This window comes from Vigna umbellata, chromosome 8, assembly GCF_029865625.1.
Source record: "Vigna umbellata cultivar VRB3 chromosome 8, Vumbellata_1.0, whole genome shotgun sequence".
Classification (NCBI taxonomy): domain Eukaryota; kingdom Viridiplantae; phylum Streptophyta; class Magnoliopsida; order Fabales; family Fabaceae; genus Vigna; species Vigna umbellata.
Genome location: NC_142172.1, coordinates 26042039 through 26114127, shown reverse-complemented (window position 1 = coordinate 26114127; position 72089 = coordinate 26042039). Strand labels below are relative to the sequence as shown.

The 72089-nt window shown below is 34.0% G+C and overlaps 3 protein-coding genes and 2 pseudogenes across 5 annotated transcripts in view; 2 read left to right on the top strand and 3 right to left on the bottom strand.

The window, feature by feature from the left end:
• ABP1 (endoplasmic reticulum auxin binding protein 1) overlaps positions 1–2891 on the bottom strand; it is a 4714-nt gene extending 1823 nt beyond the window's left edge. Inside the window, exons 1-3 of one of the 2 annotated variants that reach the window (XM_047324027.2) lie at positions 2684–2891; positions 1415–1521; positions 545–748 (exon numbers count right to left, since the gene is read on the bottom strand). In XM_047324027.2, coding sequence (XP_047179983.1) covers positions 545–748; positions 1415–1521; positions 2684–2774 — 402 coding nt within the window. In that variant the 5' untranslated portion in view covers positions 2775–2891. The remainder of the gene's footprint in view (positions 1–544; positions 749–1414; positions 1522–2683) is intronic. The other variant, XM_047324025.2, reaches the window with a different exon arrangement.
• A 19352-nt stretch (positions 2892–22243) lies between these two features.
• On the top strand, positions 22244–59278 carry LOC124846695 (piezo-type mechanosensitive ion channel homolog). Of its 2 annotated transcripts, none has more exons than XM_047324012.2 (21): positions 22244–22633; positions 23192–23272; positions 23952–24111; positions 24197–24354; positions 26375–26531; positions 26636–26822; positions 30201–30316; positions 36136–36220; positions 38742–38957; positions 39031–39208; positions 43796–43924; positions 44055–44228; positions 44358–44591; positions 44970–46511; positions 46932–49426; positions 50869–51264; positions 51978–52136; positions 55228–55734; positions 58240–58387; positions 58487–58631; positions 58791–59278. In XM_047324012.2, exons 1-21 carry the CDS (start codon positions 22585–22587, stop codon positions 58924–58926), a joined length of 7452 nt encoding a protein of 2483 aa, XP_047179968.1. In that variant the 5' UTR covers positions 22244–22584; the 3' UTR covers positions 58927–59278. The 2 variants fall into 2 exon arrangements, with proteins under 2 accessions (XP_047179968.1, XP_087953021.1); XM_088096895.1 differs by having other exon boundaries at positions 22245–22633; positions 26474–26531.
• Positions 30977–33854, top strand: LOC148194352 (uncharacterized; annotated as a pseudogene).
• On the bottom strand, positions 41306–43777 carry LOC148194351 (uncharacterized; annotated as a pseudogene).
• A 1216-nt stretch (positions 59279–60494) lies between the features above and the next one.
• LOC124846702 (methyl-CpG-binding domain-containing protein 4-like) lies at positions 60495–62484 on the bottom strand. The gene is made up of 2 exons (XM_047324028.2): positions 62363–62484; positions 60495–61142 (listed from the first exon to the last, which is right to left on the bottom strand). The coding sequence occupies exons 1-2, from the start codon at positions 62414–62416 to the stop codon at positions 60651–60653; spliced, it is 546 nt and encodes a 181-aa protein (XP_047179984.1). The 5' UTR covers positions 62417–62484; the 3' UTR covers positions 60495–60650.
• Positions 62485–72089: the final 9605 nt, after the last annotated feature.

Genomic DNA, 72089 nt, shown 5'->3' with positions numbered 1-72089 from the left:
ACTCCCAATAGTTACTTCATTCGCCCAACTTGCATTTCATTTGAACATCATTTGACATGGTACACAGGCCCAACCAAAGCTAGTACTCTTTCAATAAGCTCACGCATTCTAGTTTACAACACGGACAAGGAAAGGTTAGCCCTACATGCCAGCCTGCTATATTTTCTCAGGTAAAAGAAAAGTTTAAACTTCTTACAATATGATGCTCCCTAACAAGAAAAATTGTCAATAACATTACTAATAGCCATACATGCCAAGTTATCATTATCCAAAATACAAAAGGAAGTATCCATGACGTCTTATCTTTCCCTTTATCAACATTTTGATCTGTTAAAAACATATAGCACCTTACTTAATGCAAATGTACCAATTCTTTAGATTAAGTGATCAACAACCCATAACATTTAGAAAACTTGGCACTTAACATTCTAATGTTTATGACTTGTCCCGAAGATATTATTCTCAAGAATGTTTACAATCCTAAACTTTTTTACCAAAATCAAATTAAATTGGAGACGTCTCATTGTTGCTTAAAATGGTTTACCTGATGAACATCATTAACAGGAATATGAAATGTGCTATTTGTAAAGATAAAGTGCTCCTGCGGCTTTCCAGGGTATTTTCCATGCGAATCTGATGCAAGATAAAGAGTGCCACTCCCTTTGAGAACAACAAAAACCTCTTCACAGGAATGCCTATGAATTGGGGTGTATGTTCCAGGTGAAAATGTTTGAAGCCATACTTCAACCTGTTCCAGGAAAGTTTGGACATCATAGACCACACAGATAGCTGCAAAAAGGATTTAATACCTAAAGCGAGAGTAGTTTAGGACTATGAATTCTCCTAGTAAAAACTAAGTTTTTCTTTGACTTCTAAAAAATAATATAATAAAACTGAGTCTGCTTAGAAAAGTTTCTTCAGATGGATTTTCATGAGAGAAATAAGAAAAAAAACAAAATAAATTTTTCCATTAGCTAAAATTAACTAATGTATAAATCAAAAATAAGAATTTAAAGAAGTTATGTAAAAGAGCTTCAACAAAATAGCTTATGAATAAGTTAATTTTAACTTTAAAAATAACTCATTTCATTTGTTTCTTAGTATTTTTATCTCTTACCAGTCCTTCTGTAAAAGTTTATACCAAGAACTTGTTTATCAATAACAAATCTATTGTTTCAATAAACAAACGGCACAACACAACAATGAAGTATTATAAACAATCAGCTGCTCCTTCAGTTAACTCCCTTTTTCACATTTACTACTTGATACCTATCATTCAATACAATTTCATTTACTACTTGATACCTATCATTCAATACAATTTGGATTCATTTTTCTTAATATAATGTTAGTAATAACAGCATTTCACGATTGTCATATGACTTCTCATATAAAAAAAAATTAAGTTGGATACCTCCTTCAATCCATGTAATAATGAACCTGCAACAGTCATGTGAGAGAGTCCCGCCCTACCATAGTTATCCTGAGGAATCTCGCTGATATTTCTCACTAGTGATAACCCTGTATATTTGTTGATTTAAAAAATGAACCCAGAAATTTTAATTGAGTAAAAAATAACACTGGTAGGTTGAACACTTTATTTTATCTAACAAAGAATTGCTAGATAGTAATCATCATTTGATAGCCAGACCAAACATCTCGGTAAATAAATAAAAATAAAGTCATGTACATGTCATGTTATGATATTAGCTTCGACCACCATATGTACTACTTACAGGAAAACATTAAGAATGCAAAATGAATAGAACTTTACTATACGTCAATTTTAGTTTATGCACCTCAACTTTTGGAGAAATTTCAAATTACGTAGGATAGTTTCTATAAAAATTAACTTTAGCTTACTGGAAATGTTCATTTTACTTATTTTTTTTCTTTCTTCTGACTTTTTGTTTTCTTTATATGTGTATAGAGAGAAGTTTATTAATAAATTTATCCAAATAAAACATTAAACTCACTCAGAATTATCAACAAGAAGCTGGTTCGAGTACCACTAGACTATGCCCTCTTAAACAAGATTTTGAGTTCGCGCTTTATAGATATGGTAAGCAAGTTCTGAATTTGAGCATTGTGGACAGAAAAATGTAATTGAGAAAGGAAACCCTCAAAAGGTGGTTAGATTCTCTTACGGAAATTAGTTATTGGGAAAATCATGGATAAACAACCAAAAAATCTCTCACTCACGACGTTATTCGGCGTCCATTTCACATCCAAAAAGACTTATTAGCATGGAGTTGTATAATAACAATGATTGTACTGAAAAATGAAGAGCCAGGTAACCATTTGCAACAATACAACTTAGAAATGCATGCTTATATAATAACAAAGCTAAGAAGAAATGAATTAGGTTGAAATAGAATGCCTATAATTTATATATATAGCAGGCACGAGTTAGTCGCAATGCCAAGACAAATCGTCAAACACGCACTGTGCAAAGCATAGTCAGCAACCTAATATCGTCGAAAGCATCACATTTTTATGCCGGATGAAGTGTTTGGTGAGAAGGAGCACAAATCAGAATCCAAAAAATAACAATTACAAAGCTAAAAGACCGTTAAAAAGAAGAAATATCTATATAAGCACAAACGGAGAAAAGGGATGCAGAAAGAAAGTCACGAGTAACATGAAAAAGAGGATGGAAAGAATAATAAGCATAAGAACTAACCAGTAAGGGGGCATGGCGAAGAAGCTAGAACGAGTACAGAAAATGAGAAGAGACAGAGCAAAAGCAGCGAAGTCTCATAACGTTCTACCATCTTCTAACAAATCCTGGTGATGACGACGTGCACACACCACAAATTGCAGAGAAACACACTGTCTTACAACCATTTAATCACCTGATGTTTTGTTGTCGAGGCTCCACCGCCAAATATTGCTTTGTTTGGATGTGAAATATAAAACAGGAAAAGTAAACATAAAAAAATATTATTTTAATATGATTTAAGATAGGTTTAAATATATATTTTTTTTAGTTTTTTTTTTTACTTTGTTCTGTTTTAGTGTTTACTATGTTTAATTTTTATAATTTGTTTAATTTAGTATTTTTTTATGACCTCGTCTAAATGATTAATTATGTAGATTATATATTAACACTGTTTAAATAAATTGTATGATTTTTACACACATGATTGGTCTAACACAATGTGAATTGGATTTAATTTAATTAATCAATTTTATTAGAAAGTCGTGAAAATCGCGTGGAGGTCATCGTCTTTTTTATTTTTTTGGTAATGGTTCACTGAAATTCGAAGAGATTCATCATCATTGAAATTCTTAATCTATGTGTTTTGTATTTTTTGATTTTGCATATTTGTGCATGGACAGTGGTGGTGATTTAGGGCTTTGATGTGTGTTTTGCGATTTGGGTAGCATGTTAGATGGTCAACGATTTTGGTTTGTGTCTCACGATGGTGGTGGAAGAGATTTCGCATAGTGGTGGTTTTGGTAGTGTTTCATTTGTGGTTTGTGCGACTTTGCATATCTGCAATTTGGACTTTGGGAATTAGGGTTCAATGGTGGAACGAAATTGTTGTCGTAAGGTGGATTCACGATTTGATTTTACAAATTTGAACATGGTTTACGCAAAAGGGTGGTAAAGATGGCGTTGTGGTTAATTGTTGTTCGCGATGACTCTAATGGTGGTGGTTCAACTTTATGTTTGGTACCCTTTGTGCTTATAGTCTATGTCATGAGTATGGCTTAAAAATTGTGTATGTGGTTAGTTTCTTCTTAACCTTTATCGGAATTGTTTTATATTATTTCATAAATGTTTATAAGTCTAGGAAGTAGCTTAAATTGAACAGCGTTGGAGATTAATTAAATAAAGATGGTTATGTGTTGTAGAAGTTGTGTGTGTGTGTGAGTGCCTCTATCTGATAGGATCTTTATCATATTTGTTATTCTGGGAAAGATGGAGGAGGTGTGAAAAATAAAACAAAACAAATCCAACTCACCATGTTGGATAGACCATGTGTGCAAAAATCATACAGCTCATTCAAACACTACCAACGTGTAGAGAATGTCGTTAACTATTCAGACGATATCATGAAAAAGGATTAAATTAACATAAATTACGAAAATTACGATCATATTGAACACTAAAAAAAAGAGTTTTACATTGAACAAAGTTAACTAAAGTAGAGACACAAAGTAGAAAAACTAAAAGAAATACAGAAAACATATTAAAATTATATTTTAATAAGGTAATTATGATGTTGCTTAACTTAAATTTAAACTTATTCAAAATATTTAAAATTTATTTTCTCTAAAAAATATAATAAGTTTATTTAATATTTTGGTCCTTATATTTATTATTTCTTTTGGCTCATATTTTTATGTTTTGAAGTTAAAACTCAAATGTGTTTTGAAGTACAATTTGGTTATTGTGTTGTATTTTGAAGTAAATTTAGTTATTCACATGTATTTATGAATCTATTTCTAGATCAATATTGCATTTATCATTTTGGATATTATGGTGTATTTATCAATTTAGGTATTGTAATGTATTTTGAAGTATAATGTTGATTTGTTAATGTATTTCTAGAATAACTAAGATATTGTATGTAATGTATTTGCCAACAAATTAGATGTCTTTATCATGCTTACTTCTATACTGAAGTCAAACTTCCCATTTATTCACTTTATAACATTACAAATATTGTCTTCACATTACATAACGAGATGCTACATGTATTCATCACACTTACTACAAACCATGGTAATTTCATTCCATCTATGTTTTACAATAGGTCATGAAAATTTCAACAACATTACATTGGTTGGACCCACTTTTTGGAATCCTTAAAAGATTTCTCTAAATTATATATCTTCGTCATTTGTCTCACGATAATAACATATATTTCACCACTAACATCTTCACTACACTATTTGAAATAATTACACATTACCACATCTTCACTGTACCATTTGAAATAATTACACCTCACCATATATTCACTGTACCATTTGAAATAATTACACCTCACCACATCTTCAGTATCATTATGTTCTTCAATAGAACCATAAAAAAACAAATATTTATTATCAACAATTATTTTTTGAAAAAAATCTGAAATCAAAAAGAAATTTCATGAATTTAACCTTATAGTTATGACAACTCTAAAATTGTTTTATAGCATTCTTAACAGTTATAAATGTTCTCAAAATTGCAACATTTCCATAGTTCCAAATGTATGTTACTCCTAACCCTCTGTTTCCACCACATAAGAGGAATTGTGATAGTTTTCCATTCCAAAGCATTACAATCTGAAATACAAAATTCATACTTCAAAAAGTACAATAATTGTATTCCAGATTTTAGTAGTTGATAACTCCCTGTTTTTGCACTTTTATTTGTGGTTAGGAGTTTAAATTAGTCTGTTTTTCTTTTTAAATGTTTAGAATTAGGCTAGTTTTATGTTTTTCTCTTTAATTCTTTAGTTTTGTAATATTTTAGTTAAAAAGAAGTTTTTAGAGGTATTTTTAGTGATTTTAAACAAGTAAACATTTTAGCTTTTCTAAATTCTTTATAAAAAATGTTTTTCTTTAGTCTTTTTTGTTTAAATAGTTTTTCTTATTTCTTTAATTGCTAGATAGTCCTTGTTCTTCTTTCTTTTATTGTTGATTAGTCTTTTTCTAAATTCTTCTTATTTGTAGGGGAGCCCTTAGTTAAAGGGGTGGTCAACAAAAAGAAAAAAAAAAGAGGAGCTGGCTGTTAATAAACGCGTGTTTTTTCCTTTCTCATTGAGCTATATTTTGGACAGAAGAAATTGGTATCAGAGCAATGTTTATCCTCTGCCTTGTCTGGTTCATCCTTTGCGTATTGTGTTTTTTAATCTTAATTGTTTTGAAACTGGGTAGAAAGAAGAAAGTGTTCTGTGAAGTTTCTGGGATGGAATGAAGCCTTTCATGTTTTAATGCTAAAACCATAAGATATTGTTTTGGGTCTGTGTTCATACACGCTTTCGTTTGGGACCCAGCTGAAGGTTACATATTATTGAAACGCATTTACATTTCATTTTGGGCATATTAAAGAAGAGAATTCTCTTATGCCGTGTTCGCATGAACGGATAATACTGTTCATGCTGAAATGCGAGTGATGAATTCATTCAATTGTGATGTTCGTTTCAGCTGATAAGAATGGATGAGCGAAGACGGGTTTGCGGGATTCATCCGATTTTGGTCACCCGCATGAACGAGGAGATTTGCGTGAATTCTTACGGAAATGTCATGTATGCCCTCCACTTATTAGTTAAATTCCAGCCGTGTACATCATGTATAACTAATTCCTAACGCAGTGCAAACACAATGCAGTAGCACATAACCGATTCCAAACACTGCATTAAAAATATTATCATAACAGTTGTATGGTGGTGGTCAGCTTTTACTTTAATACTGTTCATACACGGGAGTGCTTCTTGGCTTTGGCGTGGTGGCGTGGTTACTGAAATATTCCTGTGTTGTGCTTTCCTCAGTTGATGTTACATTGCTTGATAAATCCATTAAACAGCAAAGATTCCTGCACATACACACAGTGAAAGTGCAGTGTGGATATGAAAGCACCATTGACCATAACACAGACTTCATATGCGGTTGATAGTGTGTAGGTGGTTCTATTTATTGAGGGATCAGAAGCATAATAAATTGGTTGCTGTTGAAAGCTGTGTGCGAAGGGAAAGTGGTCGGTTGTTGCGCTGAGACGAGGAAGACAAACTGGTGAGGTTAGTAGAACGTATTTTGATGTATGTGCAACCATTGGTTTTGATTTGCAGGTTTGTAGACTGGAAGGAAGAATGACGTTGTGCGTGTTGATGACATGAAGAAGCAAAGGATTGAAGAAGAAGATGAATCTGCGTGTCTGAGAGCCGAAGAAGACGATGATGAACAGTGAAGGACGAGGCTCGCGTAATCGGTTACAGCGTTTTGAAGAATTTCCTACACATGTGTAATCGGTTACCGCAATCTTGTATCCGGTTACAGGGGTATGTGTAATCGGTTACTCGATTGTTGGGTTGAAGAAGGATCTCCGGAGCAGCTGCAAGCGTTGGACCACGGTTGTTGTTGGACGGCACTGTGGAAGAGATGATGGACCGGAGTGGAGAGGTATGGTAGGGGTGAGTGGTTGTGAGTGTTGAAGAGAAGCATTGGAATCGTTGTGCTTGGTAGGCAATGACACGATTTGGGTGGAGGTTGTTATGGAGGACGTCGTCAGCGTGGCGGAGGCCATCTGAGAGATAAGAAGGTGGAGAAGGAAGCAACAATGTTATTGATAAGAACGGTGGAGAAGCAAGCATATGGAATGCGGATGAGGAGTGAAACATATGTTGTCCATGCAGAGGAGTGGATGGTGGTGGGTGAAAGATCATGGTCCTTGCTCTGACAGTGCGTTTGTGATGCATGTGTTGATTGGTTGGAGGCATTGTGATCCTAGTGGGCGTAGGTGCGTGAAGGTGGTCGAGATTGCGAAGTTGCTGGACCGGTGTGGGAGCTACGAAAGGTGAAGGAGGTGATTCAACAACATCAATTTGTATCATTTGCCGTAGTAGTAGTAGGTATTGAATGAAATGAATTGGTGTTTTGTTCTTCTTTGTTCAAAATCAAACCAAAGTGTCATGACTTGGATAGTTTAAGTATGAGTTATTAAGTAATTTTTATTGACTTGGTAGGAAACAGGTTGGTTTTATAGACTTCCATTAGTAGAAAAGAGGTGGCTGTGTGGTTGGTTGTGAAAGTGGGCGAGTGTGGTGCATCAGTAGACCAAAGTGGTAAAGGTTAATGTAACATTGAAAGTTAAATTCAGTGTTGTGCAAGCATTGAAAATTGGGGCTGTTATCTAATAAACGCATATGATTATATTTGCAGGTTTGAATGCAAGGTAGCGTGTAAGGTGAAATTGGTTGTGTGATGTGACGAAAATTGGTTGTGCCACTCATTTCTGAAAATTTGTTGCTGAAACGATATTCAAGTGTGCATATATGTGTTGAACGTCTTCAAGAGGTAAGTGTTTTAGATTATTTGGATGTAATATATATATATTTGAATGATTGAATCAGTGATGGTTATGTGTACATTTACAAGTTTGAATGTATGAATGAAATATATTATGGTGATTTATATTTCTATGTTATTTAATATATGAATGTATTAATATTTGAAACCTGAATTTGATTTGTTATATGTATATGTATGTAGTTGATAAAAAATACTTGAAATGTTGTTGTTCTGTCATGGTATTTGTTGTTGTTTATTTATAATGATTAGTTGAATGTATTAATGTATATATCAATTATGTTTAATGAATATATGAATGCATGATTTTGATTGTAGTATGTGTAATTGTTTAAGTAAATATAGATGGAAGAATATATAGATTTATCATATTTGGACCGCGAAGATGTAGATGATGATGTGGTTGGTGTAGACTTCAAAATTATCGCAATGATACGTCAACACTTACAAATAACCACTTCATTGGCGGCAATAACAATGTTATGCATTCTTGGACACGCATTGAGTATCTTGAATATGTACTCCAGTGATTCAAGTAGTGTAAGCAATTACCTACCTGATAGAGACCGTCGTAGGGAGCAATTAATGTCATATCTTGTGCATACTAATCAGTGTCGCGACATTATTAGGATGGGTCCAGAGGCATTTATTAATCTTTGTGAGAGACTAAGATCAACTGGGTTAGTTAAGGACGCTATTCAGTCGACAGTGGAGGAACAAGTTGCTAAATTTCTTCATATAATTGGTCATAATGTTAAGAATCGTAGTGTGGCATTTTTCTTTCATCGATCAGGTTCGACGGTTAGCAAACACTTTCACAATGTGTTGGATGTTATCTTAAGTTTAGAATTTGAATTTCTAATTCAACCATCAGGAAATGAGGTTCATCCACATGTGTTGAACAACAATCGATTTTATTCGTACTTTAAGGTAGTGATTTGATTATATTTTAAACGTTATTTCAACAAAGGATGATAACAAATTCTGAGTCATATGATGAGTTCATATTTTTATGTTTAGGATTGTTTAGGGGCCATAGACGGTACTCATGTTAGGGTAAGGGTTCCAAAGTCTAAAGCTCCGAGATTTCGAGGAAGAAAAGATTGGCCAACACAAAATGTGTTTGCGGCATGTGATTTTGACATGAAATTAACATATGTTCTTGCTGGATGGGAAGGCACTGCATCTGATTCAAGAATTTTAAAAAATGCTCTTGATCGAGATGATCTGTTGGTTATCCCCCAAGGTCAGTGTCTAAACAATCGATGTGCACGAAGTTATTTAGTAGTGACTAATTACCTTTGTATGTGCAAAATTGTAGGAAAATACTACCTTGGTGATGCAGGATTCATGTTGAAAAGCACAATTTTGACTCCATATAGAGGCGTAAGATATCACCTTAAAGAATATACACGCAGAGGACCACAAAATGCACGGGAGTTGTTTAATCATCGCCATTCATCATTGAGAAATGTAATTGAAAGAACTTTTGGTGTGTTGAAAAAAAGATTCCCTATCATTACAAGTGGCACTGAACCACACTATGGATTGGAGACGATGACAAACATCATACTAGCTTGTTGTATATTACACAACTTCCTTCGGGGCATGGATCACGATGACTCATTACTCGATGAAGTTGATAACGAGTTGAATGAAAGGGAACAACATGATGTTTCATCATCTCAAGTTAGAGAAGAGGACCATAGGATTGGTAGTAGTATTAGGGATTCTATAGCCGATCATATGTGGCGAGATTACCAAAACTCGTAGTTATTGTATTTTATTGTATTGTATTTTCATTTTTTTGTTATGTGTATGACAACAAATTCATCTATCAAGAAGACTGTCTGCTGTTCTTGAACGACATACACAGGCCATGCAGCGTCGAATCAACCTGGTAAATGCTACCATTCAATCATCTAATCCAACTACAGAGGAAATTGAAAACTTGTTATGGACTATGAACATTGAAGACCATAATTTAAGCAGACAGTGCTTCGAATTTTTATCTTCGCATCCATCTCATACAAGACGTCTAATAGGGATGCCAATACAATATCGTTTCAATGCATTGCAACGATACCTTGTTGAATCAACGTCATGATGAATTATTAAAACAATATTTGTATGTTGAATTCTTGCAACTTTTTTATATGTCGTGTGATATTATAACTTGCTACTTAATTGTGGTTGTTTGATTAATGTTAATCATTCTCACATGCGTGACAAATAAATTGATATCACTTCGTACTAAATTATATTACAATTTAATTCTACATTTTAAAATACATTCATTTTACTACAGTTTAAATTTTAAAATTTTTAAACATTAATTTTAACAATTATTCATAATTTTTTTCTCTTTATAAACATTTTTACAATTAAATATAACATTACAAAATAATATTTTATAATACTTTTATAAGTAGGGGCAATTTGGTAATCTTTATTTTCTACAAATTAAACTAATTTTTAAAATCTATCACATCAATCAAATCCTACACTAATTCTCACAAACTTTACTTCTAAATCCACTCTCAATGAACCACAAATCCACTCAAAAAAACAACTAAAAAATTACCCTCAAATTCACTCAAATCCATTCAAATCATCTCCTCCAAATACCCCCAAAAGATCACACCCTTAAACGTGTTTCATTTATAAGAAGTGTCCGTATTTTATTTTTTATTCTTCTTTTGTGCTTGCATACATACCCGTTAGGTTGAAGGCATGTTGCGACTTCTGACTCTTAATCAAAGCTTGCTTTTTCTTTTCTACACATATTAATTGCCTTTATATATATATATATATATATATATATATATATATATATATATATATATATATATATATATATATATATATATAGATATTATGATATTATGATATGCATTGTCTATTATTATACCTGCAATCAAATTAAATTAAAATTATAAAAAGGCAAGTGGAATTTATGCTAATATTTAATGTTAGTATAAAAAATTTGAATATTATATGTTTATAATATAATTCATATTTTATTTTGATTAAATATAAGACGCTTAGAGAATATTAATTGTTAGTGATAAATATAAATTTTAGTAATTAGAAACTAATCAGAGCATCTTTTGTACCGTAAGATTCTTTTGGTATAACACGTTTTTTTTGGAGTCGTCCTCTAACGACCGTCGTCTTGGGGTTGTCCTTTCGGGTCTGTCTTTCCGTGGCTGTTTTTCCGAGGTTGTTCTCCTGAGGTCGTCTTTCCGAGGTCGTTCTTTCGTGGTCGTCTTTCCATGGCCATGTCCAACGATAATGACTCCTTAAGCCCCTGATGTAAATTAAGGTGTGATTGCACCGTCACTAGGCCAGCGAAAGGTAAAGGCTCATCACCAACTAATATAAATAAAGGTCTTATATAGACTTTAGGGTCACGGTGCAAATTATATTCATCACATGCTTAGCTAACTGATGGGTTATATTACTAATTTGAGTGTCGGAGTGCCTTTGACAGGTATCCGCCCGCATGGCTTTGACGAGAAGGAGGTAGAGCGAACGTAACTTGGAGGATGGAGGACCACTAGAGAGCTCGTCCGGTCTTTAAGACAACTTGGAGTGCTTTGAGGAAGGAACTTCAACCCTATACCCGAAACATTTTGGCGCCCACCGTGGGGCCAAACGAGTATCCCCTATTGTAGCCATAAGGAACCAGTGAGTGGTGTTTTAAAGGATGTCAACCTTTTAGCCTCAAGAAGTCGACCATTCAACTGCTCGGTCATCCGGCCTCACAAATACATAGCCAAATTTGGCATCAAGCATCCGGCCATCCGGCCTCAATTGCTCGACCATTCAGCCTCACAGATACTTAGCCAAATTTGACATCAAGCATTCGGTCATCCGGCCTTAGTTGCTCGGCCATCCGGCCTCACAGATACTTAGCCAAATTTGGCATCAAACATTCGACCATCCGACCTCACATATACTTAGCCAAATTTGGCATCAAGCATCTGGCCATCCAGCCTCAACTATTCGGCCATTCAGCCTCACAGGTAATTAGCCAAATTTGGCATCAAGCATCCAGCCATCCAGCCTCAACTGCTCGGTCATTTGTCCTCACAGGTACTTAGCAAAATTTGGCATCAAGCATCCGGCCATCCGGCATCAACTGCTTGGTAAATCGACCTCAGGTATTTAGCCATTCGGCCTCATCTGTTCGGCCATTCAACCTCAACTGCTCGGCAATTCGACCTCAATTGCTCGGTCATTCGACCTTACAGGTACTTAGCCAAATTTGGCATCAAGCATCCGGCCATTCGACCTCACAGGTAATTAGCCAAATTTGGCATCAAGCATCCGGCCATTCGGCCTCACAAGTACTTAGCCAAATTTGGGATCAAACATTCGATCATCCGGCCTCAACTGCTCGGCCATCCAACCTCACAAGTACTTAGCCAAATTTGGCCTCAAGCATTCGACCATCCGGCCTCAACTGCTCGATCATACTTTGGACTTAAAGGAATCCCGACCGGCCTCACCGAAGGTCGGCGACCATAGATCTTCACCAAAGGAATCCTAGTCGGTCTCACCGAAGGTCACCAATCGTGGATCTTCACCAAAGGAATCTCGGCCGGCCTCATCGAAGGTCGGCGACCGTGGATTTTCACCAAAGGAATCCCAGCCGGCCTCACCAAAGGTTGGCAATCATGGATATTCACCAAAGGAATCTTGGTCGGCCTCACCGAAGGTCGATGACCGTGGATCTTCACCAAAGAAATATCGGCCGACCTCACCGATGATCGATGACCGTGGATCTTCATCAAAGGAATCCCAACCGGCTTCACCGAAGGTCGGCGATCGTGGACCTTCACCAAAGGAATCCCGGTCGGCCTCACCAAAGGTCGACTACCATGGATCTTCACCAAAACAATTCCAGCCAGCCTCATCGAAGGATCAATAGTGTATCCAACTCAGCCAACAAAGGCAAGACCTATTTTTTCAACCATCCATCGTGATCAACGAACAAAGAGGACATAGAGACAAAAGCCAACCGGAGAACCCGTCCTTATTAGGAAGGTCATGTACAAAACCCCTTCGCAGAATAACATCATGCTCAAGCTTGGGGGGCTTGTGTACTGTACGGTCCTCTTGGTACCGTATGTTCCTCTTGGGGTCGTCCTCCTGGGGCCGTCCTCCCATGCCCATCCTCCCGAGGTCATCCTCCTGTGGCCGTCCTCCCGGGGTCGTGTCCAGTGGTAATGACTCATTAAGCCCCTAATGCAAATTAAGGTGTGATTGAGTCGTCATTAGGCTAGCGAAAGGTAAAGGTCCATCACCAACTAGTATAAATAAAGGTCTTAGGTATGACTTTAGGGTCATGGTGCACATTATATGCTTCACTTATTAACTTGAGCGTCAGAGTGCCTTTGAGTAAAGAACTTCAACCCTATACCCGAAACATCTTTAATTAATTAAAATTATATTATAAAGATAAGTTTATTGAAACATTAATTGTAACTATTTAATGTAATATGATGAAATATACCTAAAGGACTTTTCTTACATTTATATGATTAATTAGAATAAAATATTTATTATGATTCTTAATTTTCCCACAGGAATTAGGAAATATGACATAATTTAATAGTTTTATCATAAGGTTAAATGAGTTTAATTGAGTAAGACTTTAGCACACATGCAAGTTTTATGTTAATAGATTAATTGGTAAAGACATGTTTCCATTGGTAAAACATGACATTTATTTTAGTCTCAAATTATGATAATGAACATGATTTTTGAATTTGCGGTTTCTCAATCTGTGAATATTTCTAATATCAAGTGTGGTATTCCCGAGTTGAAAGGTGATAATTATAAGGTTTGGAAGGAAATAGTTCTTCTTCATTTAGGTTGGATGGACATTGATTATGCTATTAGGAAATCAGAACCATCAGGTATTACTAAGACCAACACTTTATGAAAAATGGGAGAGGTCAAGTCGTCTCTCTGTAACGTTCATAAAACCAACATTTCTGGTAGGATCCGGGGTTTAGTTGACCAATATGAGAATGCGAAGGATTTACTAAGGACTATTGATGAGCAATTTACCACATCTGATAAATCTCTTGCCAGCACCCTTATAATGCAGTTTTCATCCTTAAAGCTCATTGGCATGTGATCATATCATGCGCATAAGGGACATTGTGGCTCAACTAAAAGCTTTGGAAGTTACCATGTCTAATTCTTTCCTAGCACACTATATTTTGTGAAATTTGCCTCACCATTATGCCCTATTTAAAATCTCTTACAACACACACAAAGATAAGTGGTCTATTAATGAATTATTGATCATGTGTGTTCAAGAAGAAGAAAAACTATTGATAGAATAAGGGGAGAAGGTGAACTTGACCACTTCTTTTAAGAATAAGAAGAACCAAGTTAATAAGAAGGAAAATATTCCTACTCAACCATTTATTAAGAAGAAGTTCAAGTGTTTCTTTTGTAAAAAGAAGGGACACATGAAGAAAGAATGTCCATAGTTTAAGGATTGACTTGAAAGGAAAGGTAATTTATTTGCTTTTGTTTGTTATGAATCTAATATGACTAGTTTTAATCATAACACATGATGGATTGATTCTGGATCTACAATCCATGTTTCTAATACCTTGCAGAATATGGAAAACCTAAGGAAACCGATGGAAAGTGAGCAATGCATCTATTCAGAAAGCAAGATGAGTTCACATGTAGAAGTCGTTGGGACATGCAATTTAGTTTTAAGTAGTGGTTTTGTTATATGTTTAGAAAAGACTTTTTATGTTCCTAGTTTTAACAAGAACTTGATTTCTATTTCACAACTTATACCTTTGGGTTTTCCTATTAATTTTATGGATTCTTGTTTTACTTTATTGAATAAATCCAAAGTTATTGGCTTTGGGGAATTATGCGACGATCTTTACTCTATTGAATTACAAAACAACATTGCTTATAGTTTTATGCATGTTTCTGTTAGGTTAAAAAGATGTGTTATGAATGAGGATTCTTCTGTTTTATGGCACCAAAGATTGTGACATATCTCCATTGAGAGAATTAAACGATTAATAAATGACGAAGTACATGGTACTTTAGATTTTGCTGATTTTGGGACTTGTGTCGATTGCATTAAGGGAAAGCAAACTAACAAGTCCAAAAGAGGTGTTAAGAGGAGTTCAAGTTTACTAGAAATTATTCATACAGATATTTGTTGTCCAAATATGGATGCAAGTAGTCTAAAATACTTTATCACCTTTATAAATGATTACTCACGATACATGTATCTGTACTTACTTTGTTTTAAGGATGAAGCCTTGGATGCTTTTAAAGTTTTTAAGGTTGAAGTAGAGTTACAATGTGGAAAGCAAATTAAGATTGTGAGATCATATAGAGGTGGAGAGTATTATGGTATATATACAAAGAATGGACAATCACCTGATCTGTTTGCTATATTTCTTCAAGAACATGGGATTGTTGCCCAGTACACCATGCCTGGCTCTCCAGATCAGAATGGTGTGGCAAAAAGAAGAAACCAAACCTTAATGGATATGGTGAGAAGTATGAGGAGTAATTCAAAACTTCCTTAGTTCTTGTGGACTGAAGCACTTAAGACGATTGTGTATATAGTAAATCGGGTTCCAACTAAGGCTGTTTTAAAAACACCTTTTGAGTTATTCAAAGGTTGGAAACCTAGTTTACGACATGTATGTGTTTGAGGATGTCTATAAGAATTTATAACCAACAAGAGAAGAAACTAGACCCAAGGACTATTAGTGGGTATTTTATTGGATATGTCGAAAAGTCCAAAGGGTATAGATTTTATTATCCAACTCATAACACTAAGATTGTGGAATCAAGAAATGCAAAGTTTCTTGAAAATGACTTGATTAGTAGGAGTGATTTAAATCAAGGTGTTGATCTTGAAAAGGATAACTATGAAGCTCAAACATCTCAATCAAATGATAGATTGATAATTATTCACACCCCTCTAGTTAAAAATCGTATTAGACAACCAGTATTTGAAGTTCCACAAGTTGCTAAGAAGGATAATATAGATCAAGTTGTTGACGAGGAGCAACAAGTAAATGTTAAACAACAAGCTTCTGATCAAGATGTTGAGACAACATTAAGAAGATCTACTAGAATCAAAAGACCAACAATTTCTAGTTATTATGAAGTGTATTTGCAAAAATCGGATTATAACATTGAAGTAGAAAATGATCCCGAAACATTTTCACAAGCCATGAGTTCTAAGGAATCAAATTTGTGGTATAATGCTATGAAAGATGAGATAGAACAAGTAAATGTTGAACAACAAACTTCTCATCAAGATGTTGAGACAACATTAAGAAGATCTACTAGAATCAAAAGACCAACAGTTTCTAGTGATTATGAAGTCTATTTACAAAAATCGGATTATAACATTGAAGCCGAAAAAGATCCTGAAACATTTTCACAAGCCATGAGTTATAAGGAATCAAAATTATGGTATAATGCTATGAAAGATGAGATGTATTCTATGACATCTAATCAAATATGCAATCTTGTTGAGTTGCTTAATGGTGTAAAATTCATTGGATGTAGATGGGTCTTCAAAACTAAGAAGGACTCCCAAGGTAAAATTGAAAGATATAAAGCGAGACTTGTTGCCAAAGGATTCACTCAAAGAGAAGGAATTGATTATAAGGATACATTTTCTCTTGTATCTAAGAAGGATTCTTTACGAATAATCATGGCATTAATAGCTCATTTTGACTTTGAGTTACATCAAATGGATGTGAAAACAACATTCCTTAATGGTGATCTAGAGGAAGAGGTTTACATGAAACAACCTACCTGAAGGATTTTTCTCTAGAAATAGTATGCACTTGGTATGTAAGCTTAATAAGTCCATCTATGGATTAAAACAAGTTTAACGCCAATGGTATTTAAAATTTCATGAAGTTATCTCTTCTATTGGTTTTGAAGAAAACATTATAGATCAATGTATATACCAAAAGGTTAGTGAGAGCAAAATTTGTTTTCTTGTTATATATGTGGATGACATTTTGCTTGCAACCAACGACAAGGGTATGTTATATGAGGTGAAACAATTTCTCTCAAAGAACTTTGATATAAAGGATATGGGTGTGGCATCTTATGTCATAGGCATTAAGATCCATAGAGAAAGATCTCAAGGTATTTTTGGGTTTGTCTATAAGGACCTATATAAACAAAGTTTTAGCGAGATTTAACATGAAAGATTGTTCACCAAGTGTAGCTCTCATTGTAAAGGATGACAAACTTGAATTAAGTCAATGCTTGAAAAATAGTCTTGAGCGAGAACAAATGAAAATATTCCATATGCTTCAGTTGTCGGAAGTCTTATGTACGCTCAAGTTTGTACTAGACCTGACATTGCATTTACAGCTAGAGTTTTAGGAAGATATCAGAGTAATCTAGTTGTTAACCATTGGAAAGTTGCAAAGAAAGTAATGAGATATCTTCAAGGAACAAAAGGTTTCATGCTCATATATAGTAGAAGAACTGATAATTTGGAAGTGATAGGCTACTCTGACTCAAACTTTGTTGGTTGGGTTGATACTAGAAAATCTACATTTGGTTATGTTTTCATGCTAGCTTGTGGAGTTGTATCTTGGAGTAGCAAAAAGAAAACATTGACTGCTACTTCTACTATGGAGGCTGAGTTCGTTTTTTGCTTTGAGGCTACTTCACATAATGTATGGTTGACGAGTTTTATATATGGGCTTAGAGTTTTGGACTCAATTGTTAGGTTGTTGAAGTTGTATTGTGATAACTTTGTTGTTGTTTTTATGGCTAAGAATAATAAAAGTGAAATTCGAAGTAAGCACATCGATATTAAATATCTAGCCATAAGAGAACGTGTTAAAGAAAAGAAAGTGAGCATTGAGAACGTTAGCACTGAATTGATGATTGCTGATCCTTTAACTAAAAGCATGCCACCAAAGAATTTTAAGAATCATGTAACGCTAATGAGACTTGGTTCCATGATATTACAATCATTGTAAGTACTTTCATTTTGATAAAACTCTTATCTAGTTTAATGTTTTCTCAATTATTTTGTGCACATAACTAGTTATTTTGTGAAAACTCATTTAATTGTGACCTGGAATAGACATATGGTTTATTCGTTAGAGTTAAGAGCTTATGATGTGAGACTTAATACATTATGATACATGAGAGATAATACTCATTACTAGAGGAACTATCATCATGATTCATATATTTGGTCTCTTATTAGGTTTGATGGTTGGATAAAACGGACTAAGTGAGAGAATATTAGCCTTTATGCAGCAGAGAGGTTATAATAGAGTGCCTCCGTTTTTTATGGCTATATCTCCCCCTTTATATTGTTTTCAGTTTCAGTTATGATTCTTTTGAAAGTGGTCCAGTTTTCAAATCGTTTTCAAACATGCGTGGATGTGGTCATGATTCCACAACAACTCTTCCAACGTTAAAAGACTTTATGATGGTTTTAGAGTTATATATAAAAATGGGATAATGTTCTCTACACGGGTCACTAAGCCTACTCTTTACTTCATATACATCATCATCGTGTTTTGAGAGTAAGGGTTCAAAAATTAAAAACTAAGCAAGTACACAACAATGATTGAAGGATTTTTTAAACTAGTTTTGAGTATCAAGTTTAATCCACACGTGACTGAAACATAATAAACTAAAATAATAATATATAAAGCATATATTAATTTCTCACGAAAATTAATCATTTCACATACATATGTAAAATACCTCTTGCTTCCGTCAAACTTTTAGGTTGTGTTTGGATTTAAGATAGGAATTTGGAGGAGTGAATTTAAGAAGAAAAGAAATTGAAGTTGGAATTATTTAGATTAAGAAAAAAATGTGATTTAAATAAATTTGAGAGGAAAGTTTGTGTATTACGTGATTGATATAATAAATTTAAAAAAATATTTTAGTGAATAAAATCAAGTGATTATCATTTTATTTTTGGAAATAAATGTGATATAAATTTAAATGTTAATACTAAAAATATTATTATTAATTTTTATCATTAAGATATATATTTTTATATTAATATCATTTATTTATTATTATTAAATGATAATTTTATTATTTATGACAATAAATAATAATAGTAGAATGGGTAATATGTCTTTTATTTGAGAGTGAATGGACATAAATTAAACTACTTGAAGTTGCTTTTTATGGCACTGCGGAAATGGAAGAACTACCTTTGCATCACTTAATCACATTTGTTATCTCTTATTCAAAATAAACATCACATGCCTCCTTTGTATTTACCACTTAAATAGCAATTTGATTACATCTCAATTCACCGTACTAATCACATAATATACTTTTATAAAATAGCTCAATTTAACTAAACACACTTTAACGCTGAGTTCACTTTAATGGATAATATTGTTCAAGAGAAAATGCGACGATTGATTTGCGAGTGAATTCGTGTTCGTTTCAGCGGATACAAGACGATGGAATTGAACGGATTTACGGGATATGCACCTTTTTATCACCCGCTAATACGCTCGGAATTGCGGTGATGTTGATTGAAATCTCAACTTTGCCCTCCATTATTTGTAAAATATCACGTAAAAATGCAAGTAATTCGATTCCAGAGAGTGAAAATGATGACCAATAATGGATGTTTGGTCTATAGTGATTCAATGTTGATGGCTATTGTTGTATTAAAGATGAAGAGTCGTTGAAGATGAAGAAGATGAATAACAGAGCTTGAAGAAAAGTTGTATTTGGTTCTGATGGTGTGTATTCGGTTCCCACTTTTGAGTATTGGGTTCCAATAGAAAGAACAAATACAACTGATATGTATGTTCAATTCCTGCAAACTTTATTCAGTTCCTTCCACCCCTTATTCGATTCCACTACACCCTTTATTCGATTCCCATGGTGATTTATCCAATTCCATAAGCCTGCACACCTCTCCATGCTTTCCCCCACGTGTTGATTTTTATCCATGCAACAGCACCAACTTTTCTTCATCTCCTTATTTCTATTGTTCAAAAACAACTTTTTACTTTATTTCTCTTTTACTTTCATCTATTGTTTATTTTACTTCTAATAATAATAATAATAATAATAATAATATAATAATAATAATATAATAATTAACGTTAATTTTTTATTCTTTATAAACATTTTTACTTTATTCCTCTTTTACTTTCATATATTGTATATTTTACTAATAATAATAATAATAATAATAATAATAATATAATATAATATAATATAATATAATATAATATAATATAATAATAATATAATAGTTAACGTTAATGTTTATTCTTTATAAACATTTTTACAATTAAATATAACATTAACAATTATCATTTTATATCAAATTAATAATTAGGGATATTTTGGTAATCTTCAATTTCTACCTATTAAACATTTTTTTTTATCTTTCACATCAATCAAATCTTACACTAATTCTTATAAACTTTACTTCTAAATCCACTCTCATTTACCTCCAAATTCACTCAAACAAACAACAATTAATTCACCCTCAAATTCCCTCAAATACATCCACTCACTCTCCCCCAATTCCTCTCCTTCAATTCCTCTCCCCCAAGTGAACACACCCTAAAATATGAAGAATGTTACTTGAGAATCCAATATGATGCTTAAAGAAAAAGGGTGTATTCTCTCTTTTTCAAGTCGTGAAACGTTCCTTGAACAATAAAATTCAAACTTTGAAGCTATGTACAACTTAAGGCGATAAAATTGATACGATTCATATTAATATTTTAAATATTTTGTAAATGTCTTTTCGAATTATATTATTATTAAAAAATTAATTTTCAATAATTTTTTTTTCAAAATCTTGATTTGATTTACCTAACTCAATTCAACATGTTCAGAGTTAGATTAAATTTATTTAATAAAAAAAATGTAGAGAAGCCACCAACCCCTTTAATACAAACTAAACAAGATTGGATCGATTTAGACAGCAATTAATTATTTTTATTATTATTTCGATGGTTGAATAAATTAATTAAATTCTAATCCACTATGGTAGTGAGTGATAATTTTATTGATTATATTCATTTAGTTTTTAATTATAACTGACAATAATATAATTATATATATATTTTTTTGGAAAATGATATCATTACACGGCTGGGGTCCTTCCATGAGCCAGGGCTTCTTCTGATAGTCCAATAACCGAGTTTTGTCCAATGGAGGTTTGACCTTTTTCATTTGCAATGGTGTAATTTTTGTTCTTTGTTTTTCACTTCACTACATTACAAAAATAATGACGAAGCATTTTTTTTATTTCGATGTCAAACATGTCATTTAAATAATATGTTCTTTTGATATACATATTTAATATTTATTATTTTACTCAACTAACTACTAATATTGTTTTTTAATACATCACGTTATTTATTATTTAACCACAATTGTCAATTTTTTATTTTTCATTTTTGTTTAAATATAAAGAGACAATTTTTTCCACTAATGAATTCTAATAATATATTTATTAGTGAAATTTAATTTATCATTATAAATTATTAAATGTTATGTGGTTTTTTCATTAAGTAATAGTTTAAAACTACTAATACTTAGTTTACTTTTTATATTATTGCTGACCAGATGTTTGTATATATATTTTTGTTTCAAGTTAATATATAACTATATTTTAAAAAAAATACTCTTCCTAAAAATCATATAGCAAAATTTTGAACTTAATTTTTGATCCTTTAGTATTACATATTTTTACATTATGGGATGACAATTCTATCCCCATTGTTATTTTCGTAAAAGACACTTCTATCCTTTGTTCCACGAATCCCTGAGATTTGTAAGTTGAAGACTGGTAGGTTAACAACAGAAATATTTGGTACTCTGTCAAAATTTTGTAGAGCACCACCAGTCACGGTTTTAAAAGGAAATGGCACCAAAATGAAAAACGTCTCAAATGATGAAATGACCATCTTACCCTGCCACATGAGCCGGCTTCAGGCAAAAGCAACGCGGTTCCAAAAGCACGAGAATGGAAAACAATTTATTTTTTATTTTATTTTATACGAGAAATTTTCTAATTGGACAATGGCAGCATAGGGAGTCGCATAATTATTAACTTTTCAGCAGTATTTGCTTCCCTTCTACCTCGTCCTTGTCTAGCACGATTTTGGCTAAAAATCGTTTGTTATTTATTTATTTATTTATACGCATCATAAAAAACTAATTATTTTTATTTATACGTTATCTTCGTTCGCTTGTGCTTTTAGAAAAATCTCGATCAACGGAGCTCCCATTTCTGTGTGTTTTGTTGGAGCATCTTATCTGCGAAAATTTGGGTCAAACTGAAACTTTGCAGCGAAGAAAAGAAAAGCGTGAAACCAACATTTCCGTTTTATAGAGTTGGCGGTAGTTTGCAGCGAGTTTTTCTCTTAGCGCCGGAAAGTACTTCGCGATTCGGGAAAAACTCATTTCACGAAGAAACGATCGAATCTCGTACCAGCTGATTGATTGATTTGAATCTCGATGTGATCGCCGTGTTTGCCTCCGAATTCAATGGGAAAGTTTCTCGCCGGCTTCGTGCTGCCTTCACTGCTTCTGTCAGGTACCGTTATTTGCAATTTGTGTTTTCTCAACGAAGTAAGAGTGAGCTTCTTAGTTGGATTGAATATAGTTTTGGACGCTAAAACTTGTAATATATTATATGCGAAGTTGACAGCATAGGTTGTTCGTCATTACTGATTGATTTGATTTTATGCAGTTATTGTTTTAATCCTAGTGAAATTCATGTCATCGTACATCATAATATTGCATTTGAAGATTCTGAATTAACTAGATTAGAATCACTGTGAACTCGTTAATCACTAGATGCTCTTATAGTGAATAATTTATTATTAATGTTGAAGTGACAGTGAGTAGGCACTAGCGACTGGGTTGTGGCAGTATCCACATATATATTGTGTGATTTTATATTTTTATTTCTTAGTCTCATGATTTAGAAGGAATATTATTATTACTCTTAGTAAACGTATTAGGTGTATTTTTTAAATGTTGTTTTCAATTACCTTTTTATGTCAGATTTCTTTATGTAAAGAACACACATGATGGAATATGTACTCCGCTATTGAAGTATGTGCTGATTTTATCTGCTCCTTTCTTGCAGCTGCTTTAATCAACTGGAGTTTGATCTCTCTTGTTGATTTGGTCGCCTTTCTTCTCATCCTGTACAATGTATCACAATTAGGTAAGCTGCTTAGTTCTTTCTGTTCGTTTCCATGTTATTGTTGCTTTTGAAGTGTTAAACTATAATTTTGATATTTTACCACAATTTTAAATGACGACCTTGCCATGAGAATTCTACGTTGAAGAGAACTATTCTCTCATCCCCTTCTCTTTTATTACTGGGTAGTTGACAGGTTCTGTATATCATTTGCAGATTAATAGTGAATTTGCTTCTCGTAGTAATTTTTTTAATACTTATAATTGTTAGTTGCTAGGATAGTCTCTCACACAGATAATTTCGGACAGAGTTCCTCCCACCATTTTATGCCGTATATTCAGTAAGGAATGTAGCCCTTCTATGATTTTCAAAAATTTGTGAATAGGAACCATAGAAAAAGAAAAAATAAGGAACATATTAACAATCAATGATGTAATTGTGTCAATCTAATCAACCACACCCCTTTAATTTTTTTTATTGAAACAGAGAATTCATTCTGACTTTCTATTTGAAAGATGACTTGGTAGATCTCCTTTTGAATGATTATATTTATTAAGTGCTAATGGTCCTTGTGATAGCAATTGAACATAATTATTCATATGGGTTAATGATTGTTGAAACTTGTTGAAACTAAGTTTTACTAATTCGTGTTGGTTTTAACAGTTTCAATTAACTACTACTATTTCTGTTTTCCTTGCTGTAGGATTTCATTTCCGCAGGAGGCTTTTGTTGCTGTGGCCAATTGTTATCTTTTCTGTAGTTGCAATACTTTCTGAAGTGACTTATTTGGTAATATGGGCTGCTCAACCAATGTCACAGAGTGTGCCACAAGCTTGGTGGGCAAAGTTGATTGGGTTTATGATGTGAGATTATTGTATTTCTCATTTGCTACTGATTTTCCCTTTTATAAACATACTGATTTATTAATTCTGGGTTATGCTCTTGCAGAGTTCAGTCATGGAAATCACCCTATGCAATTTATTTCTTGGTTATACAACTGCTAGCTCTTCTAGTTGCGTTGGTTGATATATATGGGAAGAGACATTTTCTGAAAACATGGCGAGATTCGTCTTGGGATCATTTCTTATCAATTATAGAACATATAGGTTTGTAAGTAGTTTCTTTCATCCTTTTGTTTCTTTGTTCTCTTGTATTATGATTGCCTTGTACCAAGTGTGAACACATAATATGAAATGTCCAGTGTTGGCATATGGATGTCATCTTTCGTGCTTATGCAAATAAATGTGCATTCTTCTTTGAATTGTTTTTTGTGACAAACAACATTTTTCTTGGTTGATTGAACTAAAGATGGACTTAGTTGAAGTATGCTTGCATTCTAGTGAATGAGATACTATTCTCTTAGTCAATGCTTTGCATGATAGGCCCTGAAAATTTATACCACATGATTATTCTTATTTAGTTCTTTTACTTTCCTTTTTCTCATGCATTTGCTAGACTTTTCATCTCTCTTCGTTATCCAATGCCTCTGTTTTTAAGTTTATTCTTTATCCTATTCAGTTGTTTTGTGAATTTTTCACTTTTTTAGAATCCAAGTGACGGGATTCTTTGAATGATGTGCTCTATTCATCTCTCTTCTAATTCAAATAAGAGAATTTGTTTTCTATACATTGGGGGTTCACATTCTTCCAAATCCTGTTCCAATTCTCCCATTGATGTTTCCTTCCCCTGGATCAATGTATTTGATGCTCATTCCAAGTTTAAATCCTTTGTTTGGAGGGTTGTTGTTAATGACGTGCCAACTGGGTTGTGAATCTTGTTCTTATTTGTTCTTGCATTGCCCATCAGCTTCTAATATATTAAGGATAACTTGTTTGGTGTTTTTAATGAACAGTGGGTTTGTCCTATGGAGAGAAAAAAATAGAGCCAATAGAAGGAAAGATTTAGGGAATTGGTGATGCCATGTGAAATAGTGTAATTGTATACAATGTGGTTGTTGGTCTTTAAACTAGGCCAATGGTACAAGATGGTGCATGGAGCATAAATATCCTCATCCAGACTAAACTGTATCAAATTTCATCTTAAAACCAATTGATATTAAGAAAAGTTGTATGACAAATATATAAGTTGTACTCTAAGAATTGATGCAGGTTATATCGGACTTTTGAACACCCCCTTTTTAGATGCCTATTACAAAAGGCAAGTCTATCATAATGAGATTTTCCTAGATGAGTCATTTGGCAAAGTTGTCCAATAATTGAGACAAATGATGTGGAACTTCTTGACAAACAGATGCTCAATACCCTTTTAAAGGATTTAGAGAAATTAAGTTTGCAGATAGACCATTATAGGCTCTAAATTCTTTTTAATGGTCTCACCTAATGTTTTGCTTGACCTTGCTCTGCCTTGCATTATTAGGATATTATGTATTTGATCAACCGTCATTAGTGTTTTTATCTTCTTGTTTTTCTATACATGGTCAAACCATAGTTTGTTGTTGAAACTTATTTTCCTATTAGCACGACTCCCACTTGAAATTATTATACTCATTCAACCCAACATTCTCATTTTCTCAACATTTAGCTTATGTCGTTGATGTCTCAAAACTTATTACCATGAAGCATGGCTTGTTGTATGGTTGTGATAAGATTTACCTTTTTTAGTTCTAGAAACTTCTTTTGATCAATCACAAGTAACGCAAAATACATTCCTCCACTTGTCTGCCGCACTAGAGTTTTAAGATTTACATGTCACCATTTCTCAAATATTTTGGATTATAGGGATGCCTAAGTATTGTGACTTTTGGTTTGTTATAATCTCCATTTTTTTACCTCTAATACAATGCTAGTGCGTGTTTGGTTAAACTAGGATTCCATATACTCTGTTTTACTTAAATGGAAACCATTAGGATCTAAAGCTTTCATGCACAACTTTAGTTTACCATTCAGAGCCATAGTTGTATTATCATTATTTAACCATTCACACATGTTTAGTTCTTTAAAACTTCGGTAATTGTCTCATTTTTAGCGTGTCTATTTTTGTTTTGTTTCTCTGAACCATTTTATCCCCTTAATATTTTATGACCAATATATTTATTTATAGTTGTCATTCTAGCAACCGCATATTGTTGCAAATAATGTCATTGGATACTCTATTTGTGTATTGAAGGTTCTCACCTTCGGGTGGCATCTTGCTTGCTGCTGCCTGCCATTCAACTAGTTGTTGGAATTAGCCATCCTTCATGGGCATCTCTACCTTTTTTCATAGGTAGTTGTGTTGGTCTAGTGGATTGGTCTCTGACAAGCAATTTTCTTGGCCTTTTCAGGTGATTTTTATTTGATTTTTCCTTTATGCGTGTTCATAATCTCTTTAGGGTATTTGGTGCTTTCAGTGTCTTACAGGCTTTTGTCTGTGCTATTGGTTCTAAAGGTGGTGGAGGCTTCTTCAGCTGTATGCAGGTTTTAATATATTCCTGCTTTACATATATCAGCTTCCCATGGAACTTCCTAGTATGCTGCATTGGATGGCTGATTTAATTGGTCTGTACAAAATATCTGCCAATTCTGAGTGGCCTCAAGTTTGTTCTAGCATTTCTCTGTTGTTTTACTATACAATGGTATGTATCTTTTTCATTATTTTATTTTTAATACTGAATATGATTGAAAAAGACTAGTTTAGCACATTCGGGCTTTCACATTTAAATTTTTAGGTAAAGTAGGCCCACTCTCACACTTTACTTGTGGTATATTTTATTCTTAATGTAGTAGAGCTTACTTGTAGAATATACCAAACCTGACAATGTCTATGTTGTTGATTATTCCATTACTCTTTTTTCTACTTAATAGTATTGTATTTCTCTTTTTGCACATTGGTAAGCTTATGATGCCTTAAAGTTTTATAGGTACCATTTCACTCTTGTTTAACCATAGTAAAATAATAATGGTGCTATCATAGTGAAGTTGTAATTTTTGTTGAGATGTGTTAGATATTGTTAGTTACAATATCTTATGTTAGTTACAATATTATGTTTATTTGGGCGCCCATATTTTCTTTTATTATTCTTCATTATAAATATACTACCCTATGTGTATTTTCTACACAGGAGAATTAATCCTATACCTAGTTTTCACTACTTTCACATGGTATCTAGAGCTAGGGTTTTCAGGTAGCTGCATATACACCTTCTTTTCCGTTGTCGTAGCGTAGCAACGGCCGCTGTCATTGTCAGAGCCATTGCTCAAAACAGGTGACCACCATGTCACCAAGAATGCTGTCATCGAAGTAGCCACACACTCTCACATGTTGCTCGAAGTTGCACACTTGTTCCCTTTTTTTGCCACGCATAGTGATGTGTTACACATCGTCTTCGACAACGATCACCTCCGTCGAGATCGTTGTCTCCTCTTTTTGGATTTATGCTCGTTGGCTTTGTTAAGAAGTAGACTTTAAGCCTAACTCAACCCCACAAAACCGGCTTGTAAGGTGATGTTTGCACCCACTTATATACTATAAATTGTCCTTATCTCTAGTCGATATGGGACTTCCAATACACTCCCTTCACACCAAGGTATATACATGTTGAGCGTGAGACTAGACATTAATGGGTTGATGAACTCAAAAGTTCTTGATAGGAGGAGCCTTTTTCAAATCCTGAGAAGTATAAAAGATAGTTGGAAAATTGAACTTTCTTGTTGTTACTCGTTTTGACATTTCCTTCACAGGCAGTGAGGTGAGTCAATTTCTCAATTCTCCATGTGCAGATCATTGAAATGCAATCATTCTTATATTAAAGTACAATAATGAATCTCCTAGAAAAGGTTATATATATATATATATATATATATATATATATATATATATATATATATATATATATATATGGTCATAGTAACCATACTAAAGTTGTTGCTATTAAGATGTTGACTAGGTAGGATCTCTCCTTTTGATGGAAGACCTACTTTCAAATTTTGTGTTTTTGTTGGAGGTAACTTGATTTTTGGAAGAGTTAAAAGCAAAGTGTTGTGGCAAGATCTAGTGCAAAAGCATAATATAGAGCTATGGCCTTTGTGTGAACTTGTTTAGCTTAAGAAATTACGAAAAGATTTGCAATTTAGAGATGTTACTCAAATGACACTTATATGTGACAGTCGGGTTGCTTTTCTTATTAGCTCTAATCCTGTTTTTCACGAAAGGATCAAACACATTGGGATTGATTGTCATTTTATTCGAGAAAAGATTGTATCTGAAGGTATCAAGACTGAGTTTGTTAACTTAGGTGATCAATTAGCGAATATTTTCACCAAGTCTTTATGAAAACCTATAATTGATTATATTTGTAACAAGTTTGGTACTTGCATTTAACAATGGGGAGGATGTGGTTGAGTGTTCGCGGACTTTTTAAATGCGTGGATCACATGTTTTGCTATGAATATGAGACCCACTTACAAAATTACAAGTGTGTTTTGATTACAAGTGTGGTTGAAAGTGCTGTTGGTGTAACTTGATATATAGTAGTCAATATTGGTTGGAGTGGCTACTACAATGGTGGAACAGAGTGAAGTAATGGTATGCTACTTCGAAAAGATTCTTGCATCTATGATCTTAGGATGGAGGAGTGACCTTAATCAAAGTCAGTATCCTAAGATGTCTTCATATGCAGCATTTAAATATGAATTTTCTTCATTCTCCTCCATTGTCCGTTCATCATCAGAAGCAAGATCATGAATGTATTAGTTCTTTTTTTTTCTCTAAAATCCTTTTTGTTCAATCATGAATATTTCCTCACAAACACCAATTACGCTTACAATCGGATGACTTCAAGTCCAAATCAATTCTCTAAAAGCAAATTTTTGTAACTCAGGATGTTAATCACTACGTGATTCCCACTGCTGTGTTGGAGTTTTGTTTAAAGTGCATGTGGAGCTCTTCCAAAAAAATCCTCATTTGTTCTTCAAATTCTCAATCTAAGCATCGATCTTAGAGATCTCATCCATGTCTTCCACTAACCTATCTAAACAATCATACATTTTATGCTTCATTTCATTATCAACTTTAAATTCAGGATTATAGGGCAACATGGGATTAAGATAATAGTTGGCAACATGCAATGGCCGATGCAATTGGTTGTTCCATCTTTGATCTATGATTTCCCAAAGGGGGAGTTCAGTTGAGAAAGATAAAAACAAATAAATTAATTGCCAAACAAAGTCTATAATTCTAAATAATAAATTAGAAAATCAAACATGTGAAAGTTAATTAGTTATTATTACCTTTTTCTTACTTCCTAGCTTATCAATCACTACTCGGTATCAATGGGATAAGAGACATTTCCAGCAAGAAATATATAGCAGAGTTGGTGCTGGACTAGCTGCAAATCAAAATTTATAAGAAACTTAGTCTAAAATTCCTGAAAAATTAGCTTTTATGATTACATAAGAAATAATCCAGCAAAAGAACGGGGAAGGGCCGGTGCACATCCACTATTGTGCCTATTTCACCCACATCTTCATCTCTTGTATCATCTATACCTTTTCCTTTTCACTTTCATCCTACATAGTTGTGTTCTACTCCTCTAGCCCCTCCTTCACGTCCTCCATAGAATTATCTAAGTACCAATATTTCATGTTGCAAACTGAAGAATATACTTTTGAACTAGCGTATTTACCCACATAAACCCAACATATTCATTTAAAATGCCATTGAAAATAACTTAATCAATCAAATTATAAAAAATAAAAGAAATAAAACGTATGTAAGATTAAATATTGGATCAAAATAGGGATATTTTGAAATATAGAGACTAAAATTGTAGAAAAAGAAAATAACGAACTAAAATCACAAATGAAAACTTAAAGGCGGACCATAATTACAATTTAACATATCTATTTTATAAAAATATAATGATATATGACAGTAAAGTTCCTTTTCCCTTATTATTTGTGTTCACTGATTCACTTTACTCTTGCTTCGACTAATATTCTTTGTTGTGGTGCAGCTGTCTTTTATTAAATCTGATTTGGAGGAGATGGGTTTTATTATTTCCAGAACAGACTGTGGCCTGACTGAGCAATTGCTTCCCTCTAAGCATTCATTTTTCATTCGTGAGTCAAGGTAATCAAAAGGAAATAAATATAGTTTTCTAATGTGCTTATGTGATATTTTTTCAAGCATACGTTCTTGCACCTGTAAATGAGTGCATATTGAAGGAAAATTTCCATTCTATTTTTCTAATTAGCATAGAATAAGTTGACCCCATCTTCTATTTTGGGTGTTGGAAGAGGAAAATGAGTATGTTGGATGAAATGAAATGGTATAGATTTTATTAGGTTTCATTTCATTTCATCCTACACGTAATACAATCTAAATTGTAGCTCTAAGGCCATTCCTTTTGTTTTCATCAATTGAAGCCCAGCCTTACCGTTTATTTTGCTCGAAAAGAACTATACTTTAATGAAAACAGACAACAGAAATATTTTCACAAAGCTTGGTAATGAGTTAAAAGGAGGGAGTTTTTCATGTAATATTCTGAACATACCACAATAAAGCGGTGATGTTTAAACAAAAAAAAAAGGAATTTCACCGGGTTGAAACACTCATACTTTTACTATAATGACCCTCTTCACTTATGGGATGATGCATTTCTTACAACATGCTATTTAATCAATTGCATGCCTTCGTTTGTCATTGGCAATCTAGTTCCTTACTTCCTCTTGTACCTTCAGTAGGCTTTGTACAGTATTTCTCTTCATGGCTTTGGTTCTACCTATTTTGTCCATGATCTCATTCCAACCAAAGACACTTTCTGCTGAGTTTTTCAACTGCCTCTTCCTTGTATATGCTGTCTTTCAAAAGGTTATCCTTACTTTTCTCTTCAGTGGTATCCTTTCTGTGTTGATTTTAGCTTCATTGAGACCACCTATTTATTGTCTACTAACCTACCTTCAACACCATCTTCTGCTCCAAATGACTCCATCAACAACTAATTTCCCATTTGCCATTTGGACAGGGATTTGGTCATCTTGTAACCTTAATTCTTTATATGTTTTTTTCTTTGAATTATGACTGTTCATCTCATTCTCACTATTCCATTGTTTCTTATTTAGATTCTATGTCTATTTTTCAAGTCTATAGGTGAATGATATCTCTAATGATTCAGCCTTTAATTGAGTCTAATATCATGTGTGATCTATCTAACAAATATAGCTTAGGAGGATAAGGCTTAAGCCTTGTGTAATTAACTCATGCTCTAGTCTATGACATGACTCTTGTTTGTTGCCATCTATGCTACTGCTGCTGCCTTCGTCGCTATCGTCTCCATTGCCGGATCACCTGGTTAGGTCAACGGCCCAACCATTCTAATCGTCTAGGCCAGGCGACCACCACAGGTGTGACTTCACTTTTTGTTGCACGTGGTGGCATGTCCTCCGACTTCACCGACAACGACCACCATCGTCGAGCTCGTCTTCTCCTTTTTCTAGATTTGTGCTTGTGGCTTTGATTGGAGCACTTTGGATTTTAAGGTTTCTCCTTCGCCTATTTATGGTCTCATCTTTGAATTCTAGTGCTTCCACGACGTTTGATCCTCCATTTCATACTAATTATGTTAATATACATCTCGTCATTGACAAATTAGATGGCACAAATTATGCAACTTGGGCATCAAACATTCGGCTTTGGCTTAAGAGTCAGGGGTATGTTGATCATTTTACTCAAAGTGTGACTTCTATTGCTCCAATTGATGCTCCTCGTTGATTGAAAATTGATGCTCAATTATGCATAGTTATCAAGTCTACTATTCAATCATCTTTAAAACAACTGTTTAGTACCTATGAAACATGTTCAAAAGTTTGGGAGCAAGCCAAATTGTTGTACATTAATGACACTCAACATCTTTATGGTGTTTGTCACGATCTTCTTGATGTTGTAGCTCCCAAACATCAAACATTCGGCTTTGGCTTAAGAGTCAGGAGTATGTTGATCATTTTACTCAGAGTGTGATTTCTATTGCTCCGATTGATGCTCCTCGTTGATTGAAAATTGATGCTCAATTATGCATAGTTATCAAGTCCACTATTAAATCATCTTTAAAAATACTGTTTAGTACCTATGAAACATGTTCAAAAGTTTGGGAGCAAGCGAAATTGTTGTACATTAATGACACTCAACGTCTTTATGGTGTTTGTCATGATCTTCTTGATGTTGTAGCTCCATGGCGTCATGGCGTCATGGCATCATGGCCCCATGGCTGAATATGTAGGCAAAATTAATTCTCTTCTTTATGACTTTAGTGAACTACTACCTCCAGCTTCTACTCCAACTCAAGAACTAGATCAACGGTCAAAGTTCTTCATGTTATAGTTGTACATGGATTGTTTGATGACTATTCTCAATGTTTGAGATCATATTATGGGGTCTTCTGTTGTTCCCAATTTTACTTCTACTTTTCCACCCTCTTGCATGTACCAAGTAAACAGATTGATGATATACCGACTTCCACTGATAATTCTATTGCTTTGGTATTTCAACATGGTGAGCACAACCCGTCCCGCAAGCCAGGAAAAGGATGTCACAAGTGTGAGCATTGTCATAAGCTTGATCACAGAATTGACCAGTGGTATGCCTTACATGGTTGTCCTCCTCACTCTACTACAGTGGTCCAAATTGACCATCCCTCACCACCATTTAATGTGGATCACATTTCATATGATACTACAGGCCCTTTTTCTATGTTCAATGAATTCGTTAAATGGTATGAGGATCACCAGTATCCTTGTTCTACTGCGTCTGTTGCATGCACATGTAATCTTTTGTTGGCCTTACTCATGGACCTTGGGTTCTTGACTCAGGTGCCATAGATCATATGATGGGTATTAAATCTTTGTTTTCTGCTCTGTCTTCTACAAGTTATTTACTTTCTGTTATCATGGCTGATGGATTAGGGACTCCTCCCATGGTGTTGGCACTATTAATCTTTCTCCCTCTTTATCCATTGATAATGTTCTTTATGTTCTCGAGTCTCCATTTAGCTTATTATCCATTAGTCGTCTCACCCGTTCCTTTGATTATCCTATTTCCTTTACCAAAGATCTTGTTTTTTTACTGAACCGAGTTCGTGACGAATGATTGGCACCAAATGTGAGTCTCAAGGTCGTTATCACCTACAAGCCACTACACATGTTGGCACTGCTATATATTTTCCATCTCTCCTTCATGCTTAGTTGGGTCATCCTAGTCTTGCCAAAATGTAGTAACTTGTTCCAATTCATCAAATTTATCAAGTTTGTCGAGTGAGTCATGTCAATTAAGGAAACATAGTCGTAGTTCCTTTCCTTTTAGTGTCTCACAATGTGCTTCGTCTCCATTTGTCTTAGTTCGCTCTGATATTTGGGGATTATCCGTGTTAAGTCCAATTTAGAGTTTCAATACTTTGTTATTTTTATTGATGATTATTCGTGATGTACTTGGTTATTCTTAATGATAAATTGTTTTGAAGTGTTTTCTATCTTTCAATCCTTTTACAATGAAGTTCAAAATCAATTTGGGATTTCTATTTGAACTTTGCATAGTGGTAATGACCACGAGTATCTTTCTCATTCTTTTAAACATTTTATTGCTTCTCATGACATTCTGAATCAAACCTTCTGTATTTATACACCACAACAAAATAGGGTGGTTGAGTGGAGGAATATACATCTTATTGAAACCACTCGTACAACTTTAGTTCATGGTGATGTCCCACACTCTTTTTGGGGTGATGATGTTCTCACTGCTTGTTATCTTATTAATCGCATGTCGTTTTCAGTGTTAGATATTAAACTCCCTCATTCTATTTTGTTTCCTCATAAACCTGTTCATCCCTTACCTCTTAAAGTTTTTGGACCAACATGTTTTGTTCATAATTTGAGTCTTGGTCTGATAAATTATCTCCTTGGTCTGATAAATTATCTCCTTGGTCACACAAATGTGTCTTTATAGGTTTCACTACATCACAAAAAGGATATAAATATGTCTCTCCTTTTCTTGGCCATATTTCATTTTAGCCGATGTCACATTCAAAGGATATAAATGTTTCTCTCCTGCTCTTGGTTGCTATTTCATTTAAGCCGATGTCACATTTAATGAGTTTTCTCTTTACTTTTAAGTTTCCTCCCCTATGTTTACGTCTTCATCTACTCCTTGTGTCTCTCCATCTACTCCTTGTGTCTCCATCTACCACAGTCGATATTCGTGTTATTTGTGCTCCTTCTGTTGTGTACCTCCCCACCCTCTACCTCCACCAACTCTTCAAGAGTATAGTTGACGACCACGTCCTAATCCCCAACCGGTCATTTAGTGCCCAATCCTCCATCCCTTCTAGCTCTAACAACTGAATTTGCACTTCCACTTGCCCTCTGTAAAGATTTTCGCTCTACTCGTAATTCATCTCCTTATTACACTACTTTGAGTTACCATAGATTATCTCCATCTTTTTATACGCCTTTGGTCTATTCTACTGTGTGCATTCCCAAAATTATAGGGGATGCCTTAGCCCATCTTGGTTGGAATAAGACCATGCTTGATGATATCAGTTCTCTTTAGAATAGTGGAACTTGGGAACTCACTTCATTATCATTTGGAAAATCTTTTGTTGGCTGTAGATGGGTCTTCGCTATTAATGTGGGTCTTGATGGTACTATTGATCACCTAAAGCTCGTCTTATGGCCAAGGGTTACACACAAATTTTGGCCTGGATTATGTTGATACTTTTTCTCCAGTGGCAAAAATGGGTTCTATGTGCTTATTTATAGCCATGACTGCTCTTTAACAACGACCTTTTTACCAATTGGAAATCAAAAATGCTTTTCTAAATGACAATTTACAGGAATAAATTTATATGGAGCAACCTCTAGGTTTTGTTGCTTAGGGGGAGTTTTCTGGATTGGTATGTCGTTTCCACAAATCTTTATATGGCCTAAAACAATCTCCTAGAGCTTGGTTTGGAAAATTTAACAGTGTTGTTCAATAGTTTGATATGACTTGCAGTGAGGCAAATCATTCAGTCTTTTATCGTCAATCAAGTGCTAGGTGTATCTATTTAGTAGTACATGTTGATGATATTGTCCTTACAGGGAGTGACTACCATGGAATCTCCCAAATGAAGCAACACCTTTGTCACCATTTTGAGACCAAAGATCTTGACAAACTTAAATATTTCCTAGGGATTGAGGTAGCACAATCCAATAATGGTTTTTCTATATCTCAAATATAGTATTCATTGGATATTTTAGAGGAAACTTGATTGATGAACTCAAAATTTGTTAGGGCTAGCCTTTCTCAGATCCTGAACAGTACAAGAGATTATATGTGAACTTGTTTGGCTTAAACAATTACTTAAAGAGTTGCAATTTGGAGATGTCACTCAAATGATACTTACAATCAAGCTGCTTTTCATATTAGTTCTAATCCTGTCTTTTATAAAAGGACCAAACACATTGAGGTTAACTGTCGTTTTATTTGAAAAAAGATTATATCAGGAGACATCAAGACTGAGTTCGTTAACTCGAGTGATCAACTAATAGATATTTTTACCAAGTCTTTATGGTGACCTAGAATTGATTATATTTGTGACAAGCTTGGTACATATGAATTATATGTCCCAAGTTGAGGGATTAACCCCGTACCTATTCTCTATTATTTTCACAATGGGCAATGTTTGATTTACTACCTGCTTATTTTTTTAATTTCTACATGGAAGTTTTTCTCTAAGACTAACCATATGAGAAATGAAGTTGAGATATATGTTCACTGGTGACTAATGTGTCAATTTTGCTTATTTTAATTGAATGATATTATTGTTTTTTCATTTACATCTCACTTTTTGTTTCCGGATGTTTTTTGGGAATGTGGATTTTGGCTTTAAATCTTGCTGAGTGCCTTTATTAAATGTGCAGATCTGGTGTGAGACACACAAATGTTTTACTCAGAGGAGCTGTTTTTCGAACTTTCAGTATCAACTTTTTCACGTATGGTTTCCCGGTATATATTCTTAAAACATGTTGCAATCTGTTATCAGTGATAAATCATCTTAGGGTTTGACTCTCTTTTGTTTTAATCTTTCCTCCATCGGTGTACTTTTATAGCCTATTTTAAGTTAACATTTTAGGGAAAATTGCATTCATATACCTGTGTGTGCACTCTTTATGTTAGGTAAATAATCTTGTTTAGGATTAGGAACTTGGCATATTGACATGGGTAACAATGTTAGATCACCACACCTTCCTCATTACTTGAATTTTAGTAAATTGAAATATGATTTCCCTTGATCCTTACTCGTGAACTAATAAAACATGTATGATTACAAAATAAAGAGCATTAATTAAAAATAACCAAACAAGATACAATATTACATACAAAAAATCATTCTTCTAAAGTTAAACGATAAGATGCCAAATGATCATAATTTTTGCTTATATTTATTAGTGGCGGTAATGCAATTCATTTATCCATTATCCATCCTGTCCATGTGTTGAAATTCTAAAGGTTCTAAAGAAAAGATAAACTGAGAGAAAAGTAAACTGAATCTGTAATGCTTTATTTATTGAATCATAGAAGAGCACAAAGTTATTTATAGAAAATAAGATGGTCTAGATTCGATGTTTCTGGACTCTAACTAACGAACATCAACTACTGACAGTTACAACCAATAAAAGTATAACTTACTGTCTAAGAAATACAAATACCAAACATACAGAGAATGTTGTACCCACAACTTTAACGACTATGTTCTCTAACATACCTGATGAGACCCTAAACCGTACCAAGGATTGAGGCAAATGCTTAAGGAAAATAAACTTGTTTAGGAGGGAATTTTCTTTAACTTCTTTCTTTTACTTGGTTTAGTTTCTTGTCTTAGAATTCGAAATATAAGAGGAACTTACATCAATACCCCTCAAGCTGAAGGTGACACTCTAGAAGTCACTTTCTGCTTGTCTCTCAAAAACTGTAAGCATGTGACTTGGTGAGGGCATCGGCATATTTTTTATCAGAAGGTATATACAGAACTTTTAAAATGTTGTTAATGACTCTCTTGCGAAGGAAGAGTATATTCAGCTCCACATGCTTGGTTAGAGCTTGAAGAATGGAATTATGAGAGAGAGCAACTGTACTGATGTCAGAATATATATTAGGAACTATGTCCGTAATTATTGTAAGATACACGATTTGTATGGTATGATACACTATTAATATCTTACAATAAGATACAATCCTCTACTGATGTGATATAATTCTTTGCAACACTCAATTTTGCTCCTAAATTGGTCTTTATTTTTCAAATTGATTTCAGAATAGCATGAATTACGATTTTTGGTTTGATTTAGTGCACTAAGTTTTGGGTGGAATTGAGCACGGGTCACACTCCAAAAAGGGTCGGGTCATGTGACCTGGTTTGAGAAACCCCTAAATATGCATTTCTTTTGTGCGACGAATCTGAGCAAAAGGAGAGGCAAAATGGTCGTTCTTTTCCTTCCAACCATGATTGTTGATCTTAAACTGTAGGGATATATTATATCGATCATAAATTAGATTGTTCAGTTATTATGTCTGTGTATTCTATTTAAGAGCAATTGCTCCTCTATGAATAGTATCAACGGTTTTTGATATTTGCTATCTTACCTCCTATTGCACATTTGATCACTTTAATTTAAAAAATTTACACATTTTTTACTACCTTAATTTCAAAACTTTGGACTTCTTTTTAACTTTGATTGCATATCAACGCACCATTGCCACATTAAAGAATTTGACATCATCTATAAAATTGTCATGTTACCCCTTTTTCTATTGGCAGTTGATGGTGAAATAACAGAAATGGACAGTTGAGCTGTAAAATGTACAATTAAACCTATATTAATGGAATGTTGAACAATTAGTGATTAGAACATCTAATCCCAACTTATATTTTGAGATAAAATTATCAAATAAGAAGTTATTGTTTATTGTAATAGTTGGTGTAGCATATATATATATTAGTGTCATTTGATCCTCTTTATTTTAATATGTGTGTGATTAGAAACTTTTACTCTAAGTACATATTTTTAGATAAAATTATCCAATAAGAGGTTATTGCTTAGTGTCGTAGTTGGTGTAATTTATAGCAAAGTCATTTGATACTACTTCTCTATGTGTGTGTGTATATATCTCTACATAGAGAGACACACGGGTGAAAGCACACGAGAAACAAATCTCGACCTTATAATTCAATGGATTGTTAAGATTATACTTAATTGAAACAACCGTGACCATTTATGAATTGGATGACCAAGATTTATTTCTTTTTTCCTCTCACTTTCATTAGATACGTCCCCCCTTCCTACACATACATCGGGCAAATGAATATTGGTACTATAGTACTCATTGTATGTATCCAATGGGTATAAGATTAGTTGTGATCCCTACTGATGCATTTCAACTACTTATATCTTATTTCATACGCATTTAATTTACTTAATACCAAATGATTTATTTATTGATTCCCTTGATTTATTTTATTTTGCAGGTCTCCTTGTTTGCCCTTTCCTTTTGGAGCTTCCATTTTGCAAGCTTATGTGCATTTGGGCTACTTGCTTACGTTGGATATGTTATTTATGCCTTTCCTTCCTTGTTTCGTCTGCACAGATTGAATGGACTGCTTCTTGTCTTCATTCTCTTGTGGGCTGTTAGCACCTATGTATTTAATGTGGCATTCACCTTTCTGAACTGGAAACTTGGACGGGTAATCATTTAGAGTGACAATTTGAGTAAACATACTTTCAACCTTTTGTAAAGTTTTTCATACTTATGTACAGGACATGAAAATTTGGGAGATGGTAGGACTATGGCATTATCCAATACCTGGATTTTTTTTGCTTGCACAATTTTGTCTTGGAATTTTGGTTGCATTAGGTAATCTTGTGAACAATTCAGTTTTCCTCTGTGTGTCTGATGAGAGTGGCCAATCATCAAATGACTACTCCTCAGTAAAAGGTAATTTATTACAATCTTCTCATACCTCTTACATGAAAATTTAATAAACCTCTTTAATTTAGAGTTATGTACAGCCACATACAGTCATACCCTTCTTACTACTGACTATATATGCCCATATACAATGGAGTATGTGTGTATTTGTATGTACTCATGTTCATTTTCTCTCTTCATATTTAACTCCTCTGATAATCATCTCGGATGTCACATTTTGCTTACAATGTGTTGGAAGTCCCACATCAACTAGAGACAAGACCAATTTAGAGTATATAAGTAGGTGCAAACCTCACCTTACAAGCTAGTTTTATGGGGTTGAGTTTAGCTTAAAGTGCACTTCTTAACATAGTATCAGAGTCATGAGTTAGAGCCTATTTGATAGGTATTGCAGACTTATATGAATAAACTTGGCTAAACTGTAAAATATTATATAGCATTCACTGAATTTCCTCTAAAGAGAGAACCCAAAACAACATAAAACTTTTTGGTTACTAGACAGAACAAGACTTTCCCTTCCTAACCTTCACAAGTTACAAATTAAAGATAGAAACTGCTAAAACTGTCCATTCTGACTTTATAGAAGTTAGATGTAACTTATTACAGACAAATAACTACCTTACATACAGTTAAAATTGTCTGTCATACAATAAAATAAATCATACAGTTTTACTTCTGCTGTAAGCCTTCCCTTTGTACCTATCACTATCCTAGCTAGATCTTTTGTTTGTTGAACATATTGTTCCATCCGCTACTAGGCTGCTATAGGACCACCCATTAATGTCTAGTCCCACACACGAGATGTATATACCTCGGCATGAGGGGGTGTGTTGGAAGTTCCATATTGACTAGAAATAAGGCCAATTTAGAATATATAAGTAGGTGCAAACCTTACTTTACAAATTGGTTTTGTGGGACTGAGTTAGGTTTTAAATCCACTTCTTAAGACAATGAATTTTTAAAATTTTGTTACTATAGTTAAATCCATAATGCATTTATATAGCTAATGCACTGAGTTCAATTCACTCAAGTAATTCATCTTAGAAACATAAGTTCCCATGAGTTTCAAGTCTATTGTTGTGGTTGTTATTTTGCACACTTGAATTTGGGTTAAGTCTAAAACCCGAAAGCTAGCAGATTGGGTGGTCAATATCAAATCTATGATAGACTATGAAACCAGACCTAACTCAACCCTAAAAGTTAACTCAGAAGACGAGGATTACTTAAGTTGTTATAAGCTATATTTTGGCCATATATATAGCCCATCTAGGATCTCATGACTCTTTTTTTTCTTTTCAATACTTAGTCTCACTAGGTTGTTGATAAGGTTTTTAAAGAACAGAAAAGATTAAATGAAGATTCAAATGGAATATGGGTGATTTTTATTTTCTGCAGAACAAGAAAATCAGTAAGATATGAATATATGCCACGTCACCCTTCCTAGTCTTTTTCCTCTTATATACTCTGTCCCACCTGTGCTTGACCTTTTCTTCTTGGATCAAGGGCTCACTGAGCCCAATAAGGATTGGGTCTATATCAATACCCCTTTCTTGAAATAGAGCCTTGTCCTCAAGGTTAAATTCTTGAAACTGACTTCTAATGATCACTTCATCCTCCCAAGTAGCTTCATCAAGATTTTGCCCCTTTCAATGCACCAACACTTGCTTCTTAATTTTCCCCCTCTTTGTGTTTTCCCGAGTAGCCAAGATCCCTTCAGGAATTAATAATTCTGCTTTATCATCCTCCAGCCCAGTAGGAAGATCCTCCTCAACCCTATACTTACCCACGACTCTCTTTAATAATGATACGTGAAAGACAACATGAATCTTTGAATTTGGTGGCAATTTCAGTTGATATGCCACTTCCCCAATTTTCTCCACAATCTCAAAAGGGCCATAATATCTAGCACTTAATTTCGGGTTGACCCTGCTCATGATAGACTACTGCCTATTCAGTTTATATTTTGAAAACAACAGATCACCCACAGCAAAATGTCTTTCCTTTCGATGCTTATTGGCTTGAGTCCTCATCCTGTCCTGAGCACGAAGCAAATGGGAGTTTAGTTGTCTTAACACCTCATCCCTCTCCAAAAGATCCTTCTGGACAACTTCAACTCTCACTTCTCATTGCACCACTTGCATAATCTTGGGGGGTGGTCTCCCATATATAGCTTCAAAAGGAGTCATTCCTGTACATTCATGATAAGTGGTGTTAAACCAAAACTTTGGCGAAGGCATCCAAAGCATCCACGTTTTGGGTTGATCGGTGATAAAACACCTTAGATAAGTCTCCAAACACTTGTTTGTTACCTCAGTTTGTCCATCCGATTACGGATGATAAGCTGTACTCATTTGTAATTTGGTGCCCTGCATCTTAAAAAACTCTTTCCAAAACAAAATCATGAATACTGGATCCCTATCACTCACGACAGAATTTGGAATCCCATGAAGCCTCACTACCTCCTTAAAAAATATTTCAGCTAGAACCTTTGCAGTATACGATTACGGATGATAAGTTGTACTCATTTGTAATTTGGTGCCCTGCATCTTGAAAAGCTCTTTCCAAAACAAACTCATGAATACTGGATCCCTATCACTCACCACAGAATTTGGAATCCCATGAAGCCTCACTACCTCCTTAACAAATATTTCAGCCATAACCTTTGCAGTATAAGGATGTTTAAGGGCCACAAAATGGCAATATTTTGATAAACGATCAACAATCACCAATATGGCTTCGAACCCTCTAGATCTTGGTAGTCCCGTAATGAAGTCAATACTTAGATCCTCCCAAATCCTTTTCGAAATTGGTAGTGGTGGTAGTAAACCACCCGGAGCTGTTGTAATGTATTTTTGCCTCTGACATGTGTCACAAGCCTGGACAAATTGTTGGACATCCTTTTTCATCCCTTTCCAATACAAGTTGGCAGCTAGTCTCCTATATGTATGATAGAAGCCTGAATGACCACCTTCAGGAGTAGTTAGCATGAAATTCTTTCAAGAACTTAGGAATCCAAGCTGATTTTTCCGAAACAATAAGGTGATTTTTATAGTATAAGACTCCCTGCTTGTATTCATAACCCGCATGAACATGCCCACCTTGTCCAGCCTTCACCTCTTCAATTATCTTCTTTAATTTATCATCATTATGCACTTCGGCATTGAGTTTTTGTGGATCATGGATTCGAACCTGGCTCCAAATGTCTTTTTGCAAACCCGCGAGGAAATATCCCAACAACTGCTCCTCTGACACCCCTTTTGTTTGACCCACCAACACTTCGAAATCCTAGACGTACTCGTCCATCGTCCCCGTCTGTTTGGATGCCGCCAATTGTTCAAAAATGGTGCCTCTGTTTCTGCCCCCAAACCTTATTACCAGGGCTTCCTTCAAACCTTCCCTAGAAAGGTTCTTGGCTTTCGCCTTCCAGAATCTGAACCAATAACCTGAACTTCCCTCCATACTAGTGTATGCCAGACACACCATCTCTTCCTTCGCCACCCTTTGTAGCTCGAAGAACTTCTTAGCTCAATTAATCCAATTCTATGGGTCGATTGCCTCAAAGACTGGTAAATCTACCCTTTTCCTCCAACTGTGTTGCCCATCATGGCGTTTGACTTCTCTCCCTCCGTCGTCTTCTTCTCGCCTACCCCTCCGGTTCTCGTTGACGAACATTTGGCTCCCATCTGAGTTTCCCTCCTGGTTTCAGTTTCGTCCTCCCAGGATTCGCATGACTTCTTGTAAGTCTTGGCGCATCGCTGTCGAGTCTTGGCGCATCGCTGCCATCTCCGCCTTCAACCCATCCATTGCAATCTCCATGGCCTCCAATTGCCCTTTGACGATGTTCAAGTGCCCGTCGACTCTCCCCTCTAACGCACCCAAGTTTCCCTCCATCACGCTCCCTATTGATTCGGTAGGTTGGACCAAATGATAGGTTTCTGGAAAACAAAACCTATCCAACTCCCCTCACAAACACTTAACAGTAAGAAAACAGATAGAAAGAATGAAGTTTCTGTATTATCAAAAGAACAAATGTACAAGTATAGTGATCTATATGGGAGCCTAATCCCCCTCCATAGGCCAAAGTCCTGTCTTTACACAAAGAATACTAACTGCCTAAACAGAGATACAAGTGTTCCATTTATAATAGCTCATTCCCGCCTCTTCCTAACTAGTAATACAGTTAGGCTTCTAACCAACTTTCCCCCTAGCTTTCTAACTTTCTCTATTCTTCCTCCTCCTCTCATAAACCTTCCAGACCCTATCAGATGCACTTATGTATGGCTATAACCCTTGATAATTGTTGGCTGAACAACAAATGGAAGCCAAGTAGCTAACCATATCCAAAATCTTGTTTTAGCAAAAGGAACTTTTTCCTATGTACTAGTTGTTGTTGATGTATTAAATTTAGCATTATTTTTCTATCAGTATTAATTTCAGATTTATTTGACTGGATTTTATTGACCATCACTATAGTACTACGAGTGACTTGGATCATTTCTTTTTCTGTTTATTTTATTTTTCATCCAAAGAACAATATTTCTAATTACATTTGATTTTTCTTGTGTCACGTCATCCCATCTTTCTTATCTACAGTGGAGGGAGAGACTAAGGTATTGATTGTGGCAACAATAGCATGGGGACTGCGCAAATGCTCTCGTGCTATCATGCTAGCATTGATCTTTCTCATTGCTCTGAAACCTGGTTTCATCCATGCTGTATATAGTATGTGTATTTAAATCATTTATGTTCATTTTGCAAGGAATCCATTTAAATGATCTGTGGAATGGAGTTTTTTGTGTGACCTTATCCTATGCTAGTTTATTGATTAGCTTCTGTTCTGTCTTTTCTTCAGTGATATTCTTTCTGATGTACCTTTTGAGTCACAATGTCAGTAGAAAGATACGACAGGCTCTGATTCTCCTATGTGAGATTCATTTTTCACTGTTGTATGTTCTTCAAATTAATTTGATCTCAACTGCAGTGGAGAAAAAGGGCTCTTTAAGCATGGAAGTTGTAATGCAATTAGGTATTAGTGTATTCTAGTTTGCTCATACTTTTAAATTATATCAATTCTATTATATTAATATGCTTTCCCACTTATTAATTAACATGGAGAAATGGGAGATTCACAACATGTTCTATGAAATTGTTGCAGGTCTCCGTGAAGAAGATAGTGCCTGGGATTTCTTGGAAGTAGCTTTACTGGCTTGCTTCTGTGCAATTCATAACTACGGTTTTGAGATGTTATTTTCATTTTCAGCAATCATACAGCATGCCCCTAGCCCTCCTATTGGATTTGGTATCTTGAAAGCTGGTCTTAACAAATCTGTTCTATTGTCTGTATATTCTTCCTCCTCTGTGAGAAACAGTGATGAAAGTTTCTCTCATGGTACATTTCAAAAACATTTATAGTGCTTCCATTCTGAATTACATTTTTCATTTTATAGTCATTGTATAATTAATTTTGTGTTACTTCTTGGTGGTTGATATAATATTTGTCTTCAGTATTATATCCAGAAATGAATATAAGAAAATTGTTAAGCATATAAGTGACATCATTTATTCTCTAGGACTTACATGCTGCCTCAAGGCTCTACTTGGATGATGAAAATGTTTTGATGAGTAAACTCTGGTTAGGATTCTTTAAATGAAAAACTTATATGCTCCTACTATTTATAGAAAACCATGTCTTTGTACTGCAATTACTTTTGCAGATGCTGTCTTACTTGTTGTGATCCTGTTTTCTCGTCATATTTTCTTTTTACAGAAAGAAGAATAGCATCATACCTGAGTGCAACTGGGCAGAAGTTCCTATCTCTATACCGATCATGTGGTACTTACATTGCTTTTCTGACAATTCTTCTCACTGTATACATGGTGAGACCTAATTACATATCATTTGGTTATGTCTTACTTCTCCTTCTCTGGATTATTGGAAGACAACTTGTTGAGAGAACGAAAAGACAGCTTTGGCTTCCATTGAAAGTGTATGCAATTTTGGTGTTTATTTTCATATATAGTTTGAGCAGCTTCTCAAGCCTAGAGATGTGGTTGTCCAAATTAATAGATCTCTACTTTTATTTGGGATATGACTCAAAAGCATCTTCTTTTGACAATGTTTGGGAATCTATGGCCGTCTTAATTGTTATGCAACTTTATAGTTATGAGAGGAGGAATAACAAACAGAACAGTCAAGATCACTTGGATCAGTTAGAACCAGGGGCCCTGGGGTTTATCAGGCGATTTATTATTTGGCACAGCCAGAAGATCTTGTTTATTGCTCTGTTTTATGCATCTTTAAGCTCAATTAGTGCATTTGGTTTCTTGTATCTGGTTGGCCTTGTCTTCTGCTCCATTTTACCAAAAGTTTCTACTATACCCTCTAAATCATTCTTAGCTTACACAGGTTTTCTGGTGACAGCTGAATATCTTTTTCAGTTATTGGGCAACCAGGCTAAAATGTTTCCAGGGCAGAAATATTCTGATATCTCTCTCTTTTTGGGGTTCCATGTATTTCAGCCTGGCTTTTGGGGTCTAGAATCTGGATTGAGGGGAAAAGTTCTAGTGATTGTGGCTTGTACTCTTCAATACAATGTCTTCCGTTGGCTGGAGAGGATGCCAAGTGAAGTTCTTAGCAAAGGACAATGGGAAGAACCTTGTCCTCTGTTTGTTCCCACCGAAGATGCATACATTAATGATGCTATGTGCAATGAGGAAAGTAAAGGATCATATAATTCACATCCTCCATCTACAGTAAAAGAAAGCTCGTCAAACAAGTCACTGCAAAGTATTACCTCTGGTCTTTCACAAGCACCTGATACTCCATCCTCTAAAAGAGGATGTTCTGACAGTAACGGTAAAAAATATTCATTTGGGTTTATTTGGGGAAGCTCCAAAGAGAGTCACAAGTGGAACAAGAAACGGATTATTGCTTTGAGAAAGGAGCGATTTGAGACACAGAAGACTGTCTTAAAGATATATTTGAAATTTTGGATAGAGAATATGTTTAATTTATTTGGACTTGAGATAAACATGATATCATTACTCCTTGTAAGCTTTGCCTTGTTGAATGCACTATCTATGCTGTATATTGCACTGCTTGCTGCTTGTATTCTTCTCAATCGGCAAATAGTACGCAAAGTCTGGCCTATGTTTGTCTTTTTGTTTGCTTCCATTCTCATCCTGGAATACTTGGTAATCTGGAAGGATATGAAGCTTTCAAATTCTCATGCTTCAAGTGAGACTCGTTGCCATGACTGCTGGAAAATTTCTACTCTATATTTCCATTATTGCGAAAAGTGTTGGTTTGGTAGGGCTCTCTTATCCTTCCGAGTTGCAATTTCTATGGAAGATGTCTGTGATCATTATGTTAATATTTACTTCTAAACTTTTGTGTGTGAAGGCATTAGACAGTTTTCTTTTAGCTTAAATATTTGGCTATTGGTGCTTTACTCTTGAAATATCTAGTCATTTTCTTCCTAGTGATTAGGGACATCAGTTCTTAAAATTCCCAGTAGCTTCCCACTACTGTATTTAATATGAATGTATTATTTTAGGATAATGCTTGATTTGGTTTTAAATAATTTGAAGTATTTAACAAACTATTCTATGACACTTAATAATTATACACAAACTATTCTATAGAAATAAGATTTCTCTTATTTAATATATTATTTTGCACATTGAAACCTTCAATAACCTGTTCATTTCATTGTCTTTTCTGTTGTAGGACTTATTGTTGACGACCCCAGGATGTTGATCAGCTACTTTGTGGTATTCATGCTGGCTTGCTTCAAACTTCGTGCAGATCGTTTGCCTAGTTTTTCAGGATCATCAACATATCGTCAGATCATGTCGCAACAAAGGAACACATTTGTTTGGCGAGATCTATCTTTTGAAACTAAAAGCATGTGGACCTTTCTTGACTATTTGAGGCTTTACTGTTATTGCCATCTTCTTGACCTTGTGCTGATATTAATATTGATTACTGGAACACTTGAATATGACATTTTGCATCTTGGTTATCTTGCCTTTGCTCTGGTATTCTTTCGCATGAGATTTGAAATACTGAAGAAGAAGAACATAATATTTAAGTTCTTGCGCATATACAACTTCACTGTTATTATGATTTCTCTTGCTTATCAGTCTCCTTTTATTGGGGGACCAAGTGCTGGGAAATGTGAGACAGTGAATAACATTTATGAAATGATTGGTTTTTATAAATATGATTATGGATTTCGGATAACAGCCAGATCTGCAATTGTAGAGATTATCATTTTTGTGCTTGTATCGCTTCAGTCATATATGTTTTCCTCGCAAGAGTTTGATTATGTATGCCGCTACTTGGAAGCAGAGCAAATTGGAGCTATTGTGCGTGAGCAAGAGAAAAAGGCTGCATGGAAAACTGCACAATTACAACAAAATCGTGAAAGTGAAGAGAATAAACAACAACGTAATTTACAGGTGGAGAAGATGAAATCTGAAATGCTTAATTTGCAAATACAACTCCATAGCATGAATGGATCAACTAATTGTATTGATGGATTTTCTCACAACAGTGAAGGTCTGAGAAGAAGAAAGAGTGTTTCTCTCACATCAAATAATGACATTGAAATCTCCGATAAAGAAGACCAAGTTTTGGGGAGACTAGAATATGCAATAAGAGAGGATTCTGTTCATCCCAGTGAACTGCAGGAAACATCTGCTTGTACAAATGTAGAAACTCCATTGACAGAAGAGTACATGAAGTATTCAGTGGACCCTCCTATTTGTGAAATTACTGAAATAGATATTGATACTGCTTCCAGTGATTCAGGAAAAAAGGAAAAAGTTAAAGGGCAGCCAAAAGAGAACCCTCTCAAGTCTGCTGTGCAATTAATTGGTGATGGTGTTTCACAGGTACAGTTCATTGGGAATCAGGCAGTCAATAACCTAGTGAGCTTTCTGAATATTTCACAAGAAGATTCTGATTCAAATAATAAGCACCCAAATATTGAGGATAGGATCTACGACGAGATGGAGAGTCAGAAAACTCAGCACATATATATGGACCGTTCTTTATCTATGCAATCTGATAAGAGTTCTGAGGCCGCAAGTCTTCAGTTGGGAAGGATCTTTCGTTATATGTGGAACCAGATGCGATCCAATAATGATGTTGTATGTTACTGTTCCTTTGTTCTTGTGTTCTTATGGAATTTCAGTTTGCTATCAATGGTGTATATAGGGGCACTCTTTTTGTATGCTTTATGTGTACACACAGGTCCAAGTTACATCTTCTGGATTATCGTGCTGATCTATACAGAACTATATATTTTACTTCAGTATCTATACCAAATTGTCATCCAGCATTGTGGGTTGAGTATTGATCCTTGGCTGTTACGAGAATTAGGTTTTCCAACACACAAAATCACTTCTTCATTTGTCATCAGTTCATTACCTCTCTTTCTTGTGTATTTATTTACCCTCATTCAAAGTTCCATAACACCTAAAGATGATGAATTAATGTCTTCCACTGACTTCAAGTATAAGAGGAATGATCTTCATGCAAAAGATGATCCTACTAGTTATAATTGGCAAGATAGAGCATGGGATCTGCTAAATCAGATGATCAACATGGTAAAACTGGTAATTAGAAGCTTTTTTAGGTATTGGAAATCACTCACACAAGGAGCCGAATCTCCTCCTTACTTTGTTCAGGTTTCTCTGGATGTCAACTTCTGGCCAGAGGATGGGATTCAACCACAGAAAATTGAATCTGGAATTAATCAGGTGCTCAGAATTGTTCATACTGAAAACTGCAAGGAAAAGAATCCAAATCTTTGCTCTTTTGCCAGCAGGGTTAATGTTCAAAGCATTGAAAGAAGTCTAGAGAAACCCAACGTTGCCTTGGTTGTTTTTGAAGTTGTGTATGCTTCACCTGTAACTGACAGCTCTTCCACAGAATGGAATAAGTCTTTAACTCCAGCAGCTGATGTGGCCAAGGAAATCCTCAAAGCTCAGCGTACTGGTTTGGTGGAAGAAGTGGGATTTCCTTACCATATTCTTTCTGTAATTGGTGGAGGCAAGAGAGAAATTGATCTGTATGCTTACATATTTTGTGCAGATTTGATTGTATTCTTTCTTGTTGCTATCTTCTATCAATCTGTCATAAAAAATAAAAGTGAGTTTCTCGATGTGTATCAGCTTGAAGACCAGTTTCCAAAAGAATATGTCTTTATGTTGATGGTATGTCTGTACTTTTTACTTTTAATTTATCCTTCCATATTTAAGAAGGTCAACAAGAGTTTTTCCCTAGTATATTAATAAATCACGGTCTTGTTTGCATCAACCTATCTACAATCGTATTGTGGTAGGGAAGACAGAAAATAGAAAGAAAGGAAAATATAGATAGCTGTGTTTTCCTTTGTTTGTTTGAAGAGAAAGCAGAGAGAAAATAGAAGGAAAAGTTTACTTCTAGGAACAAAAATTCATATTTCAATTTTATCCTTCTCCACCATCTTTCTCTCATTCAAAATAGAGGGTAAGTGTTATAGTTATTTATCTCTGTATCTTCACATTTGATCTGCTTATAGTCTTCTAAATTTCATCCCAAAAACCAATTGGCAATATGTGATGTTGCCCAACAAATGTATAAGCAACACCCAAAGAAATGAGACAGGTGTTGTGGAACTTCCCAATACCTCCCTTCCACAAATGATTACCAGAATACTCAATTTACTAAGATGGGTTATAGCCTGGATACCTTGTTAGATTTCATCTTAAAACTAATTGACATTGAAAGAAGTTTCCAAAAAAATATATAAGCAACACATCAATAATTGAGGCAGACGATGTGCAACTTTTCAAAATAGTATACTTGTTTTGGTTAGACAGTTATAAATTCATTGTCAGTCAGTTGCAGCTGACAACTACTATTGATTATTCTTTGACCTGTATTTAGGACTACTGTAATAGAGGATTGTCACCTTTGTATCATTTACAGTTTATATGAATAACTCTATTATAATGTAAGCACTTATAAGAGAAGAGTACAATAAGAAACACTGAATTAACTTAGGAAGTTTTAGATATTATTCCTACTACATTTTGATGTATATTTGTTGTATCTCTCTTTTATTGCTGGCACAACAGTCTCGGGGATTTGTTCCCGAATAGGTTATTCTTATTTCCAAAAATATTCAACAAGTATATAAGGAGATAATAAATAGTAAGAAAGAAATTATTTCTTCCTTAAGAGTTAATACCATGCACTTCAGCTTTTACAGAATCTCTCATCTACTCCAAAAATTGGGGTGAATAGGTTGATTTTAACTTAGAGAGGTTTTTAGTTCATCTTATGCATGTTAGACATCCAATATAAATTATTCTTATGTTTCTTCACTTACTAGGTTAAACCTCTGGGATTGTTGATTCATGATGTTAATAATACCAAAAAGTTGCCCAGAACCTTTGAAAAATGTTTCTTTTGATTTCCCAAATGTAAGGGTTAAAATTTAAGTACTTTGAAAGAGAATGACCACAATTCATAATTTGCATGCTTAAGAAACACTGTTTCTTTGTTACATATGTCAGAATGACGGGATGATTTATTGCATGCTTGATTTACACGTGCGGCTAGAGTTGCTATTTCATATAGATTTCTAATAAGAATTAATTCTTCTGTTCAGGCTATCTTCTTCTTGATTGTGCTTGATCGAATAATATACCTCTGCTCATTTGCCACGGGGAAAGTGGTTTTCTATATTTTCAACCTTATTCTCTTCACATATTCAGTCACAGAGTATGCTTGGCAATTGGAGCCATCCCAACAACGTACAGCTCAGTTTGCTCTCCGATCCATATTTCTTGCAAAGGCGGTTTCTCTAGGACTGCAGGCTGTACAAATTCAATATGGTATTCCTCACAAGAGCACTCTATATAGGCAATTTTTGACCAGTGAAGTTTCAAGAGTCAATTATCTAGGGTATAGACTTTATCGAGCACTGCCGTTCCTTTATGAATTACGATGTGTTCTTGACTGGTCATGCACAACTACATCCCTGACCATGTATGACTGGCTAAAGGTATGTGTAAATATTTATTTATCATTTATAAAATAACAATCTTTCATCCAAAAAGTTAAATTTGCCTCACCAAATACAATTTTCAGCAACAACGTTGATAAACTATCATTTTTATTAATTTATCTTTAGTGCTACCCTATTATTTGTGAATACTATTTTCCAATGAAAAGTGTATATTTAGTGCATATTTAGTGAAGTTCTTTTGTCACTGATCATTCAATTTTAAAAAGGACAGCTGCTTGAGAATTTCATGAGATGGTTATATGTTTTGTAATACTAACATATCCAAACAGAAGGACAAAAAGACAAACTGCAAATAGTGGTTGATAAAAATTTCATCTCTTTATAATAAAATGGCAATACTTTGTTGAGTATATAATCGGTATTGTTTATTTGGATAAGGCATATAATTTGAGATATCTGCCACTATTCCTAAATTGTTTTTTCAAAATAAGGGAGTAAAACTGTTACTTTAGGATTGAAAATTAGGACTTCTTTTCATTATTCTCGCTATTTGAATGTGTTTTAGGATATAGTAAGCCATATGTTTGACTGAAGTTTGTTATTAGCAGCACTTTTTAGATTAACTTTCTCTGTATAAGCTCTTTGAAAACTCATTCGGAAAAGCTTAAGTTTAATTTCATGGATTTTTTTTCGTGCTTCCAATTTATCATGGTTTAGAAACTAACAACATGGTTTCCCCGTTTTGATAGCTGGAGGACATAAATGCTAGTTTGTACCTTGTCAAATGTGATTCAGTTTTGAATAGAGCTACACACAAACAGGGAGAGAAGCAAACAAAAATGACCAAATGCTGTAATGGGATATGCCTTTTCTTTGTATTGATCTGTGTTATATGGGCTCCGATGTTGGTAAGTAATAGACTAAACGTAAATATCCAGAATCATATATTTGATTATTTCCTAAATTGGTTAAAATATTTCCTGTTTATATCTTGGATTGGTTATTATATTTTATTATCGATGATTTGTTTCCCTAATTAGTTAGATATTTATCTGTGTGAACAGGGATTACTGCTCTAGATTATATGAACATTATCAATGTTGTAATATACTTTATTACATAATAGAATATACAAAGACCCTTTTCTCTCAACTGATTTAAAATGAGAATTTTTTTTTTCTGGCCGACCTTGAATTAGTTTTTCCACATAGTAAAATGGATTTACCTTTTTATATTAATAAAGAGAATTACAAAGATAGTTAATGTCATTAACGTAGGTGTCAATTGTGTGCTTTTGGGCCGCTGGGTGGTGAGCAAAGTGGTCACCCCTCCCTTCCGCTGCTCACAATGCCCTTGTTGTGGAGCACCTTAGCATCATGCTCCTATTTGTAGCAGAAATCAAAGCCAAAGGGCTCCATTGCCATCTTCTTTAATTTTCAAGTTCAAGGACAGGAACACCCTTCAAACCAATGTTATTTCAGGAGTTTCTAAACGGTGAAAACATAAGACCAACTATATTGAGTTGTTCTCTCATCATTTTGACATACAAATTGAAGAGCTTAGGAAAAGAAGTCATGCGAAAAGTTCTTTTTGAATCAAGAATCCAAACACCCTGAGACAAAGGGCAATATACTCTTACCTTTTATGGGTATGGTATACGATCTAGAGGACTTGGCCATTGATTCAATCATTGCTTTCAAATGATCAAGTTCCTCTTTAAAAGCTCTCATACTGGATATTGAAAAACATAAAACAAAAAGATAATAAAGATTCAACCTGTAACACCCACATAAAATTATCATATTTACTAGAAACCCAACAAAGGACTTAAACAAAGAATTTAGTATTTCGAAATACAACTTAAACATAACAAAATTTATATAAATATAAATTAATACAAAAGAGAGTCTAAAATGGATCTCTAATGTCTGCTAGATGTTGCTTATGCACATGTACCTATATTTTCTCATATACATGAAACAATCATAACAAACCACCACACAAACAAGACATACAGAGGTAAGTTATTGAAATAAATTTTCAACATAGTACAAATGTATATAAAAGAAAACATTAACATAGGCAATCCTCAAACAATTCATTTTCATCAAACACAAACTTACAAAACCATATAGATTAAATATGGATCTATACATCAAAGGATATTCAACAAATGGAAAATCAGTTGACGTCTTCCAAAACATTCATATAAAGAATGTACAACCAAAGATTACCATCTAATCCAAATCTAGACTTAGATTAACAAGTAAGCTAAAGAGTAATGGATCAAGGAAAATTCATTACAACCCAAATTGTATATCTACATATGTCATGATATACAAGAACTTCCTCATGATCTTTTCACCACCTATATCATAGTTTGTGACTTAGACTATCAACAAAACAAGGAGATCTCTATTATAACATAGTTGTCTTTACTTAATACACAAATCAAGCAATGGTTTACATATCATTCTAGATTTGTGACCCTAACTGCCAGCAGCGGTGGTGTCTACCATCGCTATCGGCAGCGGTGCCGTCTACCGTTGCTATCAGCAGCACCGCTATCTACCGTCGCTATCGGCAGCGCCGCCGTCTACCGTCGCTATCTACCGCTTCCATTGTTGGAGTTCCAATTTTGACTGATGACCACATGGTTTTGATCGTCTTAGTCAGGCGACCACCGTACAGTCAACAATTGAGAATTTTGTAGCTCTCTAATATGTCGTTTTCATTGTTGTCTCAGTTTCTATGTGGTCCAATCTAGTCCCTGTAGTCTATCGCTCTCAGCCACTACAGGCCACCATCCATTACTGATGGCAATCTTGTCCTTGCAGTTTGTTGTTGTCCACCATTGCAAGGCCCAATCAATTACTAATGGCAATCTGGTTCCTGCAATTTGTTGTTGTCTGCCATTGCCAGTAGCCATCCACTATCGATGGTAATCTTCTTTGTCAAAGTCATCATAGTTGAAGTTTCGTGGTAGTCCACATTTGTCCAATATTATTCTCCACAATGGTTGTTAGTTGTTCCTCGACCTCTGTTTGCACTCTATCAATTAGATGTCAATAATACATTCCTCAATGGTGATTTGCAAGAAGAGATCTATATGGAGCAACCTCCTAGATTTGTTGCTCAGGGAGAGTCTTTTGGGTTGGTTTTTCGTCATCTTCGCAAATCATTAACAATTTGGTGTCACTCGAGTTACAGAAGTAGATATTTTCATAAGTCTTTATTGATTATATTAGTAACAAGCTTAGTACATACAATTTGTATGCACTAGCTTGAGGGGGAGTGTTAGATATATTATCTTTTATCTTTAGTTCGTTTGTTATTATTCCTTATTTATCTTTTGGCCTTAACCCATATTTCTTTTATTATAAATAGAGTAACCCTATGTATACATTTAACACGAGAGATTAATTTTCTACATAGTTTTCACTATATTCAACAATATGCTAGTAATAAAATCAAGATATAACCAATGCAAAGTTAAAAACAATAGGAATCAAAGCCAAAATTTCCTAAAATATCTCAACAATATCAATAACATCAACTACATTCTCATCATGCTAATAAAAAAACTACACTCTCGTCATCTCTATCTGTAATAACCAAAACCTTTGAAAAATGAAATTAAAATATGCTAAGATGAATAGGAAGATTCTAAAGATATTTTTTCCTAATTACTATGGAAATGGTGAGAATATATTTTATCCTTAGAAGTTGCTATTTATGACCACTTGGTAAAGGTATAATTATAATTTCCAATGATTCCTAAGAAAATAATGTTAGTGAATGTTTTTATTAATTGTTTTTTTCAAATCCAATAATGATAAGTTTTCAACAATTTTGTTTGGAAATAACGGTGTTGTGAGATATCATTATGAAACCGTTCATATTAAACTTGTGTTCATGTGCTTGACCATTACAATTTTTCAATTACCCCAAATAGCATACAACAAATCATTGAAGCACATTTTTGTTTTTTCCTTACAGATGTATAGCAGTGGTAACCCGACAAACATTGCAAACCCCATAAAAGATGCTAGCTTTCAGATTGATATCAAGACAGTAAGTGGAAGGTTGAATTTGTATCAAACTACTCTATGCGAAAGACTACGGTGGGATCAACTAGATTCAAATGTCAATTCCGATCCCTTTGGCTATTTGGATGCATATAATAAGAATGATATCCAGTTGATTTGTTGTCAAGCTGATGCTAGTACACTGTGGCTTGTTCCACTTGTTGTCCGGACCAGATTGATTCAGTCCCTTGAATGGAATACTGACATGGAAATTTTTTTCACCTGGATACTTTCAAGGGACAGGCCAAAAGGGAAAGAAGTTGTGAAATATGAAAAAGCTGTTGAGCCTCAATATCTTCCAACGCAGTCTGATGTTCAAATGGCTCTTAATGGTTCTGTAAACAGCTTTAGGATTTATAATGTTTATCCAAGATATTTCCGTCTCACTGGCTCAGGTGACGTTAGACCTTTGGAGGAGGTAATCTGATTCTGAGTTCATATTTTCTGTTGAGATATACTAGGAACAAATTTATTGTGAAAATCAGAATGCTTTGGAGCATACTTATATTGAACTTCTCCCATGATTCAAAGTTTTTAATAATTTATTTATTAATAAAGTAGTGCATAGGTAGGACTTAGAAAATGTGTCTGTTTCTAACATTTTTCTTTTTAGTGCCCCCCTTTCCTCTTTTATTTGAAGTTTGTGTGTTTCTTCCTTCAATTGTTGATTGCATATGAATTGAGAAAATAACTTCTTATTGGCATTACATGGGTGACCGCTAGAAGTTAATCATCTTTTGTTGCCAATAGTGCTGTAGTTTACCAGTAAACGCTGGAATTTTTCCTTCTAACAATTGGTTTTAAATTAGAAATTACTATTTCTTTTTAATACGAGTGATAGACACAACGAGGGAGGGAGAGATGATGTTCATTTCTCGGACAGTTTGTACTACTTTTGTTGTAGTTCCGACCGGTGACCAGCGGATCTGGATCGTCTCTTCGAGCGCGACCTAACCCTGGTGGTCGACGTCTCAGACTCCTCTGCACGTGTCGTCACGCGCCTCCTCTCTCAGTCAGATCTCGTGTGTTTGTCACGCGCTGTTGTCCCGGTGTCGGAATCACACCGCGCCGCTTTCGGTCGACTCGCTGGACCTCCTCCTCTCTGTTTTGACCTTCCATAGCATAATTTGCATCTTCTTTGCTTCTCACTATTCGCCACAAGCCTCATTCGTTTTTTGTTTCTCAAGCAACAATGCTTCGTCTCCGTTGCTGATGTCGCTGATGCGCCAGCTCCTAGTACTACTTCTCCCGCTTCCTTCATCTTCTTCTCCATTGAGAAGGGTTCTCTGCCTTCATGGGCTTTCTGCCACCACCAACGGGTTTCTTCCTCCTCTTTCTTGTGCGGCATTGATTGGTGCTTCTTGCCGATATCTCCGCCGCTTGTGTCGTCAAATGCACCGGCACTTGTGGCCAAGCCTGTCTCCACCATCTAGTTACAATTCTGTGATTCTCTCTTGCAAGTGTGATGTCCCCGTTGGCATGTGGCATGAAGGGGAGTCTATTTTTGTAGCTGTGAAATAAGCTGCCGCATTTTCTTTGGTCAAGATTAAGAGTGTCTCATGAAGTGCATTAGTCGTTGTTTTCGCTGTTTGCCGTGAGGGGAAATTTTTTTCAGCCCCTGCAGAGAACTTTCTTATTGGGCTAGAGTTTAGCCTGTACTTTTGTGATACAGTGTAAGTATCACCATTTGGGAGTAGTCCAGTAGAGAACTTAGGACCTCCAAAGTGTCTTTGATATTTGGTGTTTTTTGGTTTCTACCATCACTAATGTGAAAGGCTCTCTTCACCGTCAATGCTTTTGTTATAACAGCTCACTAAGAGTTGTTCTTTGACACCGCCCACTGAATTGACTCTTTCGAAGTTATGGGATTCAGATTTGTCCCTTGTACGGATCGGTTCTCACCAGTTGTGCCACCTACACATTTTGTTGTTCAGTCGTGAGGAGGAGAAAGTTCCAGCCGCTGCAGGGTAGTGTAGTCCCTGCAAGTCTGTTGCTATTAGCCTCTGCAGGGCAAATGTTTCCTGAAGGCTTGTTGCTGTTCAGGGCAGTTAAGTCCCTGAAGGTTTGTTGTTGTTTAGGGTAGTTAAGTCCCTACAAGTTTGTGGCTGTTAGCCTTTTAGTTCCAGCCGCTGCAGGGTAGTGTAGTCCCTACAAGTATGTTGTTGTTAGCCTTTGCAGGACAGTTGTTTCCTGAAGGCTTGTTGTTGTTCAGGACAGATAAGTCCCTGAAGGTTTGTTGTTGTTTAGGGTAGTTAAGTCCCTACAGGTTTGTGGCTGTTAGCCTTTGAAGGCCTCCCATATGTTACTCATGGAAATCATGTTTTTGAAGTTTTGTTGTTGTTCGCCACTACTGATGCAATCCAGTCCCTGTAGTTTGTTGTTGTTCGCCACTTGAGGCCCTTCATCTGTTCTTGTAGTTTCTTGTTGTTTGCTGCTGCAAGTCATCATCCATTTTTGATGGAAATCTCTCTTGTCCATTGTTGTCCAAGTTGAAGTTTCATGGTGCTAGTTCGCCCTCGTCCATTGTTGTCCATTGTTGTCCAAGTTGAAGTTTCATTGTGCTAGTTCGCGTTTGTCCATTGCTGTCCAGTTTGGTTTATTGACGTTCTCTACAATTGAGTTTGACTACTATTCCAAGCTTGGTTAACACAATCTTGTATGATCCATCTTGAGGGGGAGTGTTGTAATTTGAGATAATATCTTTAGAATCTTCCTAATTAGAGGAAATAGATATATAATCTTTTATTTTATTTTATTTTCCTAGTTTTCCTATTTCCCTTTTTAGGAGAATTAGATTATTACAAATAGAGGGTATCAGAATGTATTTTTTATGATTGAGAATAATAAATCAGTCTTATATTCAACTACTTTTTCCAGAAGTGATCTAAAATTACTACTGAAAACTTCTACTTCAATTTGTCAGGATAATACTGTTAGTGCTGATCTCATTATTAATCGTGAGCAATTTGAGTGGTGGACATTCCGAGATATTAATCGATCAAATTTGAGTGGACTTTGTGGTGCTTTGACGGGACCTATGGCAATCATAATATCTGAGGAGACTCCACCGCGTAAGTTGGTCATGAAATTATCTGTGTCCATAGTTCATTTTGTTTCCTGATAATAATATTACGTAATACAACATTTCTAATATTGTAATACTGCTTCAGAGGGCATTCTCGGTGACACACTCAGCAAGTTCAGCATATGGGGGCTTTACATAACTTTTGTTCTAGCTGTTGGACGTTTTATCAGACTCCAGTGCTCTGACTTAAGGATGAGAATTCCCTATGAGAACCTACCTTCCTGTGACAGGTACTGCAGAGTTCTTCCCTGAAGATATAGCCGTACCAATCATATTTTTTCCGCACTCTTCCCTTGAACATGCATTTTTCTACAATAATATCGTTAGTTACCTTATTTATGATACATCATGCGGTAACTTACATTACTTCTTGCGTGCATCTTGTGTAGATTGATTGCCATATGCGAGGATATATATGCTGCTAGAGCTGAAGGTGAGCTTGGAGTGGAAGAGGTCCTTTACTGGACTCTGGTGAAGATATACCGATCCCCGCACATGCTGCTTGAGTACACAAAACCTGATTAAGTTTTTGGTTGTACCATTTGGTGATTACTAACAGCTAACCAGATTCATTACTCGCACATGGTTTAACTGCAAAGCACATTGAACGAGCGGAGTTCAGAGCAGTACGATGCAGGTTGATGCCTGCCTGATAAGATTCATATTGCAACAGTTTTGGTGTGGAATTCATTTTGCGATCATGAAACATTTCTGTGAACAGATTGGGGGGATGACATCGTGATTCATGACTGTTATTGTACACAACATTGATGCTTATTTTGGGGGAAATCATATATACGGTGTACAATACTGCAATGCTAGAATTATAGTGAAGAAAATTTGTATAGTTAAAACTTGAGTGTTGTTTTGTTCTCTACTCTGTTCTCACCTTTAAACAAAGCAGCAAGATTAAGTTGACCGAAAGTTAAATGAAAAATAGAATATCGATTCAATAATACCATGACTGCTCGATTTTATATGCATAAAAAAGAACTCGTACAGTTAATTTCATTCTCATCTAGTGCTTCGAAATCGTTTTAATGGAGAAAAAAATAGTGTACAATCACATAATTGAGAACAGATAGAAAATAAAAATAAAAATTACGAGATATTTTAACTATTAGCTCTAAAAGTTAATTTAAAATGTTAATAGTTTATGGTAATATTTAATATAGTTATTATTTTTAAACATTATTATATTCTAAATAAAATAGCAAAAATCATTGTACTGAGGATATTTTAATTATGGGAACGCGGTATAAATGTGATGTATTTATATTTTTTAAGTTCAGATCATTGGGCCATTATACTAAAGTAATCAAAACATTAAATTTTATAAACAGAAGAAAAATAAACATGATAAGAACGTCATAAAATGTATAATGTTTAAATAACGGATGAAGCTCTTCTATAAATTTATTTTCTAACAATTTTACGTATTTATTAGTCCTCGTAAGTATTTTTAATCATTGATATTATGTATTTCAATTTCGCTCCTTAATTATCAATAATTGAAACAATGATATTAAGTGTTATTTTTCTGTTTCTCAGCGAAGAAAAGATGTATTAATAAAAGAAGGAAAGTGATAGATGATGTTACCACAATTACCAAATTGAGAGAGAGAATACAAACCCTCCCTCATAACCCCTAAATAGATGTCCCAAACACCACTCAAAGCACTACCAACTAAATAGGGTTCCTTTTTTCTGCAAGGAACAATACCTTTTTTTCTTAATGTAACTGTAAGAGTGCTTTACCGTTTAATATGAAATTCATTCAAAAAAAGTAAATAATTTGGGATGTCAACATTGTTTCTCTACTTTATCCAACAGAATGATTCCATGTAATTAAAAATAATGAAAACCACGGCAAGAAATCGAGTGCAGGTCCCAAGTCACTTTTGCTAAAGCGAATTTATTCTCAATTGCTTTATGAAAAATGGGGGAGTGTTAAAAAGCGGGAAAAAAAGAAGAGGTGCTTAGCAGAATAATACAGTTTATATCTTTCATGTTATGTGCACATTTGATATTTGATGTTTGTAAACCGTAAATGTTGCAGTAAATTTGGGTTAATTTTAAGCCTGATAACAACATTAACATTAAAATTAAAATTAGAATATAATACAAAGGCATGAACAAAATTCGTTCGTACGCTGTCAGGTTTGATTTTACAACAATCTCTAAAGTAATATCCAACAAACCAACCACAATCAACATCTTTGCATCATGCAAACTTGAGATGGTATTCCTCAAACATCACCTTTGGCTATCTTAGCTTTCTTGTTAGCAGAATCCTTCTGCTCAATTATCTCTGGTATGGTGTCCTGCATTATCTTTGGGGAAGAAAAATCAAAATCTGTAACACTAACACCTTTGAATTCTGGATTATCTTTTAGAAACGCTCCTATCTCATTGCGGGTTCTCAGTTTTTTGCCAGAAGGTGTGACGTAGTAAGCGTCCAATTTGGAGTAATCTTTTCTAAGTACCAAGCTCCTCCTAAAACCTTGTGGAGTTTTTGGAAGGTTAGGCTTGTCAATGACCCACGTTCGAGTGGAATCATATTCAATATCAGCAGGTTCATCACAGGAACAATTAGCCTTTCTGCTGCAAACGAAAGGTTCCTCAGTGGCTTTACTTCTAACCTCTTCAAACTCTTCCTGTGTATCAATCACTCTCCATTTTAAGCAGTTTTTGCATTGCGCCGCGTATATATCCACTGAACCCTGACTTGACAATGTTCTCTGTTTGGCAACATTCAAATATGCAAACTTTAGTTTTAATTTTTTAATCACTTTTGTCTGTGCAGTGAATCTATTAGTTTAATTCCTTTCAACGGTAGAAACAAACACTAACCACTTTAGACGTAGCAGCAGAAAAATAATCTAAACATCAAGCATTGGTTGGTAATGCAAGTTTTAATGTACAAAAGTTTATCAAACAAATACCAATTCCTAACTAAACTGTCTGCTGCACAAGCCGACTTCACCAAGCGCTTACAACTTTCAGGCTTTATGCTTGAGGGACTATGAATCAATTGGTTAACAGAACTGGCCAATGATACCCCCAGCCAGGTCACTAAACTGAGAATAATTCAGGGAACATGATTTACATAACTACCATCAAATTTGACTGCTAAAATCATGGCCATAAAGCTCTTGATATATCATATACACGAGGGCCACCACAGGCCCATACAAGGACAGAGCAATAGCGTACCACCTTCTGAAAGAACATAGATCCTCTGCTGTCTCTGCAGCAGATATATTAACCATTGATATTCTCTCTCTTGTTTAACTACTATTATGTTAATCTATCAATCATCCAGATTTTTGCAGAGGATCTGAGTTCCTTCTGAAATGTCAGGAAAAGTTAGGGAACATTAGTACAAGTAGGTGTGGAACCCCGTCGCACCCAAGTTCCTCAAATTTGGTTAAACTTACTGAAATTTCTGATGTCCCATCTCATCCCTAGCCCATTTGAGCACTTAATAATCTAAAATTATCACCCAAAATAACACATTAACAATTTTTTTCCTTTCCCTAGGATAGGTCTGTTATAATTTTTTTCCATAGACGTGAATCGTAAATTCCATAATCAAACACAACTCTATATGTTTAAGGGATCCAAACCCTACTCACTAAACCAACACATACAGGCGAGTGAAGAACAACTCACACGTAATACCCATTAAAAAAGAAAAACATGGTCAATTTCGTAGCTTTATTAAATAGAACAATGGCCATTGCATGACAGACAGGATAATGTGATTCACTTACAACACAAAGAACAAGCAGTAAAATTGACCGAGAAACAAACAATTATATACAGTGAATCCATGAAAAGTGAAGAAAAATTAATCGAGCAAGAAAGTTGAAAAGCAGGAGATCTCGTGCATGGAAAACCCTAACTGCAAAATCATGAGAAAGAAAGGAAATTAATTGAAGAAAGAGATGAGAAGTACCTTGGAAGAGGATGGTGTTTTTGAGATTTCTTGACTTCCCTTCATTTCTTTCATTCACATAAGTTGCTTTCCTTTCAACTCTATGTGCCACACACAATTTTCATCTCCAGCATTTATATTCCTTTTAAGTGTCTTAAGTAAAGGGCACTTGTAATAATATCTATGCACGTAAAAAATTAAAACATTTATTTCATTTAAAAAAATCAGTGAGATCAAATAATTTATTAATTATTTAATTTAAAATATTTTAAAAAATTAAATAGTTTATTAATTATATAATTAAAAATTTAAATAGTTTATTAATCATGAAATTTTGAGTTAATTTATAATTTTATATATGATAGATAAAGTTTTTAGTTGTAAGACAACAAATTTTGTTTATTTTTCAGATTCTGTAATAATAAATTTCACATTTTTTATATTTTATTTATGTGCACTAAGGAATAACACTTTTTTTTCATTAGAAAATGAGTTATAATTCGTATAAGATAAAATCAAAATAAGAATAATTTTGTTAGTAATATAATCTATGAGGACAAAAAAATTGGAGTGTTGCATAATACATGTTAACGAAAACATGTGAGAAAAAAAAATGTAAGTAGGTCAAAGTGCAAATTATTTGGTTGAAATAAATAGAGAAAATGAAAAGAAGAAGAAAAATAGATAGAAAATGATTAAAAATCAAAGATTGTTTGGTTGAAAAAACTAAGAGATTGAAAAAAAAAGCTAGAGGAATGAAAGATATTAATACAAGTGAAAAAAATTTAGATGTAAAGAATTAAAGGAGAGGATTCTAGTAAATGTAATAAATAAATAAAAACTCTAAGATTGTTTAGTTGGAAAAGATAGAAAGAGGTAAGAAAAAGTGAAAATATAAATTATTTGATTAAAAATAAATTAATTTTTAAGACTTTAAAATTTAATGAAATGAATTAATATTAATTTTTATTAATAATATGTGGTTATTAATATTTTCATTACCAATAAACTATTATATGTGATTATTAATAATAGTTTATCGTAATATTTTATTATTATCTTATAAATAAATATTTTCTCAAAAAAATAAAAGAGAAAACAATCAAAACTGTATCATATAAAATATCTATATATAATACAATTCAAGCTTATATTTATAAAAAAAAATTTACTCATGTCAATAATTTACAAAAGTTTATACAAAACACAATAAAAAATAATCAGTTTATTATAACAAATATTGACATATTCGTTTTTAATATAAAAAAAAAAACTATAATTTCTTTAAAAAATTAATTTTATTATTTTTCTATGAACTCTATTAATAATTAATATAATTGAGTACATGTTTTATCTTTAATAATTATCATGTGCTTTTATTAAAGAATAATGTTAATATACAATTAACTTTGTAACTAATGATTTAGGAAAAGTTATTGGTAGATCCTAGTTTAAGTTGTATTTGTAATTTTTTGGGTGTTAATCAGGTTAGCCATTTTTTTAAGACCAACTGGAATTTTAAGATTCAAGTAGTTCATGTACCTATCAATGATAATGATAAGTTGAGAATAACATTTTTTGACACCAAAGCAAGTTGAATTTACATCCTAGTATGAAAAAGAAAATGCATCAAATTTTGATGAAATTTTATGTGATTTGGCATGAAAGTAGACATGAGTATGTATATGTTGATTTTAAGAAGAAGAATATTTTGCTTAAAAAATGTACAAGAAGTTTTTATGATGAAGAATACAAAGAAAAAAAATTAAATTTTGAAGAATACTTAGAATGTAAAAACCATTTTAAAGATTTGTAGAAAATTGTGTTGAAGTCTTGGGAATATAATTTGTGTTAAATGAGTGTAAGAAAAGGTTAAAATGGTGAATGGATGACAGTTGCAACTTCATTAACACCTTGATGACTCTTCAAATTGTTTTGACCTAATTTTGAATTGGGCTTTTTCTAAAATGGGCCAAAGTGTGATTTATTCTATAAATTAAGTAGAGCTTTTTTTTTTTGGAACAAGTTAGATTGAAAATTAGCTTTGTAACAAGCTTTGGTTTAACCTAGTTGTAAAAAAGTGTTTTCTAAGTTTCTTCAAGTGTGTTCTTGAGTGATAAGGTGTGTTCTTTATCTCTTACGATTTTTAAGAAAGGTGTAGTTTCATCTCATGTGATTTTCAAGAGAGATGTTTTTCATTCTTTGTGGTTAATCAAGGAATGTGTTCTTATCTTTTGTGGTTTTCGAAAAAGGTGTTTTATCATCCTTTGTTAGGTTTGCAAAGGAGATGTTTTTTCAATATCTTTATTGTTTTGATGAATGTTTCACTTTGTATTAGTAGTTGTAATAATCGGTTTAAGATAATAATTTGTAATCACTCTCTTTGAGGTGATTAACCACTGGACACGTAAGATATTTGTTGGCAGTATAAAAGTTTGTATGTGACTTTCTCTATTCTCTAATCTTTTTACTTCATTGTTGTTGTGAAGAATTTAATTTTTACATACTTTCTAGAGGATTAATACTATGATATTTGTTATTACAACTGATATAAACTTAAGGTTCATTCATTAGAATATTTGTTAAGGCTTTTTGTATTAAAACATTTCGGCAATTGTTTACTCACAAGTAGTGTGGATGTAATTTTAATATGTATGTATTTAGTTGTGTGATTTTTGGCAAATGAACCAAATTAGTTGTTGTACAACCAAATAAGGTTATCATATCAACAAGGACTAATAAGTATATTGATTGTTAAGACTCTTGTTTTTCTTAGATTTTTTCATATATATTAATAATATGTATTTAGTTGTGTGATTTTTGGCAAGTGAAGCAAATTAGTTGTAGTACAACCAAATAAGGTTGTTGTAATAATGTTAGATTATTGCAAAAGAAAAAGTTGGATTGCAAGTTCAAAACTTTAATTGCCAATAACGTTTAAATTCATTTTATTAAGTGCTCCAACGGTAAAATATTTAATGGCTTTTATTATCTTTTATTGATTTTATTCTTTTCTAACTTTATAAATAGAGAGTTTTTCCCCATTCCAAAAACATCCCAAGTCAGTCTTCTCTCCTTCTCATTTCTTCTTTTCCTCTTCTAAAATTATTCTAGGTTTATTTTATACTCTTTTTAGATATCATTGCTAGTTCTGAGATCCTCAGAGATATTCTGAGAAGTTCTTGTTGTATCCTAGGGGACTTGCGCGATACACCGCGGATAAGTCCTTAAGGACAATGACTCTACACGCCTCAGGAAATTTTGTTCGTGATTTTGAGGCACAGTTATTTTACAACAATCTTAAGGACTTATACATCTGTATATAGATACAAGCGACTAAAATTTTATTCCTCTGATTTCTGATCGTGTTACTGTCCAAAACTAAAAAGGTATGGGGAACTATCTTGATTTGCAATGGTTATCTTAAATTATGAGATTGTATGATTGTCTTGCTTTGTAATTTCTTTGTGTGTGATGTCTCGGGGAAGTACTTAATGTATATGCCTTCTTGGATAAAAGTGAATAAGGGGTATATATATATATATATATATATATATATATATATATATATATATATATATATATATATATATATATATATATATATTGAATTCTAATTTTTGAGGTTACAAAATAAAAATCTGATAAAGGAAAATAAGAATGTGATTTGAATTGTTTTGAATATCTATGGATAGTGGATAAATTATGGTATGCTTTAACACTTGATGAATATTGTTTTTTTCGTTGTAAATATTATATATATATATGGGATCTTTGGTTTGGATTGTGTTGGTGCTAATATTAAATGAAATAATTATGTTTTGGTAAACTGGGAAGACTAAAGTTAATTTTTTTTTTCATAATAATGATTAATGAAATAGTTGAATATTTTTGTCTGTATTCAAGTTTTGTGAGTATAGAAATTAAACAAGAATGTGATGGTAATATTGAATTGTTCTATCAAAAATAGTAATATGAAGAATGTCGGGATAATATTGTTGAAATTGTTGTTTCGGCTATAATTCGAGGCATACTTATTTTACTGGTCAGCTTTATTTTTTTTCGTGAAGTGTGATGTTAGCTTTGCCTTCAACATATTGGTTTAGTTTAGTTTGAATAAGCAATTTTATGGTACTGTGAACATATCTTCAAACATATATATTATGATTTGGTGCATAAAAATTTGGATTAAATATTGTGGGACCATGATGGGTTCATTTGTTATAATGTTAAGTTTGTAGAAATTTTTCAAAGATTGGCACATGGTATTGAATGGAAAGCTAACGTACGGTTTAGTGCTTTTGGCATATATTATTTTTTAAGGTGGTGCATTTTTTTTGTATAAATGTAGTGGCGGTTTTGTTTTAAAAATAGAATAAGTGTTGATAATTTTACTTAATTACTCAAAGAAATAAAATTGGCTTTTTCACCTAATGATATTGATAGTATTCTAAATTTGAAAATGGTGATTGTCATTATATGTTTGTATGTGGATGACATGATTTTGATACACGTAATGAGATTGTCGCTAGAACTAAATTGTTTCTAGGATCAAAATTTGAAATGAAACACATGGGTGAAACCAAAGTGATTTTAGGTATTAGAATCATAAGGAAGGGAGATAGTATATTACTATCCCAAGAACAATATATTGAGAAACTTCTTAAGAAATTTAGGTTTTATGACCTCACCAGTGAGTACCCCTTATGATGTTAACTCTAAATTAATGAAAAATAGATGAGAATTATTATCTCAGCCTCAGTATGCCCAGATAATTGGGAGCTTACTACACTTGATGAACTTTTGTTATGCAGTAGCTAGACTGAGTAGGTACTTTCAATGTCCAAATCAAGAATATTGGGATGCACTTTCCAAGCTTATGAGATACTTAAGAGGTTCAATGGATTATGCCATTGAATATAGTGGATTTCCCACTGTACTAGAAGGGTACAATGATGCTAACTGGATATCTAATTCAGATGAGACAAAATCCACTAGTGGTTATGTATTCACACTTGGGGTGGTGCAATTACATGGAGATCAGCCATACAAACAATTATTGCAAAATCAACAGTGGAATATGAGTTTGTTGCTCTTGAGATGGTTGGTAGTAAGGCTGAGTGGTTGAAAAACTTCTTAGTGAACATTCCACTAGGAATGAAACCAACCCCATCGGTATCAATACATTGTGATTGCCAATCGACAATAGTTATAGCTAAAAACAAGAATTACAATGGAAAGAATAGAGACACAATTTGATGAAACAACTGCTAAAGAGTGGAACTATTTCCATTGACTATGTGAAGTCAGAACGAAAACTAGCGGATCCTCTGACAAAACCCCTAGGAAGACAAAGGATATTAAAAACATCAAGGGGAATAGGACTTAAGCCACTGGCAAACCAACAAGTGATGGTAACCCAACCTTTGTGATTGGAGATCCCATGAATAAGGTTCATATGGGTAAAAACAAGTCACTTGTTAGTTCTGATAGCACTAAATTGATTTTAATTAATTATGTCCTTTCCTATGGTGTGTGTGAAAGTGCTAGAGACTGCAATATTGAGAGGTTAAACTTTGTCGTTAAAATTCTATGTGGTGAAAGAATTTTAGCTTAAACAAAGTTTTTAATGATTTTCATATCCCTTGTGGGTGGTGTATGATTTGCAGCATACACTTGATGAAATCACCTATATGAGTGTCAAGTGGGGCCGTTTGCATGAGATCTTGGCATGATCTCTAGAGCACTCATGAATACCGGGCACGTGCATGGCCTAGTTAGCACAACACAGCAATAACAACAAGGATTGCGGGGGTGTGTTGTGATTGATAAACCTCTAACACACGTCAAGTGTCTTTGGTTCATATAGCTTGCTATACCAACTACACTGTGTGTTAAGTATTTCAATCTAAGACTGGTTCATATAGCTTGCTATACCAGGTCTGATGCATTACATCCTATGAGACCCAGAATAAAAGTTTCTTATATTTTTCTTTTGCAATAAGTGGGGGATTGTTGTAATAATGTTACATTATTGCAAAAGAAAAACGTTGGATTGCAACGTTCAAAACTTTAAGTGCCAATAACGTTTAAATTCATTTTATTAAGTGCCCCAACGGTAAAATATTTAATGGCTTTTATTGTCTTTTATTGATTTTATTCTTTCCTAACTCTATAAATAGAGAGTTTTTCCCCATTCCAAAAACATCCCAAGTCAGCTTCTCTCCTTCTCCTTTCTTCTTTTCCTCTTCTAAAATTACTCTGGGTTTATTTTATACTCTTTTTAGAGATCCTTGCTAGTTATGATATCCTCAGAGATATTCTGAGAAGTTCCTGTTGTATCCTGGGGGACTTGCACGATACACCGCAGATAAGTCCTTAAGGACAGTGACTCTACATGCCTCAGGAAATTTTGTTCGTGATTTTGAGGCACACTTATTTTACAACAATAAGGTTATCGTATTAACAAGGACTAATAAGTATATTAATAGTTCATACTCTTGTTTTTCTTAGATTTTTGCATATATATTAAAATAGTAATTATGCACAAGATAAAATAGGATCCTTATATAGATTGAGTGAGGTAGAAACCAAATTTCAGAATTATGGTATTAGTTGGAATATGTGATAGGACTAAATGAGTTAAATAAAATATGGTGATGTTATAGCCTTAAATGGTCTATAAAATCAAGCCAAGTTGATCCCTTGCGCTTGATTATCTAGCCTGAAACAACTTTACTCAATTCCTTCCAATAAAGTCATTTAATCCCAAAATTAAGTGTCAGAACATTAGGAGCTAGAAATATAACTTTATTGCTAATAAATGCTCTCTGAATGATTTAGTTTTAGTTCAGATAATGAAATAATTTTCCTATCTCATCCAATGTCTAAGATCAAGTACAAAGATTCCTCTTTGGTTCAAGCATTAAGAACAAAACTAAATCAAATGAAAAACATAAACATATAAATATAATTGCATAAATAATAAGAGAGAACTAACATAAAGAACATAATGAGTAGGATATTACAATGCAAACCAACAATAATACAATATTAAAATATGATCTAGTTTTTTATCACTTAATGCCTAAGACATTACATTTGTTCTCTATTTATAAAGACAAGTATAAGACCCTTGAAATTTGTTGTAATTAAGATACTAGATATTTTTGAAATAAAAAATAATTTTATGTATAAATGCTACAGTAAAATGCTACAGTAAAATACATATAGTGCTACAGTAAAATATGTACAGTGCTACAGTAAAAATATCTTGTGAATCATGTGTTGCTACAGTACTGCTACAGGAAAAATGTAGTACAAGCTACAGTACCGCTACAGTGAATAGTAGTACAACTACAGTACTGTTACATTAATTGTAGTACAGCTACAGTACTACTACAGTAACCCCTAACTTCAACTATAAAAAGGGTGAGAAATGAAGTTTTAGGGAAGGAGAGTGAAATTGAGTAAGACTTTTGTCAAAAATAAGGAGATATTAGGAATAGAATATGAGTTGCAGAGAAGGTAGCGAGAGCTTCTGAAGAAGTGCTCTTCATTCAGAAAGGAGGGAGAATCAGGTAAGGGAAGCCACTCTTGAATCTTGAGTATACAATACTTTGCTTTTGTCTAATCCTAAATATTGAATATGGAGTATTTTGTTTCTGGATGATCTTGAATTTTGAATGAGAACATGCTTCTGTGATGAGACCCAAGTTTGATGGTTGTAAAACGTGATATAGATTCTATTATGCTAATTGTACGTTATTATTACTTAGAACATTTAGTTATTCCTTTTGCAATTTTGGAAGAATAAGAAGTTGTCTAACCGGCTCTGCCAAATTCAACTTCTTGTTTCCCCATACCTTTTATTGTTTCTTATCTCTTTATATTGTATTTTTGGAAGGACGAGAAGTTGTCTAACCGGCTCTGCCAAATTCAACTTCTTATTTCCCCAAACCTTTTATTTCTTATTTATTTATATTGTATTTTTGGAAGGATGAGAAGTTGTCTAACCGGCTCTGCTAGATTCAACTTCTTGTTTCCCCAGAAATTTCATTTACCGTTACATTGAGCCCAAACTTTAATATGTAGTTCCTAAGATATGTTGATGTATTTTGGCTGATCTATGACCTTTGATTGGTGAAAATATGTTGAGTTATACTCGTTATGGGAAAAATGAGTTTATAATATGAAGTATGATATCTGGCAATATGTTTAATTTATTGACACCAAAACAGGTTATTGTCAATTTATGATTAAAGAATGAACATGATTGAGTTAGGTGGATAAGAGGGTATGAATTGTTGATTTTATGAAATGTTGGAGTGGATATAAGAAATCATTACTTATGAAATGATGTTTACTACTGGGAGTAGTATGTTCGGTTTATACCATGAGAGCTTGATATGAGCAAAGTAACACCCGAGGTTTATGAAAGCAGGCAGAAAGTGGTATGTCCATAAGGTTTTGACATAAACATATGATTCGTAAGTTTTATAGAAGCAGGCAGAGAGAGGTCTGACCATAAGGCTTCAGAAAGTAAGACATAGTATACATGTAAGGCTTAAGGAAGCAGGCAGAGAGAGGTCTGACTATAAGGCTTCAGAAAGTAAGACATAGTATACAGGTAAGGCTTAAGGAAGCAGGCAGAGAGCGGTCTGACCATAAGGCTTCGTGAGTAAGCATGGTATACTTGTAAGGTTTATGAAAATGAGAAAGATGATTTTGAAGAAGTTAAGAAAAAAATCAATTAATGACATCGGGATAATAGTATTTATAAATTGCAGAAATACATGATTGAAACATTTATATTATAAGTAAGTTTAATGATTGTATGATATGGTTGGCTTACCCTTATTTGTTGGTCTATGATCATATAACTCATGTTATATGTGAGCAGATAATGTTGCAGATGCGGTTGAAAAAGCTTAGAGATGATGAGAAAGATGCGGGGAAAAACTTTCAGGGATTTTTGTAAAAAGAATAAATTTGCATTGGAAAAATATGTTGTGTAAGACTTATAAGTTTAATTTCGAATTTATGTTAAGTGGTGAAGACTATATTGTTTAAAGTTTGTAAGTTTGGAATTGTACTTTGGAAGAATTGAAATAAAGTTTGATTGTTTATATCAGATATCAAATTAATTTAGTCTTTACTACTAGTAATACCCTTTAAATTATTTGGATGTTACAACAAGCACTCAAGTGATGACATTTTCTCATATGCATGGTTTCTTGAATGCTTGTCTCTTTACAATATGCTCAATGGATTCTTTATCTTCCTTTGAAGGTTATTTTTTTAGCTTAGTGTCTCTCATTTCACTTAGTTGCGAAGTTGAGAATTTGAGCATATTTAAATATTCTTAATTTGCCCAACTATAGCGTTTGGTGATAAGTAGTATCAATTTGTCCTCATTTATGTTTATTGCATTAAAACATCAATTTAATTCAATAATTTGAATAAATTGTATTTCTAAGTTGATAAGGGTGTGATCTACTTAAAATCTGCCAATTTTTTGAATATTAAGTGTCTAAATTAGATATCAAAATAAATAAATTGACATTTATCAACAACTAGGATGAAATCTTGCCTTTGATGGAGTTACATATATTAATAGTTACCAGGCAAGTCTCAAGATTTCCTATTGTGAGACATTATATGGGAGGAAGTAAAACACTTTTTTATTGACACCAAGATGGTGAGAATATCTTAGTTGGACTATAATTAGCAAACAACATAAAAGATT

Coding starts and splice junctions, on each gene's coding strand:
- LOC124846695 (XM_047324012.2), top strand. CDS start 22,585: ATGGGAAAGTTTCTCGCCGGCTTCGTGCTGCCTTCACTGCTTCTGTCA. Junction 39,209..43,795: donor TGACTACTCCTCAGTAAAAG/GTAATTTATTAC, acceptor TCTTATCTACAG/TGGAGGGAGAGACTAAGGTA. Junction 52,137..55,227: donor TTATATGGGCTCCGATGTTG/GTAAGTAATAGA, acceptor TTTTCCTTACAG/ATGTATAGCAGTGGTAACCC.
- LOC124846702 (XM_047324028.2), bottom strand. CDS start 62,416: ATGAAAGAAATGAAGGGAAGTCAAGAAATCTCAAAAACACCATCCTCT. Junction 61,143..62,362: donor AAACACCATCCTCTTCCAAG/GTACTTCTCATC, acceptor GTTGCCAAACAG/AGAACATTGTCAAGTCAGGG.